Raw genomic sequence first — 72,089 nt, 5'->3', positions numbered from 1 at the left:
TATAGGTAGAAGGAGAACTCTTGAGGTCTTCCGTTGAGAGGTGAAGATCATCTATAGGCAGAAGAAGACTTCTTTTAGTCTTCTATAGGCCAAATAAAACCCTTCTATAAGCAGAAAATTACCTCTTGAGTTCTTCTCTAGACAGAGAAGACCCTCTTGAGGTCGTCTGTGGACAGAAGAATAACTCCTGAGGTGTTCTATAGTTAGTAGAAGACCTTGTGAGGTCTCCTATGGAGAGAAGAAGACCCCTTGAGATCTTCTGTAGGCGGAATTAAGCCTCTTGAAGTTTCTTGTAGACCGCAGAATACGCCTTGAGGTCTTCTGTAGACAGTAGGGAGGACAAAGCCTCTTGAGATCATCTATAGGCAGAAGAAGTCTTTTATAGAGACAGAAGACTAATTCCTGAGGTATTCTTAAGTCTGCAGTAGACCTCTTGAAGTCTCCTAAAGACAGAAGAAGACCTCTTGAAGTATCTTCTATAGAAAGCATCTTCAGGACTTCTATAATCAGAAAAAGACTTTTTTTGGTCTTCTGTTGCAGAGAAAATCATCATGAGGTCGTCTGTGGACAGAAGAAAATCTGTTGAGCTCTTCTATGAAGTAGTTATAACTCCTAAGTTCTTCTATAATCAGTAGGAAACCTCCTTAGGACTTCTTTAAACAGGAAAAGACCTTTTCTGCTCTTCTATGGACAGGAGAAAACCTCTTAAGGTATTTTAAAGATAGAAAAAGACCCCATGAGGTCTTCTTGAGGTATACTGTAGACAGAAGAATACCTCTTGATGTCTTCTATACTGAGGAAAAGATCTCTTAAGATATTTTTTTGAGCGGAGAAGATTTCTTAACGTCTTCTGCAGGCAGAAGAAGATCCCACATGGAATTTTATAGTCCGAAAAAAGTCACTTGATATATTCTATAAAGAGGAGAAGATCTGTAGAAATAGAAAAAATCTGTTCTATTCTTCTATAGCCAAAAGAAGACCTCTTCTATGGGCAGAAGAGGACCTCTTCAGGCCATCGACAGAGAGAAGAAGCCTCTTCTGGTCTTTTGTAGACAGAAAAATTCCTCTTGGGGCTTCCATAGGTAAAGAAAGTCTCTTCAGGTCTTCTATAGATAAAGGAAGTCCTCTTGAGGTCTTCTTCTATACACAGAAGTAGACCTCTTGAATTCTTCATGAAAAGAACTGTTGATGTCTTCTATAGATAGAAGAATACCTTTCTATAGTTTGAAAAAATCCTTTTCTGTTTTTCATTAGACAGAAGAAGAGAGTACAATACACCCTGAGGTATTCTCTAGACAGAAGAACACCTTTTGAGTTTTTTAATAGACAGAAGAAGCGATCTTGAAGTATTCTATAGACTGAAACTGACCTATTGAGATCTTCAATAGCCAGAAGAAGGCCTCTTGGAGCCATCAATGGATAGAAGAAAATCTCTGGAGGTATTCTATAGACAAAAGAAGACATCTTGAAAACTGCTCAAAAAGAAAGAAGAGTTCTGGAGATTTCTACAGACAGAAAAAGACTTCTGGAGGTCTTTTATAGGCTGAAGAAGACCTCCTGAGGTCATATCAAGTCCGAAGAAACCCTCCTGAGGTCATCGAAAGTCCGAAGATCTCCTGAGGTCATCTATAGACAGAAAAAGACATCTCGAGTTGTAATGTACACATAAGGAGACCACCTTAGGTCTTTTATAGACAGAATAAAACCATTTGAGATTATCTATAGGCAGAAGATGTCCACTGGAGATCTTCTGTAGTTAAAAGAAGACCCCTTGAGGTATGCTATAGGCATATGTGAGAAGACCTCTTTTTTAATATAGTCTCTATAGCTTTCTTTTCTTTTTAAGAATTTCGTCAAAATTTCAGTATAAAAAAATGGTCGGAACGTCCCAAACCAAGTTTATGGTCGATATTTCAAATTTTCCTAACAGTCACGCACATTATCATGGCTCTTCTTCATCTCCTTAAAGTGCAGCATAAGAAAAAGACACTAATGATGAACGAACTGATGATCATCTGCATTGTTAACATTGTCTTAATTATGGTACGTGTATGTAGTTCAAAAATGGGCAACCATCGTTCCAAGAAGCCCTGTGGTTAAAAACAATTACTTTTTCTTTCCATTCATTCTCTCCCCCCTTTGTGTGATGATAATGGTGTGCGTGTGTTGTCGTTCGATACTGCCTCGTCATCACCATCATCATAGTCTGTAATTTAATATTATTTATGTGTAAATGTCACGATAATTTCATGGGTTTTCAAGCGGCCAACAGAAATCAAAAGGAAGAAGTTTACAAAGAATAACAAAGCAACACCAGAAAAAATTAAACCAATGCGTTTTGGAAGCTAGCACTTTCAAGCTGTACGCCTGTTACCCGGCATTGGTGAATTATAGTTGAGTTGATTGTTGTTGTTTTTTGTAGAACTAACTTCCTTGACTCATCAAATTGTCTCAATAGGGTATTGTGATTCTATGTGAGTCAATAATTTTCAATATTTATTTTCAAAACTGTTTTCATTATTTCAGAATTTCTTTGGCTTGTGTGTTTGTGACTGGCTACTCTCTTTGCTATGTTTTCTGTTGCCCTATTGAAAATCATAAAATTATCTTGACATGATCATTTATTTTGGAAAATTAATGGCAGGCAATTCAAATAAAAACCAAGAACAACAAAAGAAATAAATAAATAACAAACACATTAAATTGTTTGGTTTAATGATCTGCAATAAACGTTAATGGAATCTGTAATAAACCCTCTTTGTTTATAACAACGACTAATTAGAGAGGGTAGGCAAGTCATCAGCATGTAACGAGGGATGGTATGAAAAGGATAGGTAAATAAATGTGAGCTAAAAAAGAATGCCAATTTAAAAAAAAACGTAGTAGTCAGGATTTCTGAAAAACCTGTAATGGACCAACAAAAAGAAAAACGCCTCCATCACAAACCTAAGGACCCACTAAATGGTACTAAACTTAGAGAAATATTTATACTTAACCTATAAAAAGTAACTAACTGAAGACCTCTTTTTTGATGGCTATTAAAGTTATTAAAATATCTCCAGATCGAAGCATACGGCTTCGGAATGTCTTCAAAATATAAAATCATAATTCTTAAAATGTTCAAATCTTATATAGGAGTAATCCGACACCTTCAATCCTAAAGCTTTTCCCATAAAAAGTAGGTAAATTTGAAAATATCTTTAAAGTATATTCCATTAAAATTTCTAAATCTGACCTCGAAAATAATAACAATTTTCAAAAGATATCGAAATCTCTGAAAGTAATTTCAAATCCTCTCCAGGTAATAATCGAGGCAGATACCTAATATATTCAAAATTAATAACCATTTTTAAATATTTTAAAACAAAAGCTTTGTCTATGACTGGGAAAAGATTTAGTTATTGTCAGGGCCTTTTCGAGGACTCGTAAACCCAAAGTAGTAATGATTTCAATCTTGCGGATGCGATTCCAGTCTTGAATTTTCCTGTGTTGGTATAGCAGTCTACAAGATGGGTAAGTCGACTTCCAAGCTAACGGGTGGATCGTAGTAGTCTTTGTGCTGATGAGGTTGATGGAAATCGATTACCTCCCAGACTGGCTGATAGTAATCGGGTAGCATACACAAAGGTAATTGGGTGTAAACAATTGACTCGATGATTGATTCGACTAGCGGGGAATATCGTGTAGGCTAACAGGAAGTTAGCATCGAGTTTAGAGCATGCTAGATTGAGAACTTTTTAAAAGCTAGACTTATGGGCATGGAACCTCCTAAAGAAAAAGAAGTTGTAAAGCGTAATGAACTGCTAGATAGAAAATATCAATGAACTGAGAGCTGGTTAAGCTAAGTGACCTCTTGAGGTCTTCAATAGAAAAAGGATCCTTTGAGTGCTTTGATAAGCAGAAGATCTCTTTTGAGTACTTCTAAAGACAGAAGACTTCTGCAGAAGATCTTCAGTAGACAGAAGAAAATCTCTTGAAATCTTCTATAGACAGAGGAAGACCTCCTGAATTCTTTTGTACAGAGGAAAAGGCTACTTGAGGCTTATTTTGACGTTTGAAGTCCTCTATAGACAGAAGTAAACCTCTTGAGGTCTCCAATAGATAAAAGTAAATCTCTTGAGGTCTTCTACTTACTTACTTACTTAGCTGGCCCATTACAGAACATTTGTTCTATAGGCCGAACTAAGAAGAGATCTCCATTCCTCTCTATTTGTTGCTTTGCTCTCTGGAATACCGCGCCTTGTCATCTCATCATCCACTTGTTTGCGCCATCTATTCCTTGGCCTGCCAATTCTGCGTGCACCGCCATGTGGCATATATTCATACGCCTTTTTAGTGGGTTCATCATCGCTCATTCTTTTGATATGGCCTAGCCAACGCAATCGCTGCATCTCGATACGTTTAACAATATTGATGTCGTTGTATAGCAGATACAGCTCGTGGTTCATGCGACGTCGATATTCACCGTCAACGCAGACTGGTCCGTAGATCTTTCGAAGAATTTTTCTCTCAAACACACCAAGCACTGCCATGTCTGCTTGCGCAAGTACCCAGGCTTCGGAGCCATACATCAGCACGGGTAGTATCAGTGTTTTGTAGAGCGTTATTTTTGTTTGACGAGATGTGGCTTTGTTTTTAAACTGCTTACTTAATCCAAAGTAGCATCTGTTGGCCAATACAATTCTTCTTTTTATTTCACAACTGATGTCGTTTGTTGTGTTGACGGAGGTGCCGAGGTAGACGAAGTCTTTTACTACCTCAATATTATAGGAACCAACTTCCACAGTCGGTCCGAGCTCAATGGACGCATTGCGCGTCGACACCATCAACTTGGTCTTCTCACCGTTTACCGCCAGACCCACTTTAGCAGATTCTCCTTCGACTTTTATAAAGGTATCAGTTACTTCTTTTACTGATCGACCCATGATGTCTATATCATCAGCATAAGCAAGTAACATGTGACTATTGGTGTAGATTGTGCCACTTCTTTTGACGTTTGCCTCTCGTATAACCTTTTCTAGCAGGATGTTGAAGAGGTCACACGAAAGGCTGTCTCCTTGTCTGAAACCTCTTTTGGTACCAAACTCTTCGGAGAGGTTCTTTCCTATTTTAACTGAGGACCTCGTGTCAGTTAAAGTCATTTTACAAAGCCGGATGAGCTTTGCGGGAATACCAAATTCAGACATGGCTTGGAATACCTTTGAGCGCAGCGGACTGTCGAAGGCTGCTTTATAATCGACAAAAAGGTGGTAGGTGTCGATCTGCATCTCTTGGGTCTTCTCCAGGATTTGCCGCAGGGTAAATATCTGGTCAATGGTGGACTTGCCAGGTCTAAAGCCGCATTGGTATGGTCCAATAATCTCGTTGACCATTGGCTTTAGTCGTTCGCACAATATCCCTGACACGATCTTGTAGGCAATAGGGAGTAGACTTATGCCCCTATAGTTAGAGCATACAGTCTTATCTCCCTTCTTGTGGACGGGGCACAGGATACTCAGGTTCCAATCGTCGGGTACTCGTTCTTCCTGCCAGATGGTGCTAACTAGCTGATGAATACACCTTATCAGCGTGTCGCCTCCGGTTTTGAACAGCTCGGCTGGTAAGCCATCGGCCCCTGCTGCCTTATTATTCTTCAGCCGATTTATTGCTGTCTTTACCTCATCTTGGCTGGGCGGTATACATTCAATACCATCTTCTGGGATTGGGACTGTGGTATCTTCGTCGTCTTCGCTGCTATTGGATACCAACAGATTTGAAAAATGTTCTTTCCATATCCTGAGTACACTATCTGTATCAGTTACCAAATTACCTTGCTGGTCTCTACAGGAGGATGTGCCTGTACCAAAGCCATCAGTTTGATGCTTGACTCTTTGGTAGAATTTTCGGACTTCATTCTGGCTCCTGTACATCTCGATTTTTTCACACTCCCGCTTTTCCATCTCTCTCTTTTTCCTGCGGAAAAGACGTTTCTCCTCTCTCCTTTTCTCCCTGTATCTCTCTCGTGCGCTACGCGTTGCTACGGATTGTAAAGTAGCCTTATATGCCGCATTTTTCTCTTCGGTGGCAGCACGACACTCCTCATCATACCATGGATTCCTTGGTGGAGGTCTCTGGTATCCAAGTATGGATTTTGCGGCTGTTTGCATGGAGTGGGCAATGCTTTGCCATTGCGCTGATATGTTATCGGGATGAGGAGGGCTTTGATTAAGCAATTGGGCTAGTTGAGTGGAATATGCTGTGGCTATCTGTTGTGATTGCAGCTTACCGATGTCTAACTTTCGTGTTGTGTCTGTTCGTACTTTGTTTGCTACGTTTAAGCGGGTGCGTACCTTTGCTGCAACAAGGTAGTGGTCCGAATCAATGTTTGCGCCTCGGAACGATCGTACATCCAACACGCTCGATGAATGTCTTCCATCTATCACAACATGATCAATTTGGTTTCTTGTTTTCTGATCTGGAGACAGCCAGGTGCCCTTATGAATATCGAGATGATTAAATCTGGTACTGCTAACTACCATGTTTCTTGCAGCTGCAAAGTCTATCAGTCTCATACCATTGTCAGATGTTTCACTGTGGAGACTGAATTTCCCGACTGTTGGGCCAAAGATATTCTCCTTTCCAATTTTGGCATTAAAATCGCCTAGAATGATTTTAATGTCATGGGCAGGGCAACGGTCATATGTTTCTTCTAAGCGCTCGTAAAATATATCTTTGGTCTGTTCATCCTTTTCTTCAGTGGGAGCATGAGCGCAAATAAAGCTGATGTTGAAGAATTTAGCTTTTATTCGAATTGCAGCAAGTCTTTCATTCACTGGAGTGAAGCTGGATACAAGATGTTTTAGTCTCCGACTAACTACGAATCCACAACCAAACTCATGCTTTACGTCATGGCAGCTATAATACAGTGCGTCACCTTTAGGTGTTGTTGTGACGCCTTTCCCAATCCATCGTATTTCCTGTATGGCAGTAATATCGGTCTTGTACTTTTCAAGTACGTCTGCCAATGCGAAGACTGCACCTTCTCTATAAAGAGTGCGAACATTCCAGGTGCAGATTCGCAGATCATGGTCCTTAAAACGTTTGCGGGGTTCGTCAACTTTAGAGGGGTTTGTTTTTCTTTTCTTTCGTTTTTTCATAGTAGGCTGTTTTTTCTAGGGGAGGGTTACTAACCCGACGCCCAAACCCAAGTTTTTAACGTTCTTATGGGTGAACGCGCGGCACATGTTAGCTCACTACCTTTAACGGGTGTTAAAGGCAGTTCCCCAGGTGACACCACGGGGAGGTCAGTGTCCACTTGGGATGAAAGAGGGACCAAGATAAATCCTGGGCTTTGCCATGTTAAAACCGGTCAGGACCGTTCCTTGGTATCTTCCATCCCCTAGGTCTTCTATAGACATAAGAAAACCACTTGAGGTGTTCTACAGACACCTAAGCAGAAGATCTCTTGAGTTCTTCTACAGACAGCAGACTTCTGCAGAAGATCTTCAGTAGACAGAAGAAAACCTCTTGAAATCTTCTATAGACAGAGGAAGACTTCTTGAATTCTTTTGTACACAGGAAAAGATCACTTGAAGTTTATTTTGGCGGTTGAAGTCCTCTAAAGACAGACGTAAACCTTGAGATCGTCAATAGACAGAAGTAAATATATTGAGGTCTTCTATAGACATAAGAAAACTACTTGAGGTGTTCTACAGACGGAAATACGACACTCGAAATCTTCTATAGATAGAAGAAGGCCTCTTTTGGCCTTTAACAGACAGGGTAAGACCTCTTGACTTCTTTTATACACAGAAAAATATCACTTGAAGTCATCTTATAGGATGAGGTATGCAATAGACAGAAAAAGGACGGTCCTCAAAGCAGAAGTAGACCTTTTGAGGTCTTTTGCAGAAGGAAGAACACCTGTTGAAGTCTTCTGTAGACAGAAAAACAACTATTGAGGCCTTCTACAAATGGAAGAATACCTCTTTAGGCCTTCAACAGGCAGGATAAGACCTCTTTAGTTCTTTTATACACAGAAAAAGACTTCTTGAGGTATTCTTTAGACAGATGAAGATCACTTGAGGTATGTAATACCTGCTGAAGTCATCTATAGACAGAAATAAACCTTATGTGGTTTTCTATAGATCGAAGAACACCTCTTGAAGTATTCTATAGATGAAAGAAGACTTAGTGAGGTCTTCTATAGACAGAAAAATACCTCTTTTGGCCTTCAAGAGAGAGGATAATACCTTCTGAGTTCTTTTATACACAGAAGAAGAGCAGTTGAGGTCTTTTTTTGACAGATGGAGACCACTTGAGATATTCAATAGCCAGAAGAAGAACGCTTGGAGTAATCTACAGACAGAACAAAACCTCTTAAGGGCTTCTATAGACAGAAGAAAACATATACAGGGAGAAGACCACCTTCTAAAAACAGAAGAATACCTCGTCCATAGACAGAATACCTTTTCAGGCCCACTATAGATAGCCTTCAATGGGCGGAAGACCTATCAAAGTTTTCGATGGCAGAAGCCCTCTAGAGGTCTTCTCTCGGCAAATCATTTTGAGGTCATGTGGACTTTGTATAAAGGCAGAAGACTTATCGTGATCTATATGGTGTTATATTTGTTATAATTGTGCAGCAACCGCAGGGAGTTTGATACGACCTTGAGTTCACCAGATAGAAGAACCAGACCTTCTTTTTTCTTTTATGAGAGCACATTCAGCACTTCTATGAGAAGACCTTCAGCTTTTCAGATAAGATCCAAAGGTCTTCTAATATAACACCCAAAGGTTTTCTCATAGAAGGCCAGAAGGACTTGTCGTAGGAGATTACTAGGTTTTTTTAATAAAATAGCTCAGTAAGTCTTTCCATAGAGACCACAAAGTCACACAGAAGAGCAGAAGTTCTTCTCAAAGAAGACCAATAGTGTTCTCAGAGAATACCTCAAGAAAAATCTGAAGTAGTTCTCATAAAGACCATAAAAGCTTCTTGTAGAAGGTCTATTCATGGAAGGTCAGAAGGTCTTCTCATAGAAGACCAGAAAGTCTTCTCATAAAATACCAAAAAGTCTTCTCATAGAAGACCAAAAGGTCTTCTGCGGGAAGACCTCAATATATTATCCCTAGGTCTTTTCATAGAAGGCCAATCGTCTTCTCAGAGCATACCTCAAGATTTCTTCACGGAAAATCTGAAGTTGTTCTCATAGAAGACTATGAGGTGTCCTCATAGAAGACCACAAAATATTCTTATTGAAGATCCTCTAAATGAGGACCTAGTGGTCCTCTCATAAAATACGAAAAGATGTATTCCAAAAAGACCACAAGGTATTCTCATTGAAAATTACAACGTTTCCTCATTAAAAATAACTTAAGGTATTCTCATAGAAGACCACAATATCTTCCTCCAAGGTCTTTTCATAGAAGACCACAATGTTTTTTCATAGAAGGCTTTGTCGCAGAAGAACACAAGGTATTCCCACAGAAGACCAAAAGGTCTTGTCATAGTTCAATCCAAGGTCTTCTCATAGAAGACCACAGGGATTTCTTATGGAAGATCATAAGGTCTTCAGTAGAACACCACAGTTCTTCCCATTAAAGACCACAAATTCTTCTGCTAGAAGACCACAAGATCTGACAGAAGACCATAAAGTTTCTCATAGAACAGAGGGTCTTCTTACAGGTGATCAGACATTTTTCTCATTGAAGACCAACAAGTCCTATATACGACCACAAGGTCTTTTCATACCAGACCCTAATATCTCACATACAGGATCCCAAGGTATTCTCGTACAAAAGCTGAAGGTCTTCTCATAGAAGAGCTGAAGGTCTTCTCATAGAAGAGCTGAAGGTCTTCTCATAGAAGAGCTGAAGGTCTTCTCATAGAAGAGCTGAAGGTCTTCTCATAGAAGAGCTGAATGTCTTCTCACTTATACCAGAACGTCCACTTATACCAGATCTTTTTTATGGAAGACCCAACTGGTCTTACCTAGTTCAAAACTATATTATGAACTTATCATTACTAACCCCACCTCGTTAAGCCATAACAAAACAAGCTACACTCCGTAACCCCCTCTCATAATACTTCTTTATTTCACATAATTATGTGTTTATGTATTTGGAAATAGCTGCAAGCAAGCGTTCCATGCCATTCCTTCCATTAAGTTCCTTTGTTATCCCCCCAAAACATTAACATTTGGGTCATTAACATGCAGAGAAAAATGCGTCGTAAATTGATATTTATTGTTATCGTGCCCTGGAGGTTAATATAATTTGAATAAAGTGTATCATTCGAATAGGAACTCAGTACAAGTAGAACGTGGCATGACCTACTCTGTGGATTTCGAAATTCCCGAAAACCAACAAAGTAAGACAAAGTAACAACAACATCAGCTCATACAAAAGAAGACAATGCATGACTCAGAAATAATCCCATTTACTGTGGACAGACAGACAATCCGCCACTGGAGGTTTTTGTGCTCATCAATGATCTGAAAGGCGAAGAAAACCATCCAAGGCAGGCATCCACCACAAAAAGCCAAACTTAATGACCCATAAAGAACCATAAAAACGTAGATTTGTTGTTATTAGTGGTTGTGGTGTTTGTTGTCTTAATTTGTTGTTGTTCTCTTTCATGGTTGGCATAGGTCTTTCTTGCACATGCGCTTGCCGTGGCCAGAAAATAAATGCGTCTGCTTTGCTGTGTTAAGTACCTTGTCGGGATTTCTAAACAAACAGATTTTGAAAAGAAGATTTTCAAAAAGAAATTGTTGAGAAATCTTGGAACAGTGGGATTTACCCGCTGTTTGGATATGTGAGCCTGGCACAAAAACACCACCAAAACTAACAACAAATTTTGAAAATAGTTTTGAGTGGAAGAATTAATTTCTGCTGTCAATGAATGAATCGTTTTGTTGGGCGTGAGTTTTGTTTTTTGAATTTAACATCTTTTGTTCCGTATTTCAAGGAATTCTTGAGTTGTTGCTGTGATTTTCTTGGAATGTCTTCGTTAACCAGGCAAACATATTATAAAGTAGGTTGGAAGACATTGGGAAGACGTTTTAGTTTTGAAAGGTGAGAGTTTTTTTGGAAGCGTGAAGTAAATTCCCAACATTTTTTTCCAAAATAAAAGGATATGAATAAATCTTGGCAAATTATTGTTTTAGCAAACTTTGTTATCTGCGATAGCTGCTATCATCTAATATAGCCAAGAGATTTTCAAAAAGAGGCAAACGAAATTAAAAATTTTAGTGTAGAAGCAAATTTTTTCCTTTAATATGAAAGATTTATAAACCATTCAAAATGTCAAGAAATAACCCTCCTTTTGCCAGGAAATCAGAATTTTTCAAACGTTTCAAGACGCTTTCATTCCAGCAAAGAATCTTCTTATATTTTCGTAATTTTCTTCTAAGGAGGGTTGATTTTTATGGCTTTTGATGTCAGACACGTTTTCACCACCAACAAGTATAACAGCGACCAAATTGTAGCTATAAGCCATCAGGATATAATGCAAAACATTGTACCACCACCAATTATAGCAACCAAATTGTAGCGATAATCCACCAAAGCACATTGTTGTATGAGCCACCCTAATCCATAAGATATCAGAGTCTTATAATATCGCTAAGAAAATAATTGCAGCATTTACTGTGTTGCTGCTGTGTTACAATACCATGGGGTTACTCTGCATTCGTCTTGGAGTATTCGTAGAATCACCCTCATGCTTTTGTGATTGCCCTCCAAACTTTCAATATTTCATTTTTATTGCCCATTCAAAATGTCAAGAAAAATTGCTGATTTTCACAGGGAACCAGAACTCCAAGGAACATTACAAGACGGTTTTTGTTTTTTTTTTATAAGGTCTATGTTTTTTCTCCAGTAATATTTCACAGAGGGTTGATTTTTATTACTTTTGTTTCAAACATTTTTGCGTCCACCAATAAATAGAAGAGTAGAGCTGAAGATTTTCTCATAGAAGGTCTTCTTACAGTAGAGCTCTGAAGGTCTTCCCATAGAAGAACTCTGGCGAGCTAGAACTAGAAGAGCTGAAGGTCTTCTTCATAGAAGAGCCGAAGGTCTTCTTCATAGAAGAGCTGAAAGTCTTCTTCATAGAAGGGTTGAAGGTCTTCTTCATAGATGAGCTGAAGGTGTTCTTCATAGAAGAGCTGAAGGTCTTCTTCATAGAAGAGCTGAAGGTCTTCTTCATAGAAGAGCTTAAGGTTTTCTTCATAGAAGAGCTAAAGGTCTTCTTCATGAAAGAGCAAAAAGTCTTCTTCATGAAAGAGCAAAAAGTCTTCTTCATGAAAGAGCAAAAAGTCTTCTTCATAGAAGAGCTGAAGTTCTTCTTCATAGAAGAGCTGAAGGTCTTCTTCATAGAAGAGCTGAAGTCTTCTTCATAGAAGAGCTGAAGGTCTTCTTCATAGAAGAGCTGAAGTTCTTCTTCATAGAAGAGCTGAAGGTCTTCTTCATAGACGAGCTGATGGTCTTCTTCATAGAAGAGCTGAAGGTCTTCTTCATAGAATAGCTGAAGGTCTTCTTATAAAAGAGCTGAAGGTTTTCTCATAGAAGAGCTAAAGGTCTTGTCATAGAAGAATTAAAATTCTTCTCATAGAGAGCTAAAGGTCTTCTCATAAAAGAGCTGAAGGTTTTCTCATAGAAGAGCTAAAAGTCTTGTCATAGAAGAACTAAAATTCTCCTCAAAGAGGAGCTAAAGGTATTCTCATAGAAGAACTAAAGGTCTTCTCATAGAAGAGCTAAAGTTCTTCTCATAGAAGAGCTAAAGGTCTTCTCATGGAAGAGCTAAAGGTCTTCTCATGGAAGAGCTGAAGGTCTTCTTCATAGAAGAGCTGAAGAACTCTTCATAGAAGAGCTAAAGGTCTTAGAGCTAAAGGTTATAGAAGAGCAGAAAGTCTTGTTATAGAAGAGCAGAAGGTCTTGTTATAGAAAACAATAAGAGTCTTCTTACAGAAAATCATACAGCCTTCTTATAAAAACCCATAAGGTTCTTATAAAAACAATAAGGCATTCCTCATTTTTATAAGACCATAACATATTTTTTCTTGTAGAAGGCCATAACGTCTTCTTCTTATTGAATGTCATCTTCTTATAGAATACCATACGGTTTTCGTCTTAAAGAAGACCATAAGAAGGACTTCTTCTAAAGCGACACGTAGGTTTTAGTGTTCCAGGTTTTAATTGGCGGCAACTTTTTTAAGGAAGTCCACATTTCCTGGGGTAATGTTCCAAATGTTTAAAAAATCCTGCGGCACGAACTAAATCAGAGGATGAGCAATATTACTTATGTATTGAGTATACGATTTGGCCGAAACTTCGCCCTTCTTAAAATATCCTTTAAACGATTATAAAGTTCCAAGAAGGTCTATATTGGACGACACGTCCGCTTATGTGCAGTTTAAAGGCTGTTCGAGGATAATTCGCAATTTTTGATCGAAAGTATACCTTGTGATTTTGTTTACAGCAGCATAATGACTGGATATCACGACTAATTTGACTGGTATTCACGATAACTATCGATAGCTATCCCAATATTCCGTTTCTGGACATTTATTTATTATGATCGCTTTTTAATTTCACTTTTGAAAGATTTAGATGGTGGTTTTATAAATCGATGTCGGATGCCAAAACATTCAAAGTAACACCTTTAAAAGATATTTTTCCACGTAAAAAAACTAGAATATGTGATTTAGATTTTGGAAAAAGGTGTATTTAAAAAATAAGTAGAGGTGTCTTTGGCATAGTCGGAGATTCAAGTGTTCAAAACAAATTGGAAGAAAAAACAAAAAATTGAAAATTTCTGTCAAATAAGAGTCAAAATTCTTCCTATTCTTCCATTATGGCAGGTAAGGGCCATAATGGAAGAATAGGAAGAATTTTCTATCCACAAACGCTAGGATTTGTTTATTGACGGTATATGCCACAAAAATCAACCCCGCTTTGGAATAAATTAAAACAATTTACACACTTAATAAGTTAGCCCAAAACGTCTTGAAACGTTCTGAAAATTCTGATTGCCTGGAAAAAGAAGACGTTACGTCTTGACATTTATTGTGGCCAACAAATTGAAATTAATGAATGACGTGATATAAATATTTTTCTTTTTTTTATAACTTAACTAAAGAAACGTTTAGATTATACCTTTACATAATGTACAATATCTCAGATTATTTAAATTAAATTGTTAGACAAATGGAATAGAGCAATTATCACAATAATAAACTCTAGTCTAAATGTACTTTAAGTTACCTTTATAAGTTTTATGTTATATATCAGAAATATGCCTTGGAAGAAATCATTACTTGCCATACTAAGCCATTTTTTTATTTTACTACATATTGAGTCCATAAAATCTACCCTCCGAAAAATAGTCTTAGAAGTTCAAAACCTACATGTGAAAAAAAATGAAATATCTTGAATCTTCCTAAAAACCATAGATTCCTGGTAAAATATGCCATTATTTCTTGACATTTTTATTAGGTAATAAAATAAATCTTGATTCATAAAATTTAAGCAAATACTTCTTCCAACGTTTTCTTTCTACTATAACCATCAATTTCGATTTTCTTTAGATGCCACAAAAGTTGACTTAAGTGCCAACCAACCAAAATGGTTCATATCTCCTAGATGTTATTAACCAATACCAGGGTATCATGAAATAATTTGCTATTGTTTTTGTTTTTTTTTTTTTTTTCAAAAATTCGGAAAAGTTCGGAAAAGTTCTTTTTCAATCTTTTTTTTGAAGTATTTTTGCAAAAAATAAGCAGAACGTCTTGAGTCTTTTCTAATATTTTCGTTGATTGGTAAAACGAAGGTGTATTTCTTGATATCACTGTGCAACATTTTTAAGGTGATCTTGTGCAAACAATTCGAATTGAGGATTTTTTGAAAGTATTGACCCAAACGACAAGAAACCCTAGTTGGGTTTTGTTGTGTCAGATCCAGCTCGGATTTTATGGTCCCATCTAAACATGGTTAAATATTGAGTTTTTAATTAAATTCGGGGCTATATCTCTGAAACCAATGCGAATCTTCTTCTGACCTCTGAAGCAAATTTGTAGATTAGGACAAGAATAAAATATTTGGAGAAATAATGAACTCGAAATACTACATTTATTGCCTCAAATTTCAAAATATATGCACAAATTCCACAATTTTTATACATTTCGAACCGTACCTCCAAACCGTTAATTTTTTCTGAATATTTTCTTTCGGAAAAATATTCCTCGTAATGTAGTACACAACCCTTCAGAACATGTCACCGTTGTTTTCAGTAAATTTTTCAACGACGATTTAATAAAAATGTCAATAATGTAGTGAAATCCGAAATGTGAGAATAAACTGTTGGTGTGAACTGTGTTTGAAAAACGTGTTGTAAAATATATGATGAAAAATACCGCTGAAACAACATGAAGTAAGCATTTTAGAGTTTCAGAATGTTCTAAAGATTTGTTGAGAACTTTATTTGGAAGATTTTTGCGAAAGGTTACTTGGTTCAACTCCCAATAATTTAGCCGATACTGACCAATATTTCAGCAATTATGTAAAATTTTCTATATTTTATAGATTTTGATGCCCTAGATGAAGTTTTTCGTATGTGTTTTTTTCAAAAGATAAGTTCTACTAGTTTAGGGCTACAATATTGCTAAAAGCAGCAAAGCCAAATTCTTATTCGTTTCTGAGATAAAGGCCTGATAAATGCAAAAAAGTGTAGATTTAGCCCGGTTTAGATGAGGCCATAAAATCCGAACTGGATCTGACAGGACAAAACTCTACTAGGGGTTTTGTAGTCTAAATATGTACTTTCAAAAAATTAGTACTAGAAGTTTTTTGCATTTTCAGTGTGGCATATTGTATTTTTATGGTCAATACGTACATATGTATACGATTTTGTTCAAAAAATCCTATCATCGAAAACCTTTGATCATGAAACTTTCTTAAAATTCTCTTTGCTTAGTTAAAAAAAATCTTTAAAGGCTTGCTGTGGTCCATACATCAATGTAAGGAAATATACATACATATGTATATATTGTGACAATTCTTATATTTTGAGTAACTAAACTATTGGTGCCTAAAGAAATTTCAACATTTCAAGTCCAGAAAATCAACCCGAAACAACTAACACATTCTAAGCATTCTCGTTGCCTGGTAAAATCATTATGTTATTTCTTGACATGTTCATGGCTTATAAAAAAATCATTGTTGTAATTGCTATCGCAGAAAAATAATTTCGTTCGGAGTATGAGAAATAGTGTACCCAAAATAGTTGGTACCTCCTGGGTATACCAGGAATACATGTCACAGAGTGCCAATATATTTTTTTTTTAAACGCCAAAGAAGTTCTTAAAACGTCCTAAGTATCTTTTTACCAGGGTCTGTCAAAAATACTAAAACCTGCCTCAACACAAAGGTACATGCCATATCACATCGACATCGCTGTACTTTCGTAACAACACTTCTATTGGTGGTTGAACATTTTTTGACAACGAAAGTCATACAAGTCGACCCTTTTTAGAAACCACCAGAAATAATCATAAGAAATAGAACATCTTGAAACTTGCCTAAACTCGGTCCACACTTAGAGTTATTTCACTGAAATTTTGACATGAAAGTAAAAGAAAATGTAAAATAAAACGTACTGTTTGCTTCATACGAATATTGCAACATAAATTATGTGTTTTTTTCCCACCAAAACTTAATATTGTGAAAATTACTCTAGTGTGGACCGGGGCTTAGTATTCTCCTAGAATGTGTTGTTTCTTGAATGTGTTCCGACAAAAGCAGCAACTCATATTTGAAGATATCCCCTTTAACTACTCCGACTACTGCGACTGACGCCTTTGGCAGTTCATTAGAGGCGGAAATTGCTGTGGCTAGTTCGTCTGCTTTTTCGTTATCAACAAGTCTCAGTGACATAAAAAAATCAGACATCGATTTTCCCTTTGAGTTAAAACCAGCCTAGTGTACACTCCTTTCCTAACAACCGAATCGAATTATTGGTCATAAAAATGTCAAGAAATGCCATATTTTTACTAGGCAATGAGAATTTTTCGAACGTTTCAAGACATTTTGTCAATATATGATTATATACATGGTGGCTTCTAAGAAGGGTGGATTTTTATGACTTGTGTTGGCAAAATTTATTCAGCCACCATGAGATGTGTAGCTACGAATATACAGCCTTATCGAACAGATATGATAAGCACCTTTACGTTGAGGCAGGTTTTAGTATTTTAGGTCGCCCCGGATAGACATAAAAATGCTTAAGAACATCTTAACCTCTTTCGTGTTTGACAAATTATTGCCAAAGTAAGACATGTATTCCTGGTATTTCCAGTAGGTACCAACTATTTAGGGCGCACCATTTTCCGTCTCCGGAAAATATACATCGAAACTCCTTAATTAAAAAAAAAAAAAAACCAAAAGAGTGGTAAAGAATTTCATGTTATCCTGGTATTGGTGATACGGAAACGATTGAAAAAAAAAGATTAAAAAAAACTTTTCCGAACTTTTAAGGAGCCTCCATAATTTTTGAAAAAAAAAACTATAGCAAATTATTTCATGATACCCTGGTATTGGTTAATAACATCTAGGAGATATGAACCATTTTGGTTGGCACTTTAAGCAACTTTTGTGGCCTCTAAAGAAAATCGAAATTGATGATTATAGAAAGAAAACTTTGGGAGAAGTATTTGCTTAAATTTTATTAATCAAGATTTATTTTATTACCCAATCAAAATGCCAAGAAATAATGGCATATTTTACCAGGAACCAATGGTTTTTAGGAAGATTCAAGGCATTTTTTTTTGTCACATGTAGGTTTTGAACTTCTAAGATTATTTTTTGGAGGGTGGATTTTATGGACTCAATATGTAGTAAAATAAAAAAAAAATGGCTTAGTATGGCTAGTAATGATTTCTTTCAAGGTATATTTCTGATATATAACATAAAAGTTATAAAGGTAACTTAAAGTACATTTAGACTAGCATTTATTATTGTGATAACTGCACTATCCAATTTGTCTAACAAATGTTTTCATACAATTGTAATTCAAATAAACTGAGATGTTGTACTTTATCATTATTTAAGTGCATAGTCTAAACGTTTCTTTAGTTAAATTTTGGAAAAGAGAAACGTCATTAATTTCAAGATTTTTTATTAGCCACAATAAATGTCAAGACGTAACGTCTTCTTTTTCCAGGCAATCAGAATTTTCAGAAAGTTTCAAGACGTTCTGCGCTAACTTATTAAGTGTGTGATTTGGTTTTATTTCTTCCAAAACGAGGTTGATTTTTGTAGCATACACCGTCAATAAACAAGTCCTTGTGTTTGTGGATAGAGAAAAGGGCAACTATTCTTCCTTTGTGGCAGGTAAGGGGTGACTCTTATTTGACAGGAAATCACAATAGTTTGCTTTTTCTGTTTCTGTTTGTTTTAAACACTTTAATCTCCGAAAATGCCAAAGATACCTCTATTTATTTTTCAAATACACCTTTGTCCAAAATCAAAATCACACATTCTAGCTTTTTTTGCCTGGAAAAATCTTTTAAAGGTGTTACTTTGAATGTTTTGGCTTAACAGCAGATCATTTATTGTAAAAGCTAACAAGACGTTTTAATGTCCGAAACACAGTTCTTGTTGATTTTTTATTTTTTTATATAGAAACTTCAAAATAAATATATGAAGTGGTGGTTATAGAGTAATTTACGTTTACCTGCATTTTTATACCCTCAGCCTTTAGGCTATGAAGGGTATATACACTTTCATACGGGCAAAATGTGCCTCATCGAAATAATGGTTTTAGACCCCAAGTATGTTTGGGCGAAATGTGTTTCAGACAATTTGGAGTGGATTGAGCAATGTCCGTCCGTCTGTCTGGCTGGCTGGAGCGCACGATAACTCTCGAAGGGATGAACCGATTCGGTTCAAATTTTGGCTTTCGTAATATTTTGTCCAAACTTAGTTTAAGTTCGAAGATGAGCTATATCGGTCCACTCCTTCCGGTACCTCCCCCACAAAAGTTCGAAAATGTTCGGAAAATTTGTACGCACGATAACTCTTGAAGGGTGTAACCGATTTGGTTCATACTTTGCCCATCGTGGAGCGTGTACCAGATTTAGATCAGGTTTTAATATGGACTCAATCGGTCCACTCCGTCGGGTACCTCCCACACAAAATTTTGGAAAAGTTCAGTTTAGGAACATCTCTCGAATCGCTTTGATTTTTGCTTTAGCAACTTGTATTCACTGCCCTCCATACGACGGTATAAGTTTCATCAGGGGCAAGTCCATACTTCCTGAGAAAATAGCCTGAAAGTTGCAAAAAACCCCTATGACACCGTGTGAGGAGGTTGGAGGGCAAAATAACTTCGAACAGGTCTGCCGAATTGGTCCAAAGTTTGGCCTTAGTAATATTTTGTCCAAACATAGTTTAAGTTCGAAGATAAGTCATATCGGTCCACTCCTTCAGGTACGTCCCCCACAAAATTTCAAAAATGTTCGGAAAAATTGTGCGTACGATAACTCTTGAAGAGAGTGGCCGAATTGGTCCATAGTTTACACATCCTAATATATCCACCAGATATAGGTCAGGTTCAAATATGGACTATATTTGTCCACTCCATCCGGTACCTCCCACTCAAAATTTCGGATACATGTTCACTTTAAGACCTGCTTTCGAATCACTTTGATTTTTGTTGAAGCAACTTGCATTGCTGCCTCAATTGCGATGGTAAAAGTTGTTTCAGGGGCAAGTTCATACTTCTTGAGCAAACATCCCTGAAGTTCTAAAAAACCCCTATGGTACCATATGTAGTGGCTGGAGATCCATTCTTTTTAGTATCCCCTCCGCAAAACTTTTGATATTAAATCCTAATCAACATTTTTGTCAGTTCAAACGCCCAAAATTTTTAAAACTCCCTAAATACATGCGTTTTTTTGGAAACAATTTTGTTTCAATATACACAGGCTGAGGGTATATCTCTGTCGGCAAAGCCGACTGATACTTTTTTACTTGTTTTAGTTGAATTTTGTTTTTTGTCATAAATCAGCATAGAGGTGGTTATCGCGGCTAAAAGCTCTAGTAACTTGCCTTACAAACCACTTGCAAATTCCCAAAAATTAAATAATTTGTTTATTCTTTTATTTCAAGACGATCGTCGGGGTTGTGTGAGGTTGCCAAGGAAAAACTTCTCATTGAAGTTTTTTCTTGGTTCACATTTATACTTCGAGCTGACGATTGATGTTTGGGTATAAAACGTTTTTTGTTGAAGAAGTTATTGAAAAATAACTTCGATGAAGAGTATCCACAAACAAGAAACAAGGAAACTGATGAGATCCTGTGGCTAGAATCGAAACTATTCCTCCCTGCCTTACCATTTGGCGAACAATGCCAAACCTTTTTCACTAATAAATTAGTTGTTTTAAAATATTAAACAACAACAATGGGATTAAGCCAGACTATTTTGAAAAATCAAAGTTGTAACAGCTATCCCAATAAAAAAACGCCACCAATGTTCTATTGGCTGGGATAAGAATTAAAAGGGAAGAATCCGTTGTGTTTTGTATGTGGAATAGAAACCTAATGAACTTTTCGAATGTTTCAAGACTTTCTGTTTTTTTTATGATTTTTCCTAGTGGCTTCTAAGAAGGGTGGATTTTTATGACTTTTCTTGTTAAAATGTATTTTTAACTACTAAGAAAGGTGTAGTTATGAAAATGAAGCTATCTCGAATGAATATGGCACGGACCATTCAGTTGAGGCAGGTTATAATATTATCGGTTACCCCTGGTAAAAATAAAAATACTTAACAACATCTTAAAAACGAACATCTGTCTTATTTGAAAAAAAAAAAAATGGCACAAGTAGACATGTATCCCTGGTATTTCCAGATGGTATCAACTATTTTTTGAAGTCTCCGTTTAAAATTATATTAGTCATAAAAATATCACAAATACCATCATTATTTTACCAGGCTTTTGTGGCCGGTATTGTCGAAATTCCTATAACCACCATAAAATAAAATGTCCTAATCTTTAAGGCACCGCCACAATTCTAATAAAAAAAATGGTACAAAATATCATGATTTCCTTTTACTAATATTTTCTAACCTAGACATAGAATGCAAAGTTTTCTCGTAATTTTCAGAGGCATCGACAACTGCATTAGAATTTCAAAACCCATTTATTAACCTAAGCAAAGAGAATTTTAAGAAATTTTCAAGAGAGTATATATATTCCGCTGATAATATATTTCGGAACGAAATCTTAACATATGATTTATTAACCATACAAATTTTACCAGGCAACGAGAATGTTACGAAAGTCTCAAGACGTTCCGATAATTTTTTCCAAAGGTACTTTAAAGAAGACTTGGTATTAGCACTTGTATTATTAAAAATGGTATACAAAATTTGCCTCAGTACAGCCTTTCTTATGAGTAACCAAACCTTTTCTGAACTTTCCATAGCCTCCATTATTTTTGAAAACAAAAAACAGTAGCGAAGAATTTCATGTTACCCTGATATCGATTAATAATATATAAGAGATACTCACCCTTTTCGACATTTAAGGCTACGTTTGAGGCGTCTGAAGAAAATCAGAACATTTGGAGAAGTGAAGCTATATTTGCCTAAATTTCATTAATCAATATTTATTTTATTACCCAATAAAAATGTCACGAAATAATGACATGTTTTATCAAGAAACTATGATTTTTAGAAAGATTCAAGGCTTTTGTTTTTTCACATGCAGATTTTGTATTATTTTTCGGACGGTGGATTTTATGGACTTGTGTTGTCAATATGTGGGAAAATGGGAAAAATGCTTCGGGCACGTAATGATTCATTTCAACGCATTATATTGACATATGTATGTATATCTTGCAACTTCTAAAGGTAACTGAGAGTATGTTAAGACTAGCGTTTATTATCGTAACATTGGATCTATTTAAATTTTTTTAACAGATCCGTTTATACATTTTACGTCAAAGAAACTAAAATGGAGTAGTCTAAATGTTGCTTTAGCTGTTCCTATTATTTATGTTTGCTTTTAAGATAACACACCATAATCTTCAAAAACGCCGAAGATACCTCCATTCTTCACAAAACAATTATAAAACACATCTTGAACCAAAATGAAATCGCATTTCCTAGTTTTTACCTGTAAAATGTATTTTAAAGGTGTTACTACGAATGTCTTGCCATAACAGGAGATCATTGTTGATAAAAAGTAGCAAGACGTTTCAAATTCTGAAACAGATTTCTTAAAGAGGGAACTATTCTGGTATTCTTAATTTATTATACAGAAATTACATAATAAATATGTAAATCAAGTTTTACTGCATTATTCTTAGCTAAATTTTGACTTTTTGACCTTTTTAAGAAACTTTTCTACGGGTTTTATTTGAGGTGTTACAGTAGGTTTACATATAACAGGCTTATGTTAATCCAAACAGTTTCAAATTTTGTTAAATTAAAATAAAATCCTAATAAATCAAATAAATCTGCACAAAGTTGTTTACTTAATTGTTTAAGTTTGAAGTAAAAGCGGCGTAAAATAAGTGATAAATTTTTCAAGTCGATCGGAATATATTGGCTAAGATAAGAGCACTAAAAGGGAAGAATCCGTTGTGTATTGTATGTGGAATAAGAACCTTATGAACATTTCGAATGTTTCAAGCCTTTCTGTTTTTTATGAATTTTACTGGTGGTTTCTAAGAAGGTTAAAAATCCAAAAAAAAATTTTTTGTCAAAATTCATTTAACTACCAAGAAATGTGTGGTTTTGAAAATATAGCTATCTCGAATTAATACACGGACCTTTGAGTTGAGGCAGGTTATAATATTATCGGTTACCCCTGGTAAAAATAAAAATACTCAACAACATCTTAAAAGCGAACCTATAGCGTGTTTGGAAAAAATGGCACAAGTAGACATGTATCCCTGGTATTTCCAGATGGTATCAACTATTTTTTGAAGTTTCCGAACCAAATCATTTTTAAAATTATATTAGTCATAAAAATGTCACAAATACCTCACAAAATTTATTGACCATAAAAATGTCAAGAAATAAATCCCCATTTTACCAGGCAACGAGAATGTTAAGAAAGTCTCAAGACGTTCCGATAATTTTTTTTTTCCAAAGGTACTTTAAAGATGACTTGGTATTAGCACTTGTATTATTAAAAATGGTATACAAAATTTGCCTCAGTACAGCCTTTCTTATGAGTTATCAAACCTTTTCTGAACTTTCAATACCCTTCATAATTTTTGAAAAAAAAAAAAACAGTAGCGAAGAATTTCATATTACCCTGATATTGGTTAATAATATCTAGGAGATACTCACCATTTCGACACTTAAGGCTACTTTTGTGGCGTCTGAATCAGAACATTTTAGGAGAAGTGAGGCTATATTTGCCAAAATTTCATTATTCAATATTTATTTTTGATTACCCAATAAAAATGTCACGAAATAATGTCATGTTTTACCAAGAAACTATGATTTTTAGAAAGTTTCAAGGCTTTTGTTTTTTCGCATGCAGATTTTGTTCTTCTATGATTATTTTTCGGAGGGTGGATTTTATGGACTTGTGTTGTCAATATGTGGGAAAATGGAAAAATGCTTCGGGCACGTAATGATTCATTTCAACGCATTATATTGACATATGTATGTACATATATCTTGCAACTTCTAAAGGTAACTGAGAGTATGTTAAGACTAGCGTTTATTATCGTAACATTGGATCTATTTAAATTTTTTTAACATATCCGTTTATACATTTTACGTCAAAGAAACTAAGATGGAGTTGTCTAAAAGTTGCTTTAGAAAAAAAAAAAAAAAATATTTAATCACGTAACTCAAGATTTATTAGCCACCATAAATGTCAAGGCGTAACGTCTTCTTTTTCCAGGCAACCAGAATTTTCGGAACGTTTCAAGACGTTCTGCGTTATTAAGTGTGTGTTTTTTTTAATTTCATCCAAAGAGGGTTGCTTAATTTTTCAATAAACTAATCCTAGTGTTTGTGGATAGAGAAAAAGACAACTAATCTCCCATTGTGGCAGGTAGTGGTATGAGTCACCCCTAATTTGGAGGAAAGTATAAATGTTCCTACTATGTATTTATGTTTGCTTTTAAGATAACACAAAAGCCATAACAGGAGATCATTGTTGGTAGAAAGTAGCAAGACGTCTCAAATTCTGAAACAGATTTCTTAAAGAGGGAACTATTCTGGTATTCTTAATTTCTTATACAGAAATTACATAATAAATATGTAAATCAAGTGTTACTGCATTATTCTTAACTAAATTTTGACTTTTTGCCATTTTTAAGGCAACTTTTTTCCTTGTTTTATTTGAGGTGTTACAGTAGGTTTACATATAACAGGCTTATGTTAATCCAAACAGTTTCAAATTTTGTTAAATTCAAATAAAATCCTCATAAATCAAATAAATCTCCATAAAGATGGTTACCCAGCAAAAAGTTGTAAAATGTAAAACCAGTAAGGAAAGGATCAAAGTCGGGTGGGGCCGACTATATGTTACCCTACACCATGGTTTAATAAGAAAGGTTAACCAAAGCTTTATGTCAATTTAAATTTTTTCATTCGAGTATTCCTAAAACTTCAAAACAATAAACACAAACTGTGTATGTGTGTGTGGTGTTTGAATAAAATGCCAAACAATTTTAAAAACAATCGAATTCAATGATTTTTAAAATTATTTTTGGAACATTTGTATGGAAATAATTCGTCAGGTTATCATTGAAACAAACATTTTATCATATCCGCAACTTGATTATGCGGAGAAACATTGGTCCTTCATTCATTTTTCGCGATTTTTATAAAATGCTCAAAATTGGTGTTGTAAACAAACCCACTTGTTGCTTAATTTTGAAGTTTTAGGAATTCAGGAAAAACAAGGGTTCTATAGATTTTTTTCATTTAAATCTACCTCTTTACTTATACCATGCCCTACACCACTGTGAATATGTAAAATATATATGGGAGCTAAATCCAAATCTTAACCGATTTCGATATAATTTGGCACATTTATTTCCAGACCAAATTTAGTCACACATTCCAAATTTCATTGAAATCGGACTTATATAGCGTGTTTGGTGCAGCAAATACGCGAAATCGGCCGAAAATATATATGGGAGCTATATCCAAATCTGAATCGATTTCGATATAATTTGGAACGCTTATTTGTAGACTGAATTCAGTCACACATTCCAAATTTCATTGAAATCGGACTTATATAACGTGTTTGGTGCAGCAAATACGCGAAATCGGGCGAAAATATATATGAGAGCTATGCCCAAATCTGAACCGATTTCGATATAATTTAGAACACTTATTTCTAGACCGAATTCAGTCACACATTCCAAATTTCATTAAAATCGTGTTTGGTGCAGCAAATACGTGAAATCGGGCGAAAATATATATGGGAGCTATGTCCAAATCTGAATCAATTTCGATATAATTTGGAACGCTTATTTCTAGACCGAATTCAGTCAAACATTCCAAATTTTATCAAAATCGGACGTATATAGGGTGTTTGGTGCGGCAAATACGTCAAATCGGCCAAAAATATATATGGGAGCTATATCCAAATCTGAACCGATTTTCACCAAAAGCAATAGCGTTCTTCCTATGGCTGGAAAACTTGTAGTCCCCAATTTTCAGCTGAATCGGACGAACAAATATACATGGACAGACGGACGGACAGACATGCATAAATCGACTCAGAAAGTGATTATATGTATATCCCCAAAAGGAACTATGGGTCTATTTGGTTTTCTTTTGTATGTTACATACAAACGCACAAAGACATAATACCCCTTACCACAGTATGGTGTAAGGTATAAACAGCTCTCAATTTTCGTTACCAACCAAATTCCCAGAAATTGAATAATTTATTTTATTGTTTTATTTTGAAGTAGAAGTGGCGTAAAATAAGTGATACAATTTTCAAGTCGTTCGAAGAAAATTGGCTGAGACAAGCATTAATAAAGGGAAGAATCCGTTGTTTTTTGTATGTGGAATAAAAACCAAATGAATTTTTCGAATGTTTCAAGACTTTCTGTTTTTTATGATTTTTCCTGGCGGCTGTTAAGAAGGGTGGATTCTTATGAATTTTTTCTCAAAATGTTTTCAACCACCAAGAGAAGTGTTGTTACGAAAATACAGCGACGTTGAACTGAGGTGTTAAGTACCCTTGCATTGAGGTAGGTTTTAGTACTTTGTGCAGCCCGCGGTATGAAGAAAAAAATACTTAAGAAAATCTTAGGGAGCTCTTTCGTGTTTGGAAGAATATTTTCACAATATGATATGTATTCCTGGTAATACCAGGAGGTACCAAGTATTTTTTTTTTATGAGTACTTTTGAATAGGTTTTTCTGTCTCCGAACAAAATAGTATTTCTGGGATAGCAATTTAAATTAGCCATAAAAATTTCAAGAAATGACATCATGAATTTACCAGGCAACTAGAATTATTTTTCTAAGTGGCTTCTAAGAAGGATCTATTTTTATGACATTTTTTTGCCAAAATGTATGCAACCACCGAGAGAAATGAGGCAGATTATTATATTTTGGGTTGACCCTGGTAAAAATAACAAGTGAGCAAAGGCTATAGTCGAGACGGGGCCGACCATGTGATACCCTACACCACTACCCCTGTGCATAAGGACATCTTTTCTTTTTCCATTGGCAGGCTTTCTTTTTGGAATACTCCTACTAAAAGCGGAAATATTCGCATAAGAAAAAAACTTCCTCTGTGGGACCCGCATACAATTCCAAAAACTTCGTGACGATCAAAATTGCGACCTGTAGCTTGATTACAAAAAAATCGGAAAATGGGATGCATTACCGACTATTGCGATATCTCTGTTGTTTGAGCAGCTACGACAACCTACTTTACATCATTGTAAAGGTGATATTATCTACTTTCCTTGCCATGTTTTGCTTTTGATACACCTCTTAAAGAAACAGAGATATTGGCTTTGAAATAAAACGTTGACCATTCTCCAAATAAGTTTTTGCCCATTCCGACCCGTTAATATTATCCGACCATCATTAAAATCAGTAGGCTTCTTCCTCTGTGGGATCCCCATTAACCCCCAAAATTTCGTGACGATCCGATCAAAATTGCGACCTGTAGCGTGATTACAAAAAAATCGGAAAATGGGATGCATTACCGACTATTGCGATATCTCTGTTGTTTGAGCAGCTACGACAACCTACTTTACATCATTGTAAAGGTGATATTATCTACTTTCCTTGCCATGTTTTGCTTTTGATACACCTCTTAAAGAAACAGAGATATTGGCTTTAAAATAAAATGTTGAGTTTTCTCCAAATAAGTTTTTTGCCCATTCCGACCCCTAAATATTATCCGACCATCGCCAAAATCAATAGGCTTCTACCTCTGTGAGACCCCCATTAACCCTCAAAATTTCGTGACGATTCGATCAAAATTGGGACCTGTAGCTTGAATTCAAAAAAATGGATAAATGGGATGTATTGCCGACTATTGCTATATCTCCGTTATTTGGTTACCTACGCCGACTTAGTTTACATCATTGTAAAGACGGGATCTTCTACTTTCATAGTCAGGCTTTGTTTTTGGAAAGTTTCCAACCAAAGCTGTAATATTCGTCAATATAATTAAAATCGCAAAAATGAAAATCTGGGTTTTATTTGCTAGTATTGTGATATCTTCGTTGTTTGATCACCTAAGAGCACCAACTTTACATCATTAGAAAGGTTATATTTTCTACTTTCATTGTCAGGTTTTGCTTTTGGTATACCCCATATAGAAGCTGAGATATTCGCTTTGGAAAAAAACGTTGTCTTTTTATCCACCTAAGTTTTTTGCCCTTTCCGACCCCTAAATATTATCCGACCATCACCAAAATCAATAGGCTTCTTCCCCTCCGGGACCCCCATCAATATCCAAAATTTCGTGACGATCCGATCAAAATTGCGACCTGTAGCGTGATTACAAGGTTTAGATGGACAGACGGACGGACGGACGGACTGACGGACGGACACAGATAGCCAGATCGACTCAGCTCGTCGAGACATTCATTTTGGTATATATAAGTATGGGTCTACGACCATTATTTCGATGCGTTACAAACTTTTTGGCCAAAACCAACTTATAATACCCTCCCCACATAGTGGTGTAGGGTATAAAAATACTCAAGTGCATACCTCTTTCGTATTTTAACTGTGATAGCACTTGAAATGATTTATTAGCCATAAAAATGTCAAGAAATAACATCCAACCAAGCAACGAGAATGATTGGAAAGTTTCTAGAGATTTCCGGTTGATTTTTATGACCCGAATTGTCGAAATTCCTATGACCACTAAGAGGTTTTGTTACACAGTATATATCAATTGTCCGAATAAACATTTCCTTATATTGCTGTAAGAACCGCAAGTCGTTAAAGGAGTTTTTTTCAATTTTTTTAAAGAAATTAATAAAAATTTTGAACTAATCAAGCAAGTTTCATGTTAAAAGGTTTTCGATGGTAGGATTTTCTGAACGAAGTCATAGTACGAGTATATATTTGTATATGATTTATTGACCATAAAAATGTCAATAGGATATTAAGAAAGTTTAAGAAGTTCTGCTCATTTTTTCTAAAGATACTTGAAAGAAAACTTGATTTGAGTAATTGTATTGTAAGGAATGGTATACAAATTTTGCCTTAGTACAACCTTATGAGTAACCAAATTGTACCCAACTTTTAAGGAGTTTCCAACGTTTGCAACAGTGGCAAAGAATTTCATGTTACCCTGGTGTTGGTTAACAATATCTAGGAGATACGAAACATTTTGGCACTTGAGGCAACTTTTGAGGCCTATTAAAAACAAAAATTAAAGTTGACAGTGGGAAGGAATTATAGAAATAATACAATAGGAGACGTAAGGCAATATTTGCATAAAGTCCATTAATCACGATTTATTTTATTACCCAATAAAAATGTCAAGAATAAATAGCATGTTTTACCAAGTAATTATGATTTCTAGGAAGATACAAGTCATTTATTCACATGAAGATTTAGAATTTCTAAGATTTTTTCGACTTGTGTTGTCAAAATGTGGGGAAAATGAAAAATCATATTTTTGATTATAACTTACAACTTATAAAGGTAACTTAGAGTACGTTTAGCGTTTAGTCTAAACGTTCCATTAGTTAAATTTTCGAAAAGAACAACACTTTATATGTCGTAATTAATTTCAAAATTTATTAGCTACCATAAATGTCAAGACGTAATGTCTTTTTTTTTCCAGGCAATCAGAATTTTCAGAACGTTTCAAGGGCGTTCTGTGCTATATTATTAACCCATTAATGCCCAGATTTTTTTTGTTGGAATTTCGGCCTGAAATTTGGTACACGGAGTCCCTAGTGGTCAAGAAACATACTTTGTTCAGCAACTTTGTGAAAAAAACAAGGGTTGGTGGGAGTTTTCACCCGGCAACTTAAGTTGCCATTGGGCACATAGGTTACATATTGAAAATACGTATGTATATTCAGTTTGAACACAAAGCTTTATTCATTTCAAGTATAAGAATTACATATATTATTATATTATTTTTTATTTGTATGGTAATTCGAAAAACATTCGTTAGGGTGAAGGGAATATTACATTTTTTTGCATATAAAAATGGTACGGCCATTACTCTCTTTTCATCGGCGGTATTTCGAGTCCCCTTTTATGATTATATGGTCCTTTTTGTCAAAGGGAATATTGTCTGTAACATTTTTTTGGCTAGAAGATGATCGACCGGCTTTGGTTGCCAATGCTCCGTATGATTTTAGAAGGAACATGGCAAATTGTCTTTTAAATTCTAAATAAGGGATATTATGACCCATTTTTCGAAATAATATCCATCCTTCAAAACAGCAAATATCAAACGCCCAAGAGAAAAATGGCCACCACCACTTTTTTGTTCGTATGGTGGTGCGATAATTTGATAAAAATTGGTCACATAAATCTACACCGCCCATGAATTTATTATATTGAGTCACAGGGAAAGGTATTCTTACATTTATCCGACTCTTTTGCAGTCTTGAGTATCTTGAAACTGTTCCAATGGGTTCCAGGGAAGAACAGTTTGTTAGGACAGTGACAACTGCGTTGTCCAGCCATCTTACCGGAAACAAATTTTTTGTGCAAGATATATCATACGACCCACGAGGCCTTTTAGCAAATTGAGCTTTACTTAAAAAATTCACGAAAACGTGAATAGTTCATAGATCGTAGAAAAACTAAACATATATGCTGTTACAATAACATTCACAGAAAACAAATATCCGATAACAAAATACTTTACGTAAGTGCCCATTGGCAACTTAAGTTGCCACCACTAAAAAACACATTATTTCTCTAAGCACAAAACAGTAAATCTAAATATTTTTGATCTAAAACATAATCAAGATATATTTCTTTAAATGCAAACACACTTTGTTATGAAATTATTTACTATAATAGAAAAACTTACATTTTGAAACAGCAGTCTCAAATGAAATGGGATTTTTGAAACAGGTTGAAAATCAGCAGCCAATAAAATGCAAACGCAAGAAGCAATTGAAACGAAACAAAAGCACAATTGAAAATAACAAGTGTCTACTTAATGTTAATACAGTTAGTTTTATATTCCCTATTCCCACTTCTTTCTCAGAGTACAAAAAAAGAGAAGAAGTCAGCTGGCATCTTAAGTTGCCAATGGGCATTAATGGGTTAAGTGTGTGATTTTGTTTAAATTTCTGCCTAAGGGTGGTGGATTTTTGTAGCATAAACAAATCCTACTGTTTGTGGATAGAGAAAAAAGGGCAAATATTCTTCCATTGTGGCAGGTAGTTGCAAGAGTCTCCCCCATTTGACAGGAAACAATATTTATTCTTAGAATTTCTTTATATGTGCTTTTAAGATAATATAATCTTCAAAAACGTCGAAGATACCTCCATTTATTTGTCACACAACCATATTTTAAACAAATCAAAATCCCATTTCCTAGTTTTTACCTGTAAAATACCTTTTAAAGGTGTTACTTCGCATGTCTTGGTTTAACAGGAGATCATTGATGGTAGAAGGTAACAAGACGTTTCAAATTCTGAAACGCGTTTCTTAAAGAGGGTAGTTGCTGGTATTCTTAACTTCTTGTAAAGAAATTGAGGAAATAACTCTATGAAGCGATGGTTATATATTTCAAAAAAGTCAGCTACTTCATATGATTATTTGCCTTTTTATTTCTAATTGGAGTGTTATTTTCAAATCTGATACTTTTGATTCATAATTTTGGGTTTTCATTTGACCGATTTTTGTCGGTAATTCAAAAAATGAGTTACAGAATTCCACTACAGATGGAACAAGACGAAAACATGTCTGATATCAAAATCTACATACCCACATCAGAACATCAAATGTAAAAGGTTCCAGATTAACGAAAATCGACGGAACCTGGAGAAACTAATTGCGTTGCTAACCGATCACACAACGACGATTTTTCGCTTCCCCTAGAGAACGATAGGGGAAGTTCCAATGGTCCGTATTGGAACTGCATTTAATTTTGGGAGTCATTTCTTTCGATAGTTATTGTGCCAACAAACGATTTCAGTTTGTAGTCATAGGATTTGTTAAAGCTTTGGGGTCATTTTGTCAGGAAGTATGCACTAACCCAAGAAAAAATATTTCTTTGAAAATTTGCAATATTAATTTTAATTAATTTCTCGTTAAAGTCGAACATAATGACCGATGATTTTTGCAAGTGAAAAAGGAAAGCCTAACATTCGAAGCCACACAACCACCACTATGTGACATACATATTTCGCCTTTGGTAGAGGCTCATCAGACATATCGGTTGTGAGAGTCTAACTTCGAACTTGTTCTATTTTTGACAAATTGTTTTAGAGAGGCATTGTTTGGACCTGAGCTGTTCGTATCCCTGTATTATATTTTGATGAGTTTTTACCTAAGATTAGATAAAATCTTAATTATAAGACGATTCGATAAAAAAGGCTCACACACAAAGTAATTTGAAAATGTTTTATGTGAGCTTTTTGACAAACTTTTGAAGTCACTATACGCACTATATATCTATACATATATCATTTTAAATCATATATAATTTTATTTCATATATCATATAAATTTAAAGTGTAATCTTGTTCAATATTTATATGAAATAAATTTTATTATAGTCAATAAAACTTAAAAGGTAATTCATTCGTGCAATAGGAAATGATTATTTTTCCAAAGAAGGATATGCAAATATATTTTGTGCGCTCACAAGCCACTAACGTACTGTGAAAGATAATAAAACAAGGTTTTACATTAATCATGGCATCAAAGCTTTTAAATGTGTGTGTTCTTCTCATTCGTTTTCTCTCTGTCGCTATGGTGGAAATTACAATTTCATGCTAAATCATTTAAACAAATGGCAACCACCGCAAAATGTTGCGAACTAAAGCTACCATTACAGCTACAACACAACTGTAATTGCAACTAACATTCTTGTCGCTGTATGTAACCAAATAATAACCGCAAATTGTTTGCCATCGTTGAACAATGGACAGTGGTAAGAAATTGAATCAATCGCAATGGAAATATCAAATTGAGAAAAACGTTCAAGGAGCGTATACGTGTTGACACCACTTATACGCAATGGTGCCTCATTTATATTTTATGTGATTTGCTGCATAAAATCCATGTTTTCTTGGCTTAAGGGAGGCCCTAAAAATTCTTTAAAAAAATCCAAGTTTTTTTTTGCCTAAGGTTAGGTTAGGTTGAGAAGAGGGGTGATTCAAGATTACCACATGTCCTTTAAAAAAGGGCATACACTTAAGCCTGAAGTGGCTTGTTGTGCGCTCTAATTTTTATGTGTCCTGGAAGTTGTTGTTGTTTGTTTAAACATTTTTATTATTTTAGAATTTCCGTCCCATTTATGTAGTCCCTCAAATTTTTGAACCCGATGTCCTTGATATGGTCGAGTCTTATAAATATGTCGTTTGCCATTAGTTGGGTTCTCAAGCTTGTGAAGGCCTGGCAGTGGCAGAGATAGTGTTGCGACGTTTCGTCGTCCCCGCCACATGCCCTGCATTCACTATTCTCTGCACAGCCTATTCTGTGCAGATGCGCTTGTAGTCCTAGATGCCCTGTAAGGACACCAATCAGCCTACAGATATCTTTTTTACTCATCACTAGGAGGTTACTTGTTTTGTCCTGGTCTGGGTTTCCCCATAAGATTTTTGTAGTTTTTCCCTTTCCCTGATTATTCCATAGGGATATATGAGCATTCTTTGCCCAAGCTTTTAGTTCTATACGCGCCGCCTTTAAAGGCTTGGCATTGCCTAGACTTACTGTAGGTAGCTCCCTGGAATGTTTTGCTAAGGACTTTGCTACTTCGTTTCCTGTAATCCCTATGTGTCCTGGTACCCATATAATGTTTACCGACCTATAATGGGAATAGTCGTTAATTTTTTTACACTCTAAGACAGTTTAGATGTTGTTGCCTTACTTGTTATAGCTCTAATTGCTGCTTTACTATCCGTCAGGATGTTAACTGTGAGTGAAACCAGTTCAGACATTCTGTGATCGCTCGGATTTCGGCTTGGAGGACCGTGTTATGATCCGGCAGCCGAAGGGAGATCCTCGTTTCCGTGTCTGCGATACAAAGACCCAGTCCCGTTCTCCCCCTAATACAGCCCCGTCCGTAAACCCGCAGCTTCCAGCGGGAATCTGTGCTAGGGTTCCATCGATCCACATATCTCTGTCCGGTTTTAGAACTTCACACAGAGCTACTTCACTTGATTCAAGTATCCGGTCCGATACTATTTGATTTATAGATTCGCCCGTTGTGACCCGTAATATGCTTTGGTGGTCTCTTTCGATCCACTTGCTCATCGCTTTAAGTCTTATAGCTTCGATGGCTGCTTCATACCTAACCTGTATTTCTGTCGGGTGGACAAATAGAATTGTCTCTAAAGCCCTAGTTGGTGTAGTCCTCATCGCCCCGCTAATGCTTAGGACTCTTTGCAATCTTTTCACATTTAATTTTTGTCCATAGCTGTCCGCCATACAAAAGATGCGTAAGTAAGAATAGGTCTTATTACGCTTCTGTATAACCAGTGTATCATTCTAGGATTAAAACCCCATTTTGAGCCTATAGCTCTTCTACAAGTTGGCCAACATCTGTGTGCTTTTCTTGGTTTCAGAGAGGCCTTAAAATTCTTAAAAACTACACGCTTTCTGGGCTTGTTTGGAGGTAGTCCTTAAAACTATTTTCTTGTTTGTGGAGATGCCTAAAAAATTCTTTAAAAAATCACATTTTCTTGTTTAGAGGAAGGCCTTAAAAATTCACGTTTTCTTGGCTTATGGGAGACACTAAAACCCCCAAAAATTTTCTTGGCTTAAAAAATTCAAGTTTTCTTGGTACGATGGTCTTAAAAATTCTTTAAAAGATACACGATTCCTTGGTTTGAGGATGACCTTAAAAATTCTTTAAAAAATCCGCGTTTTCTTGGCTTAAGGGCATCCCTAAAAATTATTTAAAAAAAATCCAATTTTTTTTGGGTTAAGGGAGGACCTAAAATTCTTTAAAAAATTCACGTTTTCTGGGCTTGAGGAAGGCCCTGAAAATTCTTCAAAAAATTCACGTTGTCTTGTTTGGAGGGAGGCATCAAAGAGGGCTTAAAAATTCTTTAGAAAAATCCATGTTTTCCTGCTTGGAGAGAGGCCCTAAAAATTCTTTAAAAAATCCACGTTTTCTTGTTGGTAGGGAGGCCTTAATAATTCTTTAAAAAATCGAAGTTTTCTTGTTGGGAGGGTGGCTTTTAAAATTCTTTAAAAAATCCTCGTTTTCTTGTTTGGAGAGGCCTTCCAAATTCTTTAAAAAATCCACGTTTTCTTGTTGGGAGGGAGGCCTTGAAAATTCTTTAAAAATTCCGCGTTTTCTTATTTCGGAGCGAGGTCTTAAAAATTCACGTTTTCTTGGCTTAATGGAGGCCCTAAATAGTCTTTAAAAAATCAACGTTTTCTTAAAAATTCTTTAAAAATTAACGTTTTCTTGTTTGGAGGGAGGCCTTAAAAATTCTTAAAAAATATCCACGTTTTGTTGTTTGGAGAGACGCCTTAAAAAATCTTTAAAAATATCCACGTTTTCTTGTTCGGAGAGAGACCTTGTTGGGAAGGAGGCCTTAAAAATTCACGGGTTCTCGGCTTAAAGGAGGCGCTAAAATTTCTTTAAAAAATCCACGTTTTCTTGTTTGAAAAGATGCCTTAAAAATTTATTAAAAAATAAAAGAGAGGCCTTAATATGTCTTTAAAATTATTCACGTTTTCTTGTTTAAAAAGGGGCCTTAAAAATTCTTTAACAAATCTACGTTTTTTGTTTGGAGAGAGGTTGTAAAAATCTTTAAACAAATCCACGTTTTCTTGCTTGGAGGGAGTCCTTAAAATTCTTTAAAAATTCACGTTTTCTTGGCTTAAGGGAGGCCCTAAAAATTTCTTTAACAAAATCCACGTTATCTTGTTGGGAGGGAGTCTTTAAAAATTCATTAAAAATCCACATTTTTTTGTTTGGAGGGAGGCCCTAAAAATTCGTTAAAAAATTCAAGTTTTCTTATTTGGAGAGAGGCCTTGAAATTTCTTTAAAAAAAATCACGTTTTCTTAGCTTAAGGAATGCCCTGTAAAATTCTGAATAAATCCACGTTTTCTTTTTTGGACAGAGGCCTTAAAATTTCCGTAAAAAATCGAAGTTTTCTTGTTGCGAAGGAGGCCTTTAAAATTCATTAAAACTTTCTTGTTTGAAGGGAGGCCTTAAAAATTGACGTTTTCTTGTTGGGAGGGAAGCCTTAAAAATTCTTTAAAATATCCACGTTTTCTTGTTTGGAGGGAGGCCTTAAAAATTCTTTAAACAATCCACGTTTTCTTGTTGGGAGGGAGGCCTTAAAAATTCTTTAAAATATCCACGTTTTCTTGTTTGGAGGGAGGCCTTAATAATTCTTTAAAAAATCCACGTTTTCTTGTTGGAAGGGAGGCCTTAAAAATTTCTTTAAAAAATCCAAATTTTCTTGTTTGGAGAGAGGCCTTAAAAATTCGTTAAAAATCCACGTTTTCTTGTTTGGAGAGAGACCTTAAAAATTCTTTAAAAAATCCACGTTTTCTTTTTTGGAGGGAGGCCTTAAAAATTCTTTAAAAAATCTAGTTTTTTTTTGGAGAGAGGCCTTAAAAATTACTTAAAAAATACACGTTTTCTTATTTTGAAGGGAGGTCTTAAAAATTTACGTTTTCTTGGCTTAATCTTTAATAAATCACCGTTTTCTTAAAAATTCTTTAAAAAAATCACGTGTTCTTGAAAAATTCTTAAATAATCCACGTTTTCTTGTTTGGAGGGAGGCCTTAAAATTTTTTTAAAATTATCGTGTTCTTGGCTTAAGGGAGGCCCTAAAAATCCACGTTTCCTTGTTTAAAAGGAGGGCTTAACTTTTTTTTAAAATTCTCGTTTTTTGGCTTAAGGGAGGCCATAAAAAATCTTTAAAAAATCCACGTTTTCTTGGCTTAAGGAAGGCCATAAAAATTCTTTAAAAAGTCCACGTTTTCCCGGCTTTAAGGTGGCCATAAAAATTCTTTAAAAAGTCCACGTTTTCCCGGCTTTAAGGTGGCCATAAAAATTCTTTAAAAAATCCACGTTTTCTTGGCTTAAGGGAGGCCATACAAATTCTTTAAAAAATCTAAGTTTTCTTGTTTGGAGGGAAGCTTAAAAAATTCTTTAAAAAATCACGTTTTCTTGCTGGGAGGGAGGCCTTAAAATTTAAAAAAAATTCGCGTTTTCTTGTTTGGAGTGAGGCCTTAAAATTCTTTAAAAAAAATCTGCGTTTTCTTGTTTGGAGTGAGGCCTTAAAATTCTTTAAAAATAAATCCACGTTTTCTTGTTTGGAGGAAGGCCTTAAAAATTCTTTAAAAAATCCACGTTTTCTTATTTGCAGAGAACTCTTAAAAATTCTTTAAAAAGATCACGTTTTCTTGGCTTAAGGGAGCCCCTAAAATTAAAAAAAAAAATCGACGTTTTCTTGGCTTAATGAGTCCCTAATAACTCTTAAAAAAAATCAACGTTTTCTTGTTATGGCCTTAAAATTCTTTAAAAAATTCACGTTTTCTTTTTTAAAGAGAGTCCTTAAAAATTCTTTAAAAAATTCACGTTTTCTTTTTTAAAGAGAGTCCTTAAAAATTCTTTAAAAAATCCACGTTTTCTTTTTTAAAGAGAGTCCTTAAAAATTCTTTAAAAAATCCACGTTTTCTTTTTTAAAGAGAGTCCTTAAAAATTTTTTAAAAAAATCCACGTTTTCTTTTTTAAAGAGAGTCCTTAAAAATTCTTTAAAAAATCCACGTTTTCTTGTTATGGCCTAAAATTCTTTAAAAAAAATTCACGGTTTCTTTTTTAAAAAGAGTCCTTAAAAATTCTTTAAAAAATCCACGTTTTCTTGTTATGGCCTAAAATTCTTTAAAAAAAATTCACGGTTTCTTTTTTAAAAAGAGTCCTTAAAAATTCTTTAAAAAATCCACGTTCTCTTTTTTAAAGAGAGTCTTTAAAAATTCTTTAAAAAATCCACGTTTTCTTGTTTGGAGTGAGGCCTTGAAAATTCTTTAAAAAATCCACGTTCTCTTTTTTAAAGAGAGTCTTTAAAAATTCTTTAAAAAATCCACGTTTTCTTGTTTGGAGTGAGGCCTTAAAATTTCTTTAAAAATCCACGTTTTCTTTTTTGAAAAGAGGCTTTAAAATTTCTTTAAAAAATCCACGTTTTCCTGTTTGAAAAGGGGCCTTAAAATTTCTTTAAAAAATCCACGTTTTCTTGTTTGGAGTGAGTCCTTAAAAATTCATTAAAAAATCCACGTTTGTGTTCGTTTCTTCAAAGAATTTGGTTGGTTTGTTGGCATCTTTTCTTAGAATGTCTTGGTGTAACAGGAAATCAGAATTAGAAGACGATTACAAGACGGTAACATTATGCCAAGCGACACAAATTCCAATGAATGTCTTAAAGAACCTTTCAAATCACCCTTAATAACCTAAATACACATACATATTAAATTTCGAAGAGAATTCCAGGGAATTCATGATCATAACCCCCAAAGCCTGTGACATGCTTGCATTCATTCTTATAGGGGCATACTTATTCAGGAATTTCCTTTGAATGTCTTGAATGGATAGGAAATCATAAGCAAAGGAAGGTTACAAGACGTTCATTGCATTGAAGCGTGGCATAATCCTCAACATAATTCGTCGCAGGGGCCAACTCACCCTTAAAAAATATTAAATTCCAAGCAAATATGGTGGTGGTGTATTCTGATACTATTGTTATACAACAACAATAGCAGTGAGGTAGGTAAGATCAGTGGCAGTTATGACATACTCTCTGTAAAGATTTCTTCTTACAAGGGATTATTTTTGAAAGAATTTTCTTGGAAGTTCTTGGATTGATGGGAAATCATAAGCAAAGAAACGTTACAAGTATTAAAGTTAAAGTATTAAAAGTATTAAATTACAAGCGAAGACGGTGGTGTTAAGATTGTGTTAGTGTCATAGAATCACAAAAGCAGTAAGATCAGCAGGCTATGTCTTGACATACTTTCTGTAAAATGTCTCATAAGGAGTAAATTTGAATGAATTTTCTTGGAATGTCTTGGATTGGCGGGAAATCATAACTCGGCAATAGGTTACAAGATTCATACAACTATTTTTTTTATTTAGGAAAAATATTCTTGGACATTGAAGTCACAAGACGTTTGAGTATGAAATGTTTCTTCGCAAATATACAACAACAATTCCTTCGAATGTCTTGGACTATTAGGCAATCATAATTTAAAAGTGGCTGCAAGACGCTACAAAAATTTTGCCGATATTTAACAAAAAATCAGGTGCCAGAAATCCTTCTATTGTTTCAAAAAACTGTAGACAATTCCATTAACGACGTTTTAACAACTATCAAAAGCAGTTAAAGAGATATTTAATAGTTTCTACCTGTGTGCTCAGGTAAAAACTGATTTCAAAGGTGTTACTTTCAATTTCTTTGGTTAATGGGGCATCAGATATGACAGAAGGTTGGAAGACGTTTCAAATTTCACACAATTTTTTTAAAGAGGGATGTTTTCCTTGCTTGTTTTCTTTAAAGGAATACAATAATATTGCTAAGAATTGCAACTCAAATACTACGACAACAACTCAAATACTACGACCCTTTCATAACTGTATAAGAAATATGAGAACTGCGACTACTGTGACAAAGTAGTACTTTATCTCTTGGCTTAGAAGCCACAATGCATTGGTGAAAACAATTTCGTTCAGGTTTCAAAAATCCATGACTTTGTAACGTGTCATATGCTGCTAATTCCTTAGCTTTGCTAGAAACATGAAAACCATGACCGAAGACTTCTTCATCTTAACATTAAGAAGTTCATGATTCATTGTTAGGGGCTATCACATTTCATGAAATAACATCTTGGAGATCCTAGGTAAACAGCAATCGCAACAAGTTTCAAGACATTGTTGATTTTTGTTTCTAAAAAAAGATGTCTTAAAGAGGGTTGAAATAATATCGCGTGTATTATTGACTGCTAAAGAAAACTCACCCCATGCCATATTGAATTCAGTTGTGAAATGTTAAATGTTTTTTGCACAACTATTATTGTAGTGGGATAGGTGGAGAATGAGAAACCACCCCCAAACTATCAATTGCCAAAGGCTTAAAAAAAGATGGGGGAGGGTTAACAATTTGATATTCTCCTTTAAGATGAAATTGTGTCATAAATTATCGTCTTGGTTAAGATTAAGATTGCCGAAATCAATTCAAAATTTGGATAGAGTAGGAATAGGAGGGGCACTAGAAAACCATCTAGCCTAGACAGCGCGCAGTGTCGCCAGGCGTCATGTGATTTTTTTTTTTTTGAAAGTTTGACATTTTTAGTCTAAGCGTACTCAGGACAGTTTGACATGCGATCGTGTATTGGGTTGTTTTCAGAGGCTTGATTGAGACACCTTTAAAATACATATGTATGTCTTTTACAGCATCTTTTGGCGACGAAAATCGTTGACCACGCTTGTTTTCTTGAGGTGCTGCAATCAAATAAAGTCATTGGATCCCCACAGACAGAAAAAATGGTCTCTCTAATATATGTCCCAAACATACAGGGTTATCATGAATATTTCCCTCGGAATTTTCCGCAAGGAAAATAATTTTAAAAGGTTGAATTATTTTAAAATCAATATTTTAAAAAGTTGAAAACTACTAGAATCACTTAATTATGGAATATTCTTGCCGAATCGACAAAAATATTCCCTTTTTGGACATAAATATGGAAATAAAAAATTATGAAATTGGGGAAAGGGAAAAATTCCGCACGGTATTTTTATTCATGATAACCCTGATAGTTTGCAGCAAACATTTATTTGTTTGCAAGCAGTCCCAAACATAACAACGCCTTCCATAAAGCAAAAAAAAAAAAAAAAACTGATCTGAGTGATTAAAAAAAACCAATTTGGCGAGTTTTTGTTTTTATTGACTAACAACCACCACATACCACCAAACAAAGTAGAGACAAATTTTGCCGCTTTATATTCTTTTATTTAATATTGTAACTTAATATTGTAACTTACTGTTTCTTCTGAAGATTTTCACTGTAGTTGTCATCGTCTTGTAAGCATACATAGCAGAACAATATGAATCATATGTACATACATGTTGAGTCTATCAGCGCTAGGATGAGATATTTGATATGACCGATGAAAATGTAGGGAATAACAGCCCAGAAAACCAATCGTACCGACATCGTAACGAAATCAGAACAATGCATATGCACACAGCTCTTTACGAGGGCGGTTCGGAAACTTCTTAGCCTATCAATGAAAGAGAATAGTTAGTTTTTCAAAAATATTTTTATTTTTCAATATAATCTCCTGAAACTTCAATACACTTAGTCCAACGCTTTTTCTAGCAATTCTATCCCTTGATTAAAATAGTTTTCCTCAAGGTCTTCAAAATAGTGGTTTACAACTGTAATTGCATCTTCATTTGAGGTAAAACGCTTGCCAGCAAGGAATTTTTTTTAGATGTGGGAACAAGTATAAGTCACTGGGAGCTAAATCAGGAGAATAAGGTGGGTGGTCAAGCAACTCGTACTTTAATTCGTTGATTTTAGCCATTGTTAAAACACTCTTGGATCCTAACATATTTCTAACATATATTTTTCTGCGTGCAGTCAGGGATGTGCGACCCATCACTTCCACTCTTAACGTGATAATCCACATCGAAATTGTGAAAAATTATAGGACGTAAATGTTCACAAGTAAATACCATTTTTTGGCAAAGTGATTTTTTTAAGTCGCTGTAAAAACTATCAAACTTTCCAAAAAAAAAAATGTTAAATGATGCCTGGGACACTGCGTGTTACCTAGGCCAGAAGGTTTTTTAGGAATTATATACAAAAAATATGTAGGAACATTCGTGTTTTCTCCGGTTCCATGAGGGATATTCCAATGAAAGTAGAATAGAATTTTAGGAGATGAAAAAATAAGCTTAGCTGTTTCCAGCGTATGTTTCGCCGTTTGAAGGGTAGGTATTATAAATATTGGGCCTAAATATTGCACCAATCAATAAAATGTCTTGAGCGAGGTTCTTTGCAACATTCGGATAATCATTAAGAGAATATATCTATATAAGGCCTGGGCGATTTGTATGGAAGGAAAAAAGCTTAATGGGCCCTTCGCTTTTCTGATTCCTGGGATTGAACTGAGCAAAAAAATCCACTTATCGAGCCTCCCGATTTTGACTTTTTTTTTCCACGTTTTTTGGATATTTTAGCATATAAAACCATTGCGATTTTTGATCCAAGACAAAAACAAAAATTGTAGGCAACACAATAATTAAGAACTCTCTAATACATAGCAAAAGCATTGGAACGCTCCTTCAGGCAGTTTTGGACTTGAGAAAGTGCAAACTTTTCGGAAAATGTCGATAAATGGCACTGTGCTACAAAAGTTGACCAGAAAAATATTCAAGCGTTCTAATGCAAAATTCTATCGTGTTGGGATCCATGGACAACGAAAATGCCTTTATTTCGTTTGGGTCACTTCGTTTTATTTTGTTATAAGGGTAAAAGCAGTGAAAATCTGGGTTTCTTACATTTTAAAATTTAAACGGGCATATCTTCTTTTTTCCACATCGGATATCTATATGCCAAAATGTCCAAAAAACGTGGATAAAAAACTTAAAGTCAAAAATCGGGAGGCTCGATTTCCACCGTAGACCTATGGTCTAGGGGACTTTTTTGCTCAGTTCAATCCCAGGAATCAGAAACGTGAAGGGCACATTACGGTTTTCAAATCGCCCCGGTCTAATCTATATCTTATTATATAAAAGAGCTTAGTGATAAGTGAGTGAGTGACAGATCATCGCCCAGACGAAACGGCTGAAGCTAGAAGCTTGAAATTTTGAGTGTGGGTTGCTGTTGGTGTGTAGGGGTAAGATAAGGCAGGGTTTTTGGAAATTCGAACTGGAAGGGTACGAAAAGTACTAAAAGGTACTAAATATGGTACCCTTTGTATTAGGCAAACGGGAAGAGCTAGAATTCTGAAATTTGAAATGAGGGTCACTGATGGAGAGTTAGAAAGATGTATCAAAGGGTTTTTGGAATTTCGACCTATAAGTGTACAAAAAGTACTAAAAGTTATAAAATTTAGTACCAATTGTATATTTTGAACGGCTATAGCTAGAATCTTGAAATTTGGTATGGAAATCAAGGTTGGTAGGTCGTTAAGGTAAAGGTTTTACAAATTCGTACTCATGTTACTAAAGTACTAAATGGTACTAAATTTGGTACAATTTCGATTTGGGTGAACGGATAGAGCTGAAAACCTGACATTTGGAATTTAAATTACCGTCAAAGTGTAAGATTGAGATATGTGGGTAGATTTGGAAATTCATACTTATGTGTACGAAAAGTACTAAATGGTACTAAATTTGGTACAACTTCGATTTTGATAGCCCTGGAAACCAAAAATTTGGAATTAAGGTTACTGATTGAGTGACGGATTGAGGTAGTTTTGGAAATTCGTACTTATGGGTACGAAAAGTACTAAACGGTACTAAATTTGGTACAATTTGGATTTGGGTGAACGGATAGACCTGGAAAACTGAAATTTGGAATTAAGATTACTGATGGAGTGAAGGATTGAGGTAGTTTTAGAAATTCATACTTATGGGTACGGAAAGTACTACATGGTACTAAATTTGGTACAATATGGATTTGGGTGAACAGATAGAGCTGGAATCCCGAAATTTGGAATCAAGTGTCCTTTTGGAGTGTAGGATTGAGGTAGTTTTGGAAATTCGTACTTATGGGTACGGAAAGTACTAAATTTGGTACAATTTAGATTTGGGTGAACGTATAGAACTGGAATCCTGAAATTTGGAATTAAGATTACTGTTGGACTGTAGGATTGAGTTAGTCTTGGAAATTCGTACTTATGGGTACGGAAAGTACTAAATGGTACTAAATTTGGTACAATTTAAATTCAGAAGAACGGATAGAGCTTGAATTCTGAAATTTTGAATTAAGATTACTGTTGGGGTGTAGGATTGAGCAAGTTTTGGAAATTCGTGCTTAGGGGGTACGAAAAGTACTAAATGGTACTCAATTTGGATTTGGGTGAACAGATAGATCTGGTATCCTAAAATTTGGAATTAAGATTACTGATGGAGTGAAGAATTGTTTATTTGTATATTATTCCTTTTCCGCATACGAAGTAGCGGGCATTTTGCTAGTACATATATAAAGTAGAAAAATGTTTGTATGTGTGTTTGTTTGAAATTATAACGGCTGAACCGATCTAGCTGAAATTTTCAGGGTATATTACTACATCGCCTGAAAGTAACATAGGCTATAAAAAGTTTTGAAATTCCACTCTCATCCTGAGATATAGCCTCAGAATCGGAGGTACCTCCAAAATATGTAAACTTTGTATGCAAATATCTATAGAACGGTTACAGATACAGTCTCCAAATTTGGAATGTGTGACGGAATTTGGCCTACAAATAAATGTTCCAAAATATATCGAAATCGGTTCAGATTTGGATATAGCTCCCATATATGTATATTTTCGTCCAATTTCAAGCATTTGATGTACCAAACACGCTGTATATGTCCGATTTCAATGAAATTTGGAATGTGTGACGGAATTTGGCCTACAAGTATATGTGTTGCAGCTCGTGGAATATAGAATTATAGCGTTGTATCAAAGACTACTAGGTGAACCACCATATTGGATCATTTCTCTTTTAAAATTTTAAGACGATTCGAGAAGTAATCTTAAACGGTATTAAATTGCAAAAGTTTTTACCTCTTGGGGTAAAGGTACTAAAAGAAATAGACCAAAATAATCCATCTTGGAATTGGACGTAATTTTAGCAGTCATTCTTTTCGATAATTATCATACATACTAACCAACCATTTTAAGTTGATCATCTTAGGATTTTTAAGAGATTTACGGTCATTGTATCACGAAGCATGGACTTGTCCACGAAAAGATTTATATCGTAGAGATCAGACTAGCAAGGAGTTCCTTCGATCAAATTTTCAAAACAATTCTTGCATAGTCATTAAACTGTACTTGAGCGAAAATTTTGAACTTTTGCGAGGGTGTTACCGGTAGAAATCGTGTGATATACGCCATCTTCGAAATTGGTTCACGTTTAACGGAAATATTACGATATTTCCAGTCACTCTCTGTAGCAATCGGATCCACCAGCTATTTTAGTTGGTCACCATAACATTAAAACATTATATAGTTGAAATATTTTGATCTTTTGATCAATTTTCATCAATTGTCAGTTTGTCGATGACCTCTCTCTCCATCAGATTGACAATTGCCGCAAGGAAAATTGCCTAATATAAATATGGACTTACGTATAGAGACCTTCTTAGAACCTGGTGTACGTTTGGTAGATGTGAAATGTTTCGGCAAAATCGGATACTCAATTGGCCAGCTAGCTAGCCAAACGGCTGGTTTTCAGCCAAATTATCTGAAACGTATTTTGTCTAAACTAACTTTGGGCCTAAAATCATATTTCTGTGAGGCATATTTTATCGTATCAACGTGTATGTAACCTCTATAGCTTAAAGACTGAGGGTATAAATAATTTTTTTTAATATCGGTATTAATTCTTAACAACTTGTAGTCTTTCAAGTCACAAAAGATATCAACTGTCACAGTAATCCATTGATCGTTCTTAGAATACCTCCAACTCTAGGATTCGTTTTTAAGGCGGTATTTCATTGAAGTCTAATGTTCTGTCAATAACGTGTGTGTGTTTTTTTTTGTGGTTAGTTTTGCGAAAAGCAGACTCACAAAGACCACCTTCTACTTTAATGACATAAGTTGAAAAAGATGATATTTCTTTGGAGTTTAGGATCATCCTGCTTTTATCTAATGTTCATTTGTGCACGTTCATTTACTGATGTCCTTTTTGATTTCTTCCACAGCAGGTGATGTTATTTATGCCATAAATCATCTACTGAATAGTTGATCCAATTACTGATAGTATTGATTGCTGAATCACATCTTCAAATTGTTTAGAAAACAATAAGTAATGTGTTGGTAAATCGCAGCTGGAAAGCGTAACAATGAAGGTCACCTGTCCAAGGTGCAACCAGGCAAAGGTGCTGCAACTCGATCACAAGAATCATAGAAAATCCGTGAGAAAAATAAAATCTCTGATAACGAATTTACTAATGAAAATAACAGGATACCAGATAAATGAAAGTATCGCTAATAAGAGGCATAAACAGGTACGTGGTCCTTTTTATTAGAATCATCATTAGAATTTCATTGTTCTCTTGAAAGAATAAAAATCATATGGCACCTTGCGTGATGAATACGAGTACCTCAACGAAAATTCTAATTGTAAAAATTCTTTGATCAGCTGGAGATTTTATAACAATAGACAAACATTTTGGAAAAGAAACATGTCATGTGACTTAAGTCCTTCTTCTATGGCAATTACTTTGAAAATCTTTATCTTAAGGACCACCTGCTGCATTCTTGCCTTGGTTTTTATTTAAAAAGATTTGTTTGAAACACAACCAGAAGCATTGGTCGGCGTCCAACTGATGATCCTATAGTTGACTTAGGTTCATGGAATCACAACTGGATATGAGATTATATGTACATACATATGTACATACATATAAAAGAACAATTGAGAACGTGCAAGCCGGATAACTAATTTTAATTTAATTCCTTTGTTACCAGCTGTAAATGATTTATATCATCACCTGATAAAATATTACCCAATATCATCACTGTCTTAGTAATAACAGAAAATTAAATTTACAGCTGAAAAATGGTTCAAAACTCCTCACCTGCTCAAGGTGCTTCAAAGTGACTGTAATACCATCATAAAGAATCCGTGAGAAAATGTAATTTATCTGTGAATAAATTAACATCCTTAAATAACAGGGTACCATAACAATATCATAATTTTTAGTATGTAACTTCAATGTTCAGAACATTTTCAGGAGATAAACAGAATCTTTACAACCATTCAGAAGGTGTGTTGTGATACAGGTAAATTTATGGTCGGCATTTCTTTGAGATCTAAAATACAAATTCTTCGAAGAGGGAGTTGACTTGGGTAGATTTGTATAAACAATGTGTAATGTGTTTTCGCTATATCTAACAAGACTCAAAGGATTTCCAATTGTGGAATTAACAGCTGGATATAAAGAATTAACAGCTGGATATACATGGCAAAAGCAAGGCTAATTTGGGCGAATTTCTTGGAAATTTCTTGTGTTAAACGAAGATCGGGTGCTAGTTTACTTTCAAATGCATCTGGGTGGCAGCTGGAAAAGGTAACACTTGCTTAAAGGTACATCATGCCTGTGCATCTTTACAGATGGTGATGATAATGCGTGAGAAAAAAAGGTTTCGAGAAGAAGAAATTGCAATTCTTGTATAACAGGAAAACAGTATTTTTAAAAGTAACGCAAATTTTAAACTCCAATTATTATTTATCAGATCAAACATCCTGACTGTTTGTAAACAAGCTACTGTTTGCTAACTATGTTATCCTGTTAATTTTGACATTAAGCACGTGACATTTATGTGCCATAAAATTAATGGCCCTTGCTATTTGTCTGTAAATGACTCGTAATAAATTAAAGGGGACCTTAAGCTTTAGTGTTGTGTTCGAAATCTTAAAGTAACAGCTGTAAAACTGTAACAGAAGAAAAGCTTAATTTTAAAGCAACTTTTAATCAAGTTACAGTAGATTGATTTTCAGCAGCATCACGTTTGAATCCATGTCAAAGTGTACATTTTTATAATAAAATTCTGTTTGATAAAAGGATACAAGAATACAAGGTAATTAATATCCATACATGCTGTGCCATATTGCTTATTGCCAAGTCAATAGCTATTGCTATTCAAGGGATTATAAGCGACGAATCAAGTGGCAAACGTGTTTTTTCATATATTCTGGATCAGGTTACAATTTTCAGATGATTTAGACATGCCCCTCCGTCTATTGTAATCACTATAGCATCCAAACAAATTAAGATAGGGCTGTTAAAGTTATTCACAGGCGCGACTTTTGTTTTCAGGTGCATCAAATGCAAAGATGGGATATATCAGTCTACATATTGGTATAGCCCCCCGTGTAACTGTATTAGTCTCGGGATTAATCCCCATCAAGGTGTCATTGAAATTGATTGACTTACTTACTTACTTAGCTGGCCCTTTACAGAACATATGTTTAATAGACCGAACTAAGAAAAGATCTCCATTCCTCTCTGTTTTTCGCTTCGCTTTCTGGAAAACCTTTTCATTTCTTCATCCACTTGTATGCTCCATCGAAGCATATGCCTGCCGATTCTGCGTGCACCGCCATATGGCATGTATTCATACGCCTTTTTAGCGGGTTCATCATCGCTCATTCTTATGATATGGCCTAGCCAACGCTATCGTTGCATCTCGATACGTTTACCTATATTCATGTCTTTGTACAGCTGTTATAGCTCGTTGTTCATACGACGTCGATATTCACCGTCAACGCAAATCGGCCCGTAGATCTTTCGAAGAATTTTTCTCTCAAACACACCAAGCACTGCCGTGTCTGCTTGCGCAAGTACCCAGGCTTCGGAGCCATACATTAGCACGGGTAGTGTCACCGTTTTGTATAGTGTTATTTTTGTTTTACGAGATGTGGCTTTGTTTTTAAATTGCTTACTTAAACCATAGTAGCATCTGTTGGCCAATACAATTCTTCTTCTTATTTCACAACTGATGTTGTTTGTTGTGTTTATGGCAGTGCCGAGGTAGACGAAGTCTTTTACTACCTCAAAATTATATGTACCAACTTCCACAGTTGGTCCGAGCTCTATGTACGCTTTGCGCGTCGACACCATCAACTTGGTCTTTTCGCCGTTTACCGCCAGACCCACTATCGCAGATTCTGCTTCGACCTTCCTAATGTTATTAGTTACTTCCTTTACTGATCGTCACATGATGTCTATGTCATCAGCATAAGCAAGTAACATGTGGCTATTGGTGTAAATTGTGCCATTGTCTGAAACCTCTTTTGGTACTGAACTGTTCGGAGAGGTTCTTTCCAATTTTAACTGAGGACCTAGTATCAGTTAAAGTCATCTTACAAAGCCGGATGAGCTTTGCGGGTATACCAAATTCAGACAATGCATGGAATACCTTTGATCGGAGGGGACTGTCGAATGCTACTTTATAATCGACAAAAAGGTGATATATGTCGATCTGCATATCTTGGGTCTTCTCCAGGATTTGCCGCAGGGTAAATATCTGGTCAATGGTGGACTTGCCAGGTCAAAAGCCACATTGGTATGGTCCAATTATTTCGGTGACCATTGGCTTTAGTCATTCGCACAATATTCCTGACACTATATTATAGGCAATAGGGAGAAGACTTATGCCCCCATAGTTGAAGCATACAGTCTTATCTCCTTTCTTGTGGACGGGACACAGGATGCTCAGGTTCCAATCGTCGGGTACGCGTTCTTCCTGCCAGATGGTGCTAACTAGCTGATGCATACACCTTATCAGCGCGTCGCCTCCGGTTTTAAACAGCTCGGCTGGTAAGCCATCGGCTCCTGCTACTTTATGATTCTTCAGCCGGTTGATTGCTGTTTTTTCCTCATCTTGGCCGGGCGGTATACATTCTACACCATCTTCTGGGATTGGATCTGTGGTATCATCGTCTTCGCTACTATTGGATACCAGCAGATTTGAGAAATGCTCCTTCCATATCCTGAGCACGCTATCTGTATTTGTTACCAGATTACCTTGCTGGTCTCTACAGGAGGATGTGCCTGAACCAAAGCTATCTGTTTGATGTTTCACTCTTTGGTAGAATTTTCGGACTTCATTCTGGCTCCTGTACATCTCGATTTTTTCACACTCCCGCTTTTCCATTTCTCTCTTTTTCTTGCGGAAAAGACTTTTATCTTCTCTCCTTTTCTCCCGATATCACTCTCGTGCGCTACGCGTTGCTACGGATTAGCTTTGTTACCTTACTTTTTTAATGGTAACAGTGGTAAAAGAGAAAAGTGTCAACATTTCTCAAAATTGCTCTCTCATGAACATTTTTACCAGAAAAGTAAAGGAACGAAAAAATAGCAATGTCAAAAAGAAACATAAAAATCAATTTTCGTCTTTTATTTCACAGTTTTTAATTTAGTTTTGTCAGCTTTCGACTTTTTCTTCTGTTTATCGTCCATTTTTTTCTTCACAGTTTTTTTTTCTTCACAAAAGTCGAAAAATCAGATCTATCATTTTTTACCTGCAGAAATTTTGCTGGTAGCCTGTGGTAGAAGAGAAAGGCATATGTGCAATCTCTCCTCTCTCACTCTTTAAAAAATTGCTCCCAGTTTTGCACTTTTTGGGGTTAAGGAACGATTTGCAGGTGAAAATGGTAACAAATGGTAAAAATGGTAACCTCGGGTAAGTAAAGGAACACAGCTATTGTAAAGTGGCTCTATATGCCGCATTTTTCTCTTCGGTAGCAGCACGACACTCCTTTTCATACCATGAATTCTTTTGTGGAAGTCTCTGGTATCCAAGTATGGATTTTGCAGCTGTTTGCATGGAGTGGGCAATATTTTGCCATTGTGTTGTTATGTTACCGGGAGAAGGAGTGCTCTCATTAAGCAATTAGGCTAGTTGAGTGGAATATGCTGTGGCTTTCTGTTGTGTTTGCAGCCTATCGATGTCCAACTTCCGCGTTGTGTCTGTTCGTGCTTTATTTGCTACGTTTAGAAGGGTACGTACCTTTGCTGCCACAAGGTAGTGGTCCGAATCAATGTTTGCGCCTCGGAACGATCGTACATCAAACACGCTCGATGAATGTCTTCCATCTATCACAACATGATCAATTTGATTACTTGTTCTTTGATCTAGAGACAGCCAGGTGCCCTTATGAATATCGAAATGATTAAATCTGGTACTGCTAACTGCCATGTTTTTTGCAGCTGCAAAGTCTATCAGCCTCATACCATTGTCAGATGTTTCACTGTGGAGACTGAAATTCCCGACTGTTGTGCCTAAAATATTCTCCTTTCCAATTTTGGCATTAAAATCGCCTAGAATAATTTTAATGTCATGGGCAGGGCAACGGTCATATGTTTCTTCTAAGCGCTCGTAAAATATATCTTTGGTCTGTTCGTCCTTTTTTTCAGTGGGAGCGTGAGCGCAAATAAAGCTGATGTTGAAGAATTTAACTTTTATTCGAATTGCAGCAAGTCTTTCATTCACTGGGATGAAGCTGGATAACAGATGTTTTAGTCTCCGACTAACTACGAATCCACAACCAAACTCATGCTTTACGTCATGACAGCTATAATACAGTGCGTCACATTTAGGTGTTGTTGTGACGCCTTTCCCAATCCATCGTATTTCCAGTATGGCAGTAATATCGGCCTTGTACTTTTCAAGTACGTCTGCCAATGCGAAGACTACACCTTCTCTATAAAGAGTGCCAACATTCTAGGTGCAGAGTCGCAGATCATCGTCCTTAAAACGTTTGCGGGGCTCGTCAACTTTAGAGGGGTTTGTTTTTCTTTTCTTTCGTTTTTTATAGTAGGCTGTTTTTTTCTAGGGGAGGGTTACTAACCCTACGCCCAAACCCAAGTTTTTAACGTTCTTATGGGTGAACGGCCCTATGCTCCTCAAGGAGTTAAACGGAAAAGAAGAAGAAGATGGGTGAATGCGCGGCACATGTTAGCTCACTACCTTTAACGGGTGTTAAAGGCAGTTCCCCAGGTGACACCACGGGGAGGTCAGTGTCCACTTAAGATGAAAGAGGGACGAAGATAAATCCTGGGCTTTGCCATGTTAAAACCGGTCAGGACCGTTCCTTGGTATCTTCCATGCCCTACGTCACCCATCACTGTCTCAGTAATTACAGTAAATTCAATGATATTATTTACAGCTGAAACATGGTTCAAAACTCCTCACCTGTTCAAGGTGCTTCAAAGTGACTGTAATTAATACCTGTATCATCATTAAGAATCCGTGAGAAAATGTAATTAATCTGTGAATAAATTAACATCCTTTAATAACAGGGCATCATAATCCTATCATAATTTTTAGTATGTAACTTCAATGTTCAGAACATTTAAAACAGTAATCTTTACAACCATTCAGAAGGTGTGTGTTACAGGTAAATTTGTTGTCGGCATGTCTTAGAAGATCTAAAATACTAATTCTTCGAAGAGGGAGTTGACTTGGGTAGATTTGTATAAAAAAATGTGTAAAATTGTGGAATTAACAGCTGGATATAAAACCATACACGGCAAAAGCAAGACTAAGTTGGGCGAATTTCTTGGAAATTTCTTTGGCCAAAGATCGGGTGCTACTTTACTTTCTAATGCATCTGGGTAGCAGCTGGAAAAGGTAACAACACTTGCTTAAAGGTACATCATGTCTGTGCATCTTTACAGATGGTGATGATGAGAAAAAAAGGTTCCGAGAAGAATAAATTGCAATTCTTTAATAACAGGAAAACAGAATTTTTTAAATGTAACGCAAATTTTTAACTCCAATTTTTATTTATCAGATCAAACATCCTGACTGTTTGTAAACAAGCTACTCTTTGCTAACTATGTTATCCTGTTAATTTTGACATTAAGCACGTGACATTTATGTGCCATAAAATTAATGGCCCTTGTTGCTTTGTTTGTAAATAAATGACTCGTAATAAATTAAAGGGGACTTCAAGCTTTAGTGTTGTATTCGAAATCTTAAAGTAACAGCTGTAAAACTGCAACAGTAGTAAGACGTCATTTTAAAGCAACTTTTAAGCAAGTTACAGTAGATTGATTTTCAGCAGCATCACGTTTGATTCCATGTCAAAGTGTACATTTTTATAATAAAGTTCTGTTTAATAAAAGGATACAAGATAATTGATATCCATAAATGCTGTGCGTTATTGCTTATTGCCAAGTCAATAGCTATTGCTATTGAAGGGATTATAAAAGACGAATCAAGTGGCGAACGTGTTTTTTCATATATTCTGGATCAGGTTAAAATTTTCAGATGAGTTAGACATGCCCTTCCGTCTATTGTTATCACTATAGCATCCAAACAAATTAAGATAAGGCTGTTAAAGTTGTTCACAAACACGACTTTTGTTTTTAGGTGTATCAAATGCATAGATGGTATATATCGGTCTACATATTGGTATAGCCCCCATGTAACTGTATCAATCTCGGGATTAATGCCCATCAAGATCTCATTGAAATAGATTGACACTTCTAGGAAACCCTGCAATTTGTGGTTTTGTTCTTTAGAGGCGTTATTCTTTCTTTGAAGGTTACTGTTCTGCAAATAAGGCGTTTGTAAAGAAGAGCCCCTGAATTATTGATAAAAATTAAAAATGGCATTATTCCTTTGAAGGTTATGGTCATCCTGCTTCCATCTAATCTCCTCCCTTTACGATGTTTATTTCTTAACGGCGTGTTTTTAACAAATGTCTTTCTTGATTTCTTTGAATATCCTAGCAGGTGGGGTTTGGCTTAAATCATCTGCTGAGTTCATAAATTTTCTATTGTATTGCTTGCTTGTATCGCAGCTGGAAATTGTTTGAAAAACAATAAATATTTCAATCACAGCAGGAAAGTATAACAAAGGATGTCACCTGTCCAAGGTAAACCAAATCAAGGGGTAATCATGTAGGAAATACATAGAACCCGTGAGAAATTTTGATATATCTGACAAGGAAATTACTGAAAATAACAGGAAATCTAAATTCAGTGAAAGTGAAAATGTGTGGCAAAAATAATTTCAGCTAAGTAATTGAATAGAGTATAATCCTTTGTCCTCTTAGAACAATACAATCAGTGTATGTATGACCTTGCTGCACCTTGCCTTCATGAAATGAGTTTTTATTTGTAATGATTTGTTTGAAACACAATCAGAATTCAGCTGATGATGCTATAATTGACTTATGAAATTTTTAGAATCGCGGCTCGAAAATACATTCTATGTTTGAAATTCCTTTATTACCTGGTGTGCATTGTTTCAAGAATCATTTGCTCAAATATTACATACATATGGTCTGTGTATCAGTCTTCTTTTTCGCTTAACTCCTCGAGAAACATATGGCCTGTGTACCAGTAATTACAGAAAATTATTCACAGCTGAAAAGTGAGACAAAAACATCATCACCTGTCCAAGGTGCATCATTGAATTTATCTGCGAATAAATTCACCTCACAAAATAAAAGGATATCATACTTTGTAGAAAGTAACTTCATTGTTCACTGCATTTTCAGGAGAAAAACAAAATCTGTACAACCATTGCGAAGATGTGAGATACAGGTAAAAAACGTCGGCACTTCTTAAATAATTGAAAAGACTAATTACACTGTACAACACAAAAAAGAATTACAAGATAATTCGACCAGATCATGAGAGAGTGCCGAAAAAAAGAAGACACGTGTATCGGCGTTTTAAAAGTGTACGTCGGGAAGTAACCTAAATAGGCGTGGCAAGTTCCGCCCATTTCTACAGGTTTTGAAATATTCGACATCAGATACCTTGGAAACCTTGCATTTTAGGTATAAAGTGTCTTTGGCAATATTACTGACAACAATGCACACAGCTGGAAATTGTCAGGAAAATAATAAAAATTGTATTTCAATCACAGCTGAAAAGTATAACAAAAGCTGTCACATGTCCAAGGTGCAACCAGGTTTGGGTTCAGTTATTAGAATTTTATGATTTGTCTTCTCAAAACAATGAAAATTTTTAAAGGACCTTGTTGCACCTTGCCTGTTGTACACTTCAACGAAAATCTTTATATCAGCTGGATATTTTATGACAATAGAAAAAAATAGCAAAGATACAAGTCATGCGGAGTAAGTCAACTACTTGAGAATCATTATCTTAAGGACCACCTGCTGCAGTATTGTCTAATTCATTAAATGCGTTTTTATTTCTAAAGATTTTTTGAAACACAATCGAAACTATTGGCATTCATCTCCGGTGAACTTTTGTATAGGAAAAGTCATCTCCGGTGAACTTTTGTATGGGAAAAGTGATCCCCGGTGAATTTTTTTATAGGAAAAGTCATCTCCGATTAACTTTTGTATACTAAAAGTCATCTCCGGTGAACTTTTCTATACGAAAAGTCATCTCCGGTGAACTTTTGTATAGGAAAAGTCATCTCCGGTGAACTTTTGTATAGAAAAAATCATCTCCGGTGAACTTTTGTATAGGAAAATGCATCTCCGGTGAACTTTTGTAAAGGAAAAGTCATCTCCGGTGAACTTTTCTATAGGAAAAGTTATCTCCGGCGAACTTTTGTATAGGAAAGTCATCTCCGGTGACATTTTGTATAGGAAAAGTCATCTCCGATGAACTTTTGTATAGGTAAAGTCATCTCCGGTGACATTTTGTATAGGAAAAGTCATCTCCGGTGAACTTTTGTATAGGTAAAGTCATCTCCGGTAAACTTTTGTGTAGGAAAAATCATCCCCGGTGAACTTTTGTATAGGACAAATCATCTCGGGTGAACTTTTCTATAGGAAAACTCATCTCCGGTGAACATTTGTATAGGAAAAGTCATCTCCGGTGAACTTTTCTATACGAAAAGTCATCTCCGGTGAACTTTTGTATAGGAAAAGTCATCTCCGGTGAACTTTTGTATAGGAAAAATCGTCTCCGGTGAACTTTTGTATAGGAAAAGTCATCTCCGGTGAACTTTTGTATAGGAAAAGTCATCTCCGGTGAACTTTTGTATAGGAAAAGTGATCTCCGGTGAACTTTTTTATAGGAAAAGTCATCTCCGATTAACTTTTGTATAGGAAAAGTCATCTCCGGTGAACTTTTCTATACGAAAAGTCATCTCCGGTGAACTTTTGTATAGGAAAAGTCATCTCCGGTGAACTTTTGTATAGAAAAAATCATCTCCGGTGAACTTTTGTATAGGAAAATGCATCTCCGGTGAACTTTTGTAAAGGAAAAGTCATCTCCGGTGAACTTTTCTATAGAAAAAGTTATCTCCGGCGAACTTTTGTATAGGAAAAGTCATCTCCGGTGAACTTTTGTATAGGTAAAGTCATCTCCGGTGAACTTTTGTTTAGAAAAAGTCATCTCCGGTGAACTTTTGTATAGGAAAAGTCATCTCCGGTGAAATTTTTTATAGGAAAAGTCATCTCCGGTGATGATCCCGTAGTTGACTTATGAAATTTTTAATTGAAGAGATTCTTGGAATCGCTGCTGGAAATGTCGTTCTATGTCTGAATCCTGTATTACCTACTGTAATTGTTTCAGACATCATCTGCTAAGATATTACCTAAAATCATCAATGCATCAGTAATTACAGAAAAGTCATTGATTATGACAAAAAATTAGGGCAAAAAGATCACCTGTCCAAGGTGCATCAAAGTGACTGTATGTAGACCAACATTAAGACAGAGTGGGAAAATGCAATTAATTAGATAACCTGTGAATAAATTAACTTTTCAAAATAACAGGGTATCATAATGACATCATAATTTTTGATTTATAACTTCACTGTTCACAGAATTTTCAGGAGATAAGCAGAATCTTTACAACCGTTGAGAAGATGTGTGATACAGGTAATTAATTAATGGTCGGTATTTCTTAGAAGATCGAAAATAATAATTCTTCGAAGAGGGAGTAGACTTTTGGCATTTTCAAACAGTTTTTTCAGAAACAAGACTCATTTCTTGGAAATTTCTTATGGCAAAGATCATGTGCTACATACATAGGGGATTTTAAGAATTTTCCTTCGTAAGGACTACATTAGGGGTAGTTTACACTATATGTAAATGTCATATGACATGAAATTTTCCATCATTATATAGTCGCTAATATGTGCAATATTGGGGATTTTCCTTACGTCATTTACTTTGTGCGTCCACACCGGCAAAAATGTAATAAAATTACGTCTCCACATTGCCTGCGTGGGTAGATATGGAATGTTTTTATTTCGTGTCATATGACATTTACATATACTGTAAACTACCCCTTAGGCCGCCACTGGAAAAGGTAATCATCTGCTTAAAGGCAGATCATGTCTACGTATATTTACAGGCGGTGATGATGAAGATGAGTGAGAAAAAAATGGTTTCGGGAAGAAGAAGAATTGCAATTCTTTAATAATGGGAAAACAGAATTTCACAAAAGTAACGCAAATTTTAACTTAAATTTTTATTTGTCAGTTCAAACATTCTGCCTGTTGTTAAGTAAACAAACTACTTTATCCTGAGTTTGTTATCCTGGTAATTTTGACATAAAGCACGTGACATTTGCTATTTGTTTGTAAATGGCGCGTAATAAATTAAATCGGGACCTTAAAGCCTTATGTGTTATGTTCGAAATCTTAAAGTAGCAGCTGTTAGGTTGATTAATTTCAATGCAATTTTTTAAGCAAGTACAGTCGATTGATTTTCAGCCTTTAAATTTTGGTTTCATTCTTAAATGGCGGCATTCTTTTTAAGACTTATCTTCTGGCAATAAGGTGTTTTGTGAAACAATGTTACATGTGTTAGTTTTGGGAAAAAGGAGCCCCTGAATTATTGATACAAATTGAAAATGCCGCAATTTTCTTGAAGATGTCTATCTTAATTTCTTTGCAAATCCTGGTACAGCAGAAGGTGTGATATTGCCATAAACCATCTACTAGATAGTTGATCCAATTTTTGATTGTATTGCTTGTTGGAATCACAGCTGGAAATTGCATATAAAACAATTAATATTGTGGTGGTATTATTTCACTCACAGTTGGAAGGTATAGCAAAGGATGTCACCTGTCCAAGGCGCATCAAGGTTTGTCACAATTATCACAGCAAATCCGTGAGATATTTGAAATCTCTGATAACAAATTTACTTATGAAAATAGCAGGATGTCAGCATTGAATGAAAGTAACTAAAATGCCTTTGGCAAAAAGTGGGTTCAGTTAAGTAGTCCATTGTTATAAGATTTTTATTATTTGTCTCCATGAAACAATAACAATTAGTGAAGAACCTTGTTGCACCTTGACTGATAAATACTTCAACGAAATTCGAATAAAAAATATTTATATTAGCTGGATATTTTATGACAATAGAAAAATATCAAAAATCAAGTCATGTGGAGAAAGCCCTTTTTCTATGTCAACTACTTTGGAAATCTTTATCTATAAACTGAGTTTTTGTTTCTAGAGAACCGTTTGAAACACAAGCAGAATTATTGGCCAGGATCCAACTAATGATCCTATAGTTGATTTATGAAATTTTTAATTAAAGTGTTTTTTGAATTCACAACTTGAAATTACATTTTCTAAGTATAAAATTCTTTTATTACATGCTGTGAATTGTTTCAAGCATCACCCGCTAAAATTTTAACTATTATCATCTGTCTATCAGTAATTACAGAAAATTATTATTATTATTCACAGCTGAAAATGGGACAACCATTTACAACCATTGAGAAGATGTGAGATACAGGTAAGACGTTGGCACTCGAAACAATCGAAAAGACTTATTATTCGAAGTTTTTGGACATAAATCCACACCGGGTAGGGTATTTTCAAAAAGTATTTTTAAAAATAAATCTTTTGTTTGCGTTCTTGAAAATTTCTTATGGTAAAGATCATGTGCTACATTACTGTCTAATAGACGATTCGAAAAATTTGTCTCTGTACGGACTATTTTGTCTACGTATCTTTGCAGATGGTGATGTGATGCGTGAGAAAATGTGCTTCTGGAAGAAGAAATTGCAATTCTTTAATGACAGGAAAACAGCATTTCATAAAAGTAACGCAAATTTTTAACTAAATTTTTTGTCAGATCGCACATTCTGCCTGTAGGTGAACAAGCTACCCTTTGCTGAGTTTGTTATCCTGGTAATTTTGACATTAAGCACGTGACATTTATGGGCCATAAAAACATTAATTAATTTAAATTATGGGTTCGAAATCTTAAAGTAACAGCTGCTAACTTTATTAATTTCAAAGCATTTTGTAAGCAAGTTACAGTTGATTGATTTTCAGCCGGATCTTGTTTGATATGACATCAAGCATATTTTTGTACCATCATCGTTAAGGTTAACGAAGGTAACTGTAATAAAAAAGTTACTCGCACAAAATGAAGGACAATGGACAAAATTTGAACTTTTGTGAATAATAAAATTGAAACAAAAATGTATAAAAATTACATTTCGTTGTAAGATTTGAAGGCTACGTCGCACAGTGGTTCAGAATCTTTATTTTTCTGGTCAAAACTATAACATTTAAAGGGATAGAGATATGTTCATAATTTGTTTGTCCGACAGATAACACAATTAGTTTTCCGATGAATTAAAATTCAAGGTCAAACTTACAATTTTTATTTTTTCATACTTTCCATCAATTTTTTTATATATTCAAATCTATTAAAAAAGTCAAACACAATTAATTTGTAAAATATGTTTCGGTTTTTCATAAAACTCATGTATTTTAAAAAATTTTCATTTGCGTAAAAAAGCTCTATTCATGTGGGAAAACGCTAAGGAAAAACACACATTTTTACCCATGTAATTTAAAAAAAAAAAACCAGTAAGGAAAGGATTAAAGTCGGGCGGGCCGACTATATGATACCCTACACCACTGTGAATATGTAAAATAAAAAAAATACATATATTCGATATAATTTCGCACATTTACTTCCAGACCGAATTCAGTCACACATTCCAAATATCATTTAAATCGGACATATATAGCGTGTTTGGTACAGAAAATACGTGAAATCCGCCGAAAATATATATAAGAGCTATATACAAATCTAAACCGATTTCGATATAATTTGGTACACTTATTCTTAGATCGAATTCAGCCACATATTCCAAATTTCATCAAAATCGGACGTATATAGCGTGTTTGGTGCAGCAAATACGTGAAATCGGGCGAAAATATATATGGGAGCTATATCCAAATCTGAACCGATTTTCAGCAAAAGCAATAACGTTCTTTCTATGGCTGAAAAAATTATAATCCCCAATTTGCAGCTGAATCGGGCAAAAAATGTGACCTGTACGTTGCGAACAAAAATACATGGACAGACGGACAAACGGATGGACATGCATAAATCAACTCAGAAAGTGATTATATCAGGAAAAAAGTCTAAAATTGTCTTTTCCATTTCAAAAAAATCAAAAAAAAATTTTGATACTACATCAATGATTTTTGGTACATAGATTAAGAAAAAAATTAGCATTCCAAATCTGTTTTCGTTACTAATTTTGATAGTTGCGCGCAAAAGATATGACCGTTTTAATTATGATAATTAGAAAAAATTCTAAAAAAATCGCGGCTTAAAATAGTTAGCTGTTATATCCTATTATCGTTAACTGAATTCGTACCCTTTGCGATGATGCAAAAAATAATCGCAAAGTCTCAATGGATTCGCGAAAAATCAAATTTGTTAAATAATTTCACGTATTTACAAACATATTTTTGAAACAATAGCCCTCATACTTACGAAAAATATATAAAAAAAATATAACAGCATCCAGACATTTTGAGGAATAAAATGAAACCTAAGTTGTAAAGGTTGGAGCTGTAGTATTCATGTTATTTGCAAAAACACGAAGAAAATATTACGAAAAAATTAAAATCATATTATTCTAATTTTATTTTTTTATGGTTTTATAGGAAAAATTGGAGAAAAAATGTTTGAGTTCTTCGGCATTTTCGTCAAAATTTCACGCAATAATGATCATATTCCGTTGTAAAAATTGTTCGCTTATAGTTTTCCTATTGGACAATATTATTAGAACCTTATATTAAATCAGAAGGAATTCCAACTGTGGCATAACGTTAAAATAATGTTATATTGAATATTACAACATTTGAGACGCATATAAACCGCGTAATTACGAAAATGACATGATGCGCATCCGATTTTCCAACACAGCGAATCAATCCCTTTTATTTGATGTACAGTTTGTCAAATTCTAGTTGGCGGCCACGATGTAGCATCCTCTGCATATTAGGGTGCAAAATACAGTAAAATGGTCATAATTTCCGCGAAGTTCATTTACATTTTATGCGCATCCGATTTCAATAATCACCATTAAAAAATACATCATTCTATGCCGTTTCAATGCGATCCATCAAGAACCGTGGATGTAGCATCGCACTAAATTTTTAGAAAAAATCTATTATATCTCTGGATTTACGAGAGTTTTTAAATATCTGTTTTCGCGCAGTTTAAACACGCGTATCGATCTATTTATTTAAGTAGAACTTCAAAATAATTTTTTGCAAATTTTCGAAATTTGAGGGGTATCATATCCGCCGATCTAGTGGGTGGATTTTTACGCGTCGTGGCTTGTTAGATTCAGAACGTAAAAAAACTAAATTTACGCGGGTTTCCACGGAAATCGAAAGACGTTTGTAAATTTTAAACCAAAAAAATAGGTTTTTGAGAAAAATTTACGCACAAAAATTTCGTGTTTGGGCGCAGATTACTGTGATCCTGTGAGGGCTACACCCTCATATTATACATTAAAAAATGCGAAATCGCGAGTACTACAATCAAATAATAAGCTTTTAAAGAAATCCAGCTGCGCGTCCCGATTAAAGCAAAAATTCAAAAAACCTCATTTTTCAGGTTTCAAAATGTCAACATCCGTTTGAGTGGATATAATAAAAAATCATTTAACTTCTCCTTTGACCATTAAGCTCTACATTGTGTTGTAAAACCACTAATTGGAAAATAACATAATGAAACTAGTTTCCTTCAACGATTTTTTCCGATTTTTTTACATTAGTACGACCACAGCTTCCGCTCAAATTATAATTTTAAGAAATCCATCGGTGAATCGTGCTAAAACAGTTTATTTAACATAAATGCGTTCAAAAGTTATGGTATAGTAAAATAATACCCCATACCTCAGTTTCAACATAAGTTAATTTTCTACAAAAAGCTTGATATACGTTTTTGAAAAAAGTGTTTCAATTCACACAGGCTGAGGGTATATCTCTGTCGGCAAAGCCGACTGATCCTTTTTTACTTGTTGTCATATATTTATGAAATTTTGGAATTTTATTATGACCGGCGTATGATTTATAAAAATTATTTTATTAAGGTATAGTAGTTATACGCTAGGGGGGTATAAATAGAATTAATTAAATTTATTTCAGAAGCACTTTCAATGATTTGCTTCAAACTTTCATAATTTTTTTCGAATTCATTCATCCAAAGACCATTAAAATCCTGACTTTGTAAACCTGGAAAACCTATAAAGACATATAAAATCTGTATATAGTAAAATTGTATTTTGGCCGACGAAAAGAGATCCAGTAGTTCAAGTCAAAATCGGGAGGCTCGATTTTCGCCGTATGGTGGACTTTTTATACCCTCAGCATTTATGCTATCGAGGGTATATACACTTTCATACGGGCAAAATGTGCCTCATCGAAGTAATGGTTTTAGACCCCAAGTATGTTTGGACGAAATGTGTTTCAGACAATTTGGAGTCGATTGAGCAATGTCCGTCCGTCGGTCTGGCTGGCTGGCTGGAGCGCACGATAACTCTAGAACGGATCTGCCGATTCGGTCCAAAATGTGGCATTAGCAATATCTTGTCCAAACATAGTTTACGTTTGAAGATAAGCTATATCGGTCCTCTCCTTCAGGTACATCCCCCACAAAAGTTCAAAAATGTTCGAAAAATTTGTTCATACTTGAAGGGAGGGGCCGAATTGGTCCATACTTTACACATCCTAATATATCTACTAGATATAGATCAGGTTCAAATATGGACTATATTTGTCCACTCCATCCAGTACCTCCAACACAAAATTTCGGATAAGTTCACTTTAAGACCTGCTATCGAATCACTTTGATTTTTGTTGAAGCAGCTTGCATCCGCTGCCTCAATTACGATGGTAAACGTTTTTTCAGGGGCAAGTCCATACTTCTTGAGCAAACATCCCGAAGGGTGTAAAAACCCCCTATGGCACCATATTTAGTGGTTGGACATCCACTTCCATAATGGCCAATGTAGATCCATTCCTTTTAGTGTCTCCTCGCAAAACTTTTGATCTCTAATCCTAATGAACATTTTTGTCGGTTCAAATTCCCAAAAATTTAAAAAACCCCAAAATACATACGTTTTTTGGGAAAAAATTGTTTCAATATATACAGGCTGAGGGTATATCTCTGTCGGCAAAGCCGACTGATACTTTTTTACTTGTTTTCTTGGTACAATCCCAAGAATCAATCCAAGAATCGAAGTCCTAATAAGATTTTTTCCTTCCATACAAATCGTTCCACCCTAATGTATACCCTCTCTAACCCTTTACCATACTAGTAGTGTGGTTAGAGCTTGCAAACTATCGATAGTGCGACTCACAAAATTTACGTCCGCCTTCCGAAACATATTTTTGGTGTTATATGCCGCGAATTGATTAAAAAATAATTGATTTGGAGAGCGATATAAGCACAGATTTACATCGATATTTCCCAGCTCTATAAATGGTATTATGTCTTTGTGAATTTGTATGTAACGCGCATAAGGAAACAAACATTGTTACCTTCGATGATCTACATAGCATCACACTCTGAGTCGATTTATGCATGTCCGTCCGTCAGTCTGTCCAACTGTGCATGTATTTTTGTAATAAGATCGCATTTATTATCCTATTCAGGTGAAACTTGAGGATGCATTGCTTTTGATGAGAATTGGTTCAGCTTTGAATGTAGCTTAATTAAAAATAGATTTATTTAAAAATCACCGTTCACAAACATTTAGTTGTCCAACTGTATATTTTTTTTAATATTAATTATAAATGTGTTAAAACTACTAAAAGCGTCATCACAATGCTCATGTGCTCGTCATTTGTTAGCATCTTCCTTTAAAGTTATTATCGCCCAATCCCCAATTCCTTTCTCTTTAAATCTTACTTTGAAAAATATTCCAACCACACTCAAAAATCCCCTCAAGGCCTTTTTAATGTATTACCCCTTCCCACATTTAGAAACAATGGAGGGTCATTAATTTTTCAACAAACAATTTATTTTATGGCTAATAAATGTCACGTGCTTTATGTCAAAATTACCAGGATAACAAACGCTAGGAAGAAGTAACTTGCAACCGAAGGTTTTTGTTTTTGTTGGTCCAAACAAAACAAGGAGTTGTTGGTTTACTTTATGTTTCTATAAATTGCAAGTCATGTTTACTTGTTTGCACTAAGAAGGGAGGATACATTGCACAAAGGAAGCACAAGGACAATTGGCCTTAGTTAGTAAGTAGCCTCGTGGGAAAAATACACGTGTCATTAAGGCAAACAACAACTGGGCAAACAGCACAGAGAGTAGGATAACAAAGTGGAGTTTTTGTGTTATTTATTTGTGAATTATGAATTCCTTGGAGATTTAAGGATGTTGTTTTTAAAAGGGGAAGTAACTTGAGATGGCTTTTGAGAGGCTATAAACAAAACATGAGTTGCAATTTATTATTTTTGAGGGTTAAAGCGTTACGGAATTTGAGATTTATGATAAAAGTTAAGCAAAGGTTAGTGAACTTTTGAGAGGGGTGATGAAAAATTGAGTTTGCAAAAAAAGAGTCATTTGGTCATAAATGAAGACTTATAGTTTTAAGGCTGCGAAATGTTAATTTAGGAGGTTGTGGTAATGTGATCCTTTTGGAAGTCGGTCAAGCTGTTACTTTAAGATTCGTTTTAGGTTTTGTTTGCCTTAAACATAAAAGAGAAGTAGTTTTTTTTTGTCTTGCTTTTAATGTAAAAGAGAAAATGTTTTCTTTTTCGAATTTCTTTATTCAGTTATGGATACTATTTCAACATTTCCTCCTTTGAAATATTTCTTGTAGATTCGTTGTCAAAGTCTCTAAAGGTTGAGACCCTCAACCAACAAACATGTCATTTTCGCTTAAGTAATTTATGAACAAAAGAATAAAGGACTGCCAAAGCCACATTTGAATTAAAAGGTACTTGTCCTTCATTTTTTGACTTAAGCTGCAATGTTTTGCAGCCTATGCGTCTTTGTCCGCAGATTTGTACTTGTTTTAGTGTTCAAATTTATATACAGTATGCAGCCCTTTTTGAAAATTATGCTAACCTGTTAATGCATAGAGACAATCTCATCTCGTCGAATTTGATTTTCTCACGCATTCAATTTTCTCATGGGTGGCCATAATCCACATTTTCTAAAAAATGCTTTTTGTGGTTATACCTTTAACAGGTGATTGCAGTCACCAGCTGTGATTTCAGTAGCTATTCACTTAGGTCAAACACAAACACCTGCTGATCTTCATCAATGGAATTTTAAAAGAAATTCCTGCAAAGGTTATTTCACCTACAATCTTATTTTGTGATGCGTCTTAAACAAAAAGTTGTTATTGGGGATTTATTAAAAATTCCTTATATGAAAATTCTTTGTCAGATCATTTTTAAGGAGGAGACACATAAACAGCTGGCTTTCTTGCTGAGCTCAATTCTGGTGAAAGAATGAAAAGGCATGAACGACCTTGTTCCACATTTTGTTTATTGTTTTGTCAGAAATGAGCTCAGCTGCTTTGGTGTCTCCGCCTTTATTTCGAAATATTTTCCAGATGTGATTCAAAAAACATTCGGAAAATAGAAATGTTTGAGGGTTATCCATTGAACAAATGGTGGGTGGTCTTTTTTGAATTCAAAATTTTTTTTGTTGCACAAAGAAACCCGACAATAGATAATGATTTAGTTTCGGTAGCATATCTCAAGTTTATTGCAGTAAAACCTGAGGTCCTGTTATGCTGGTATAACAATTTCACCTTGAAAGGATTAAATTTTCTCACGCTCTTTTTAATTGTTGGAGATTTGTTTACTTTCTATAGATTTTTGGACAAGTTGCACCTTTAGCAGGTGGGTATAGCCATTACCAGCTGTGATTCCAACATATACATAATTGTATGTAGGCAACTGTTGTAAAATACATAGGTATGGATGATACGGATCAATAGGTGATCATTGTCAGGTGTGTTTTCAAAGAAAATATAACAATACTTTCCAAGCCTTTTTCTGCTTTACGGCAATTTTCAAAGAAAGGCCGCCTCCAGAGGATAAATTGAAGATTAAATTTTGGTTAAGATTCCTGAGATGATGTTTTTGAAGAGAGGAGATTATGATCTCCTGGTAACAAAGGAAACACGTTAATCGAAGTTAAAATCAATTTTTCTCACGTTTCAATGCCACAAATCACATTTAAACAACCTGAGATTATTGTCCACATTGCACCTTTAGCAGGTGGATGCACTCCAGACAAAAAGTCAAATTCTAAGCAGGTGAATTGAATGAACATAAAAAAATGTAGTTATTATTCTTCATGAATGACATTGCATTCATTATCCTCGAAGGTACATTTTCACTTTCCACCATTCGGAACACAAGTTGAAGCCTTAATCCCTATTCTGTCGGTAATTTGAGTTTCTTTCTGTACCTCTTGAAATTTGTTATTGTAATGTTAGCCGTTATTGGTTGAGAGGTTCATTTTCATTTGTAGGAATGGCAAACAAATCCCAAATTGTGTTACCTTTGCTTCTGAATTCTTTCCTTAAAATTTTACTTATTTAAGATTATACCTGTGAAACATCCTGAACTCCTGTTACAATATGACATGATTCCCTTGATAGTATGTATGAACAATTCTCACGAATTATTTTCTCACAGCGGATAACGACGAATTTAAGAACTGTATCAAATATTTTAAACCATGATATTGGGTGACGTAGGGGATGGAAGATACCAAGAAAGGTCCTGATCGGCCTTAACATGGCAAAGCCAAGAATTTATCTTGGTCCTACTTTCATCTCAAGTGGACACTGGCCTCCCCGTGGTGTCACCTGGGGAACTGCCTTTAACACCCGTTAAAGGTAGTGAGCTAACATGTGCCTCGCGTTCACTCATAAAAACGTTAAAAACTTGGGTTTGGGCGTCGGGTTAGTAACCCTCCCCTAGAAAGACAGCCTATTATGAAAAAACGAAAGAAAGGAAAAACAACCCCTCTAAAGTTAACGATACCTGCAAACGTTTTAAGGACCATGATCTACGAATCTGCATCTAGAATGTTCGCACTCTTTATAGAGAAGGTGCAGTTTACGCATTGGCAGATGTACTTGAAAAGTACAAGGCCGACATTACTGCCATACAGGAAATACGATGGAACGGGAAAGGCGTCACAACAACACCTTAAGGTGACGCACTGTATTATAGCTGCCATGACACAAGGCAAGAGTTTGGTTGCGGATTTGTAGTTGGTCGGAGGTTAAAACATCTGGTCTCCAGCTTCACCCCAGTGAATGAAAGACTCGCTGCAATTCGATTAAAAGCAAAATTCTTCAACATCAGACTTATTTGCGCTCATGCTCCCACTGAAGACAAGGACGAACAGACCAAAGATATATTTTACGAGCGCTTAGAAGAAACTTGTGACCGTTGCCCTGCACATGATATTAAAATTATACTAGGCGATTTTAATGCCAAAATTGGAAAGGAGAATATCTTTGGCCCAACAATCGGGAAATTCAGTCTCCACAGTGAAACATCTGACAATGGTATGAGATTGATAGACTTTGCAGCTGCAAGAAACATGGTAGTTAGCAGTACCAGTTTTGAGCATCTCGATATCCATAAGGGCTGTCGCCAGATCAAAGAGCAAGAAATCAAATTGATCAAGTTATGATAGATGGAAGACATGCATCAAGCGTGTTGGATGTACGATCGTTCCAAAGTGCAAATATAGACTCGGACCAAAACCTTGTTGCAGCAAAGGTATGTACCAGATTAAACGTAGCAAACAAAGTTCGAACAGACACAACACGGCAGTTGGACATCGGTAAGCTGCAATTACAATACTCGTAGATAGCTACAGCATATTCCAATCAACTGGCCCAACTGCTTAATCAAAGCACTCCTCGTCCCTATAACATATCAGGACAATGGCAAAACATTGCCCACTCCATGCAAACAGCGGCAAAATCAGTACTTGGATACCAAAGACCTCCACCAAGGAATCCATGGTATGACCAGGAGGAGCGGCATATAGGCTATTTTACAATCAGTAGCAACGCGTAGTGCACCAAAGAGGTATCGGGAGAAAATGAAAGAGGAGAAGCGTCTTTTCAGCAGGAAAAAGAGAGATGGAAAAGCGGGAGTGTGAACAAATCGATGTGTACAGGAGACAGAATGAAGTCCGAAAATTCTACCAAAGAGTCAAGCATCAAACTGATGGCTTTGGTACAGGCACATCCTCCTGTAGAGACCAGCAAGGTAATTTGGTAACTGATACAGATAGTGTACTCAAGATATGGAAAGAACATTTTTCAAAACTGTTGGTATCCAATAGCAGCTAAGACGACGAAGATACCACAGATCCAATCCCAGAAGATGGTATTGAATGTATACCACCCGCCCAAGATGAGGTAAAGACAGCAATAAACCGACTAAAGAATAATAAGGCAGCAAGAGCTGATGGCCTACCAGCCGAGCTGTTTAAAACTGGAGGCGACACGCTGATAAGGTGTATGCATCAGCTAGTTAGCTCCATCTGGCAGGAAGAACGCGTACCCGACGATTGGAACCTGAGTGATTGGAACCTTGTGTGATCTTTTCAATATCCTGCTAGAAAAGGTTATACGAGAGGCAAAAGGCAAAAGAAGTGGCACAATCTGCACAAATAGCCACATGTCAATTGATTATGCTGATAATATAGACATCATGGGACGATCAGTAAAAGAAGTAACCGATACCTTTATGAAGATCGAAGAAGAATCTGCTAAAGTGGGTCTGGCGGTAAATGGTGAGAAGGCCAAGTTAATGGTGTCGACGCGCAATGCGTCCATTGAGATCGGACCAACTGTTGAAGTTGGTTCCTATAATTTTGAGGTAGTAAAAGAATTCGTATACCTCGGCACTTCCGTAAACACAACAAAGGGCATCAGTTGTGAAATAACAAGAAGTATTGTATTGGCCAACGGATGCTACTTTGGCTTAAGTAAGCACTTCAAAAACAAAGGCACAACTCGTCAAACAAAAATAACGCTAACAAAACACTGATACTACCCGTGATGTTTTTTTTGGGAAAACCGAAAAGTGAGTGTGATTCTCATTTATTTGAGAATACTAGACACTTAAAGAGTTCGGTTTTTCGCTAAAAAAAATGAGTGAGTGTGATTCTCATTTATTTGAGAATACTAGACACTTAAAGAGTTCGGTTTTTCGCTAAAAAAATGCATCATTTAAAAAAGCTGAAAAGCTAATTGATAATTCCCATCGCCGGGATGAAATCATGATATTGGTAGCGATCAGTAAAATTTTGCAACACTGTCAGTTCGTTTTGAAAAACATTACTCTCTGTAACAGAAAGTAATGATGAAGTTTTAGGTAATGCTGGGGTAATGCTCCAGACTTAAAAACAATCAAATCAAATTGAAACTTTAACCAAAACAAAAGAAAACCTTTTTTGGCAAAATTTCTTGATGTTTCTGTTTTGTACCCTTTTCGTCTTTCGGCTTGAACAGTCTATGTATCAGAGAGCGAGTATAAATACGGGAGAGTTGCAGGTGAGTGAGTTGTAGTCAAACCCGTCAGTAAAGTAAAGCTGTGTGCTTAGTATATTCAAGCTGGGTGCTTTGTTAAGGAAATCGTGTACTAAATAAAGAATCGTAGAATCGTAATCTAAGCGAACCTGCGTTTTAGTTGGTACCCGGGGTTATGTTAAACCAAATTCCGTAACAATATACACCAAGACCTCGCTTTGCGTTGTTTTCGAAGTTAGCGTTGTTTTCGAAGTTAGCGTTGTTTTATAAGCTATGGAGAGCAGACTTATGCCACTCTAACCACATCATGATTCTTGTCTTGAACAGCTCAACTCGCAGCCTGTAGGCTGCTGCTGCCTCATAATTCTTTAGCTGACCTCATACGTGTGGCGTATTCGTCATCACTATTACTGGATACCAGCAGCTTAAAGAAATGGTTTTTTATATATTCAGGTTACCTTGCTCGACTCTGAAGAAGGGTGTGCATCTACCGGAGTACTCACTTTCATGTTTCATAGTTTGGTAGAAACGATTCTTGTACATTTAGATTTTCTGTTTTCTCCCTATAATCCTGGGATTGCTCTATATGACTTTTCGGTAGCAATACGCCACTCCTGGACAGTAAAATCGAATTTTGAATCACTGTGGAGCAGGTCGAGTATAGTACGATAGAGAAGTTTAAAGATGGCAGTGGTGACAGTAACCCAACATTAGCCTGAGGAGGTAAGTCACCCTTCAAAAATGTGATGTTGCCTTGACTAGTTGACTGATATGGAAGTGAAATCAGTTTGATAATGTTGTTAAAATTTAATAAATACCGAAAAATCGTGCGTTATCTTTCTATGGGGGCTATGTGAAAATGTGAATCGATATAGCCCATTTTCCTAGGAGTAATAGAAACTTCTGTACCAAATTATAAAGGACATCGTTATATGGACTTGGAATTCTATGATGATCAAGAATATATATTTTGTGTAGTGTCTCCGACAAATATTTGGATGTGTTGCAAACGTAATGACAAAGTTAATACCCTCCATATTATGATACAGCCCCAGCTTATTTACCTAGGAAATCAACCCAATATGGTTAGCCAGACTTTCAATGTACACATTTACCGCGCTTACTACGATTTACACGGGTATATGACGTTTTCGACGTTAATAACTTTTTCAACACTAACAAGTAAGAAAAGCGTTAAGTTCGGTCGGGCCGAACTTTTTATACCCTCCACCACAAATTTCCGCCATTTGGGTGGATTAATGTGGCCACAACCTTCAAAATACCGAAATTCGGAAGGTACCGTTCTATGGGGGCTATATGATGGCGTGAACCTATACCTACAAATTGCTGGGGGAAAGTTTTATACGCCTAAAGAAGACTAAATACCAAATTTCAGCCATATCGGTGTGATAATGAGGCTAAAACGTTCAAAATATCGAAAATCGGGAGATATTGTATTATGGGGCCTATATCAACACGTGGACCTATATAAACATTTTATGGTAGAAATGTTTTTAGCCTCTGGAAACACAAAATACAAAGTTACAACCGATTCTTTATTCAAATGGGTCTAATACATTCAAAATATATTAAAATGACGTGTACTTTATAAGGGGCCTTATGGGGGGGCTATACCAAAACGTGGACCTATATAACCCAACTTTGGTAGGAATGTTTTCTGGCCTCTGAAGACACAAAATACCAAATTACAACCAATTCTGTGGTCAAATGGGTCTAATACATTCAAAATATATTAAAATGACGCGTACTTTATATGGGGCCTTATATGGGGGCTATACCAAAACGTGGACCTATATAACCCAACTTCGGTAGGAATATTTGTTGGCCTCTGGAGACACAAAGTACCAAATTACAACCAATTCGGTGGTTAAATGGGCCAAATATCTTAAAAATTCCTTAAAACGACGACGCGTCACGCGTCATTTTGTATGGGGGCTATACGAAAGCGTGGACCTACATAGCCCGCTTTCAATACCAAAAGTCCTACGTAAATATAACATATTTTCCCAAAATTTCATCAACCTACGTCAATCCGTTCGGACGCTAGAGTGATTTCCACAGACGGACAGACGGACAGACGGACAGACGGACGGACATGGCTATATCGATGTAGAATTGCACTCTGATCAAGAATATATATACTTTGTGGGGTCTACAATGATTATTTCGAGTAGTTACAAACGTAGTGACAAACTTAATATACCCCCATCCTATGGTGGAGGGTATAAAAATTGTCATACAGGGCATCCCCGATTCTGATCTCCTGTTAAATACTCAAGTCGTTCTCCTCGAGATGAGATAAAACTTCTCACGCATTAACGCTTCATATGTTACTGTAAAAAACAACTTGTACAGATGGATATGATGCACCTTTAGCAGGTGATGACAATTTCTCAAATGGCATGTGAAAGACATTTTTTGTAAAAGGTGTCGTGGTTGCACATGTTACAGGTGATTACAAATTCCTGCAATAAAATTTTTTAAAAAAATTTACGCATGTTACACGACAATATAAATCCTGTAGAAAATTCTGACATCCTAATACATTAAGAAACAATTTGCTCAATGTTATGACAAATTTTCTTACGTTCCAAAATATGTTAGCGACAACAGACAAAAGAAGAAAGAACCACCGAGTAAGTCCTTTAAATGATTCTTGGGATTAGGATTCGTTTTCTTGGTAATTTCCTAAAGCAAATATGCTTAGGATATTGAGCTCTAAATTTTAGTTATTTTTCTAGGATTTACTATTTCCACCTTAATTTCCAATGAGATGTAGCCCCTGAAATGTGACTGGTGGACACCTTCATTTCTTTAAAAGAATTTTGAAATATAGATTACGGCTTAGACATTATCTGCCTGCTGCGATTTAATTTTTACTTGAACTTAATACAATTTTTGAAATACATACTCGTATGTTTCAAATCGATTTACATCCTGCAAAAAATGCTGTTATCG

The sequence above is a fragment of the Musca autumnalis genome, unplaced genomic scaffold, assembly GCF_047663935.1.
Source record: "Musca autumnalis isolate F117 unplaced genomic scaffold, ASM4766393v1 scaffold_5, whole genome shotgun sequence".
In the NCBI taxonomy this organism is placed as follows: Eukaryota; Metazoa; Arthropoda; class Insecta; order Diptera; family Muscidae; genus Musca; species Musca autumnalis.
Note: the sequence above shows the minus strand (reverse complement) of the source record.